Source organism: Lycium ferocissimum, unplaced genomic scaffold (assembly GCF_029784015.1).
Source record: "Lycium ferocissimum isolate CSIRO_LF1 unplaced genomic scaffold, AGI_CSIRO_Lferr_CH_V1 ctg3001, whole genome shotgun sequence".
In the NCBI taxonomy this organism is placed as follows: Eukaryota; Viridiplantae; Streptophyta; class Magnoliopsida; order Solanales; family Solanaceae; genus Lycium; species Lycium ferocissimum.
Window position 1 is genome coordinate 3,910 of NW_026725327.1, and position 65,709 is coordinate 69,618.

Genomic DNA, 65,709 nt, shown 5'->3' on the forward strand with positions numbered 1-65,709 from the left:
TTTATAATGAAGGAACGACCGCGTGCTCCGCGAAGTCGCCTTTGGAACAAAGTGTAAAATAAATGCCAAGAGTGGCGGAGTTATGATATGCATGCAATGACAGTTAATAGTTGCGGGAAAGTAAACACATAAGTAGTTTATAACAAATATACTCATATTATACTGGAATCCTTATGGTTAGAACCTTTAAGTCCCCAGCAGAGTCGCCATCCGTGATGGTTCGCTTTTTCGGGCAGCTTTAGGGTGCAAGAAGGCTACTACGAACTCACTAATGCTCATTCGGACTTTGTTTTAAAAGAGTCGCCACCTAATTTTTTAGGAAATTAGGAAAACCGGTTTTGAAGGGTTTATTCAAATACAGTGACAAAACCTTCGTAATCTAGAGTTCTAGGTAAGGGTTCTGGTGATCCCCTGGGGAAGGTGTTAGGCACCCCAGTATTAAGGATCCGTAATATACGGTTGACCTTTTTTTTTTTTTAATTAAATATGCCCGGATGGGCCTTTTATTTATTTAGAGAAAAGAAAATAAGTCCAACAAAGGAAATAAAAGCAAATGACCGGCCCAAATAAATTACATTTAAAACTTCAAATCCCGGTGTATGAGTATTATTTAAAACTGCTTATTTTGTGTTTATTTTCCCGCCAAAAAAAAAAAAAAAAAGAACTGTCATGCATATCACATATTTTGAAAGAATATATCCCCCTTTATTTATAGGGGTATCATAGTTTCAGATTTATATTATCAGTGCGTAAATAGTTTCCCTTTATGTAAAAATAAATAAACTATAAAGAAATCTTGTTTATTTTATACTCATACACCAAGGCTCGAGTTGACTCGTATTGGTACGTTTCAGTCTTATCCGAAACTTTATATTACGCGTAGGTTCTTTCAATCGTTTGTAAAGATATTTTATTTTTTAACGAGTATATCCCTCCAGAAAGTAGAGGTTGATTTGAGCCAACTTCGGGCCAAAACAACATTCATGCTAAAAAACTTTCGTTTGTTCCTATTTTTTAGAAATGAGTTTTATGGTTCTAGAAAACTCTAATTTTTGTTTTTTTTTTCCTGAAAATCAGCCCAATATATTGCCAAAAAATGGGTCGTGCATGGATTAAAGCCAATAGTCAAACCTGTCTAATTAAAACTGATTTTTTTTAATTTCAGTTTAGAGTAAGAATTTAATTAATAAAACGTGATTCGTTTGTTTAAGCTTGGAAAATCTGTGGCGATCTGTTTGGAAGCAGTTTAAAGCCTTACTTTAGTACTTAGTTATAAAAGGGAAGAAATTATTTTGAGTCCGTGGTTTTTTTTTTAAAATCGCGTACGGGGATCTAAAGTCGACTAAACGGCATAAGAACCGTTGTCCTAAGACGTCTAATGGGAACAAGTTTTTGAATAAATGTCAAGAGACTAAGTTAGACTAGGGGCATACTAAGCCCCTAGTTAGCCATTTTCACCCATGGCTGGGCCTTCTGCGCGCCTCGCTATCTTCTTTGTCTTTCCGGACTCTATTTATTGAAGTGGTATCCCTACTTGGGCCATAGGCCCAAGAGGATGATTCATGTATTTTTTTACCCGAACAGTCATGTGATAGGAGGAGAACGGGGAAAAGAAAGAAAATACCGGTTAGTTTATAATCGCTGAACTTATCACTACAATAATAATCAACTATATTTATGTATATTTGCATATCAAACAAAACATATAAAGTATATTTATGTATATTTGCCTATCAAACAAAACATATAAAGTTTTATGCTTACCCGGTACTAGTCACAAAATGGGGTTTTATTAGTTTGAGACTTGGCATAGTATGGGGACTGGGTCCTTGCCTCGTATACCCGATGTCGCACAAGTTCCAAGGGGTTTCTAGGGACCCCATGTTACACCACGGAAAATTTTTCGTGGATTAATGAGAAATAGGCTAATGAGAAATATGATTCTATTTGAAAGACATTCGATGTTAGACGAGTAAGAAAGTTGCCAAGAGAAGGCGATGTATACGAGAAGTATCGGAAAGGATTTATGAGTAGTAAGTTGATGACAACTTAATGATGTGTTGGGGAAGAGTTATGACACCCCTTAGATTGCTAATGAAGTGATAAACAAGTGCTAAGAAGGTTCCATAAGGATTGGAGATCAAACGAGACGACGGGATCAAACTTGGTGTGGCAGTGAGTTTCACGGCCAGTTCCACGGCCAGCATTGTGTTCCACGGACCGTGGATGGGTCCGTGGAACTGCCAGCAGAGAAGGCAGCTGGCTGGTCATGAACCACGACCAGCTTCACGGACGGCACTGGGTTCCACGGACCGTGGAACAGTCCGTGGAACACCCGACGGGCTGAAATGTTTCAAGTCTTTAAATGTGTTTCCAACTTCATTATTTCATTCCCAACATCTCTCCACTTCTCTCTAAAAGCTCTAGGGCCTCATATGTGTTTCATGAACAAGAATCCAAAGGAAATCAAAGGTCATTATCATCAATACAAGTGAATTAAAGTAAGAGAACCCACTAAAGTTCATCAAAAGCAAGAAATTCAAGTGAAGGAAAATCTAGGGTTTTGCTCAAGTGAGGTATATGCAACCAAGGTTCAATCCTACACCATCTAAGGTAAGTTTTATGATGTTTCCATGTTGTTTAAAGTATTTGGAAGTTGAAACACTTGGATTACAAAAGAATATAAGAAATGGGTCATGAATGTGTGAATAGTAGCACTTTTGAGTAAACGTTTGGAACGAGTTATGATTCTTGATGCTTTATGAATATAATCATGTTATAAATGCTATTGAGAGTGTGGAAAATGACATTGTATGTGAATGAACGTATTGTCGAGTTATGACTATGAATATGGAAAATTGAAGTGAATTGTGAAGTAAGAGTAATGTAGATGACTAAAGGCTATTGTGATGATATTGTGAACGTTATTATTGATGTTTGGGAGTTGATATGTAATACGAGGGAAGTAGTATAAATAAAGGAGATGCTGTCCGATTTTCTCTAGAATTAGTCATGAATGCTAACGCTATCCATCATCTAATATGAGTATGCACTTCAATGAAGGTAGAACGTGAGCTTTGAAGAAGAACGCTCAAGTGATAGAATAGTTGCACGAAAAGGTATGTAAGGCTAACCCTTCTTTCATAAGGCATGGTTCTTTGGCCAAATGTTCATCTTCTTATGAGTTCATGATACTCTCTAATGATCCTAGCTCGAGAAGCTATTAAGCTAATGATGCTCAAATGATATGATTGTACTAAGTTCCTTATACGACGAGTAATACTCTAAGGATAGAAGGTAATGAATGACGATAGTAAAAAGGCTAAGGATAGATATGAGCTATATGTATGTGTATGTGTGAACCCCGAGCTTATATGGCCGGGTAGAATAGATAAATATGTATATATATGTGAACCCCGAGCTTATATGGCCGGGTAGAATATATATAATATGTATATATATATATATATATATATGACGACGCGCGCGCGCGCCATATATATATTGGGTACGAACAACCCGAGCCTTGGTAGGGCCAGTGCCGAGCCTTTGGTAGGGCCGGGTGAGATATATATATATATATACCGAACCTATATGTATGACATCGGGTATGAGCTATATAATAAGCTATATGTATGACATCTATATGAGTACGAATAAGCTATATGTATGACATCTATATGAGTACGGATAAGCTAAGTATATGACCTCTATATGAATACGATTATGCTATGTATATGACATCAATTAGAGTACGAATATGTTAAGACTATGTAAGTGCCAAGTAAGGGCTATGAATATGCAATGTATATGATATGAGCATGAGTATGAAAGGAGATATGAATACGAATATGAAAATAGATACGAAAGGTAAATGAGCAAGAATACGAATGTATGTACGCGAGTACGAAATAGAAATGGAACGTCCCTATGGAAGGCAGGTAAGTGCTATGATGATGATGCCATTATCTCCCATCTTATGTTATTTCATATGTTATCCATTATGCTTCCATATTGATATTGATCATGCTTTACATACTCGGTACATTCTTCGTGCGACGTCCTTTTGTTTGTGGATTTGCGTCATGCCCGCAGGTGGCCAGGGAGACAGATTTGATCCATAGCTGTATTATCTCAGGGACTACATAGCGGAGCTCCATTTCATTCGGAGCCGTAGCTTTTGGTATAGATTCTTTTGTGTATATATTCATGGGCACGGCGGGGTCCTGTCCCGCCCATATGTTATGATATGATGTACCCTTCTTAGAGGCTCGTAGACATTGTGTATATGGTTAGATATGTTCGGCCTTGTCGGCCTATATTTTGGGATGTTGTTTTGATCGCCTTGTCGGCGCATGTACATTTATATGGGCATAGATGTTATTGATGATATAGATATGTTGTTGCCCGATGAGATTAGAATGATGATGAATGAAAAGTATGATATAATTATGTGGCTCACCTAGAATGTGATGTAAAGTGTGTTAAGGGGTGCCCGGGTGGGCTAGCACCGGGTGCTCGTCGCGGCCCTCAGGTTGGGTCGTGACAAAAGTGGTATCAGAGCAGTTCAGTCCTAGGGTGTGTCTACGAGCCGTGTCTAGTAGAGTCTTGGTTATGGGTGTGTTGCGCGCCACACTTATAAACAAGAAAGCATGCGGACATTTTAGGAATGAATGACCTTCTTTCTTCATAAGAAATCGTGCGATAGAGCTATGATGTAAGAACTTCTTGTTTCTTAACGATGTGTTGTGTATTTTAGAAATGCCTGTAAAGAGAAAGGCTACAGCAGCCCAAAAGGGCAAGACGGTGGCAGAAAAGCGGGCTAGAAGAGCACCGCCACCGGTAGTAGAAGAAAGTGAGTCCCAAAGTGCGGCTCAATCTCGGTCCTTCCCGATCGGTGCCTATATTAGAGGAGCGTGAGGGAGCCTCGGCCCCGACTCCGGCACCTCTCCGGCTCCTCCACCGGATGCTTCGAGGGCCAAGATGTAAAAGAGGCCATTAATTTGCTGACTCAATTGGTTGCGGCCCAGACTCAGAGGCCAAGTTCAGGGCAAGGTGATAGGGCTGTTAGTGCAAGAGCCCGTGATTTTATTAGTTTGAACCCTCCGAAATTCTTTGGATCAAAGCCGGATGAGGACCCTCAAAATTTCATTGATGGTATGTTGAGGACGCTTCGGTTGATACATGCTTCGACACCGAATCGGTGGAGCTAGCGTCCTATAGATTGAGGGATGTTGCGGTATGTTGGTACACGGTTTGGATGGCTTCACGGGGAGCCAATGCACCTCCCTCGGTATGGCAAGAGTTTGTAGATGCATTTCTTCGACATTATTTGCCCCCAGAAGTTCGGCGAGCTAGAGCCGATAAGTTCCTAAATTTGAGACAAGGGAGCATGAGTGCTCTAGAGTATAGTCTCCGCTTCAATTCCTTGGCTAGGTATGCTTCGGCCATGGTAGCGGATATGGGTGATCGAGTGCACCGGTTTGTGAAAGGCCTAGGGCCACATTTGATGGATAGATGTTTGACCGCGTCCCTTCAGGACAATATGGATATTGCACGCATCCAAGCCCATGCTCAAAATTTAGAAGAAAGCTTGCAACAACAAAGAAGTGAGCATGATAGAGGGCATAGCAAGAGGGCTAGATCTTCGGGTCCAATGAATGAGTATAGAGGTGGGCACAGACAGCCGTCTTCTAGACATTCGGGCTATTCTATGACTAGTGCGCCTCCATGATTTTCGAGCTAGAGATTTGATAGATCTACTCATCCCGGGCCGAGTCAGAGCTTTTCGGGATCTCAGTTTAGAGGTGATTCGGGTCAGGCGAGGCCACCCGTGCCACGATGCTCCCAGTGTGGGAAGTTACATTGGGGTCCGTGCAGATTGGGCTCCGAGGCTTGCTATTCATGCGGTCGACCAGGCCATGTTATGCGTGATTGCCCCTCAGTTAGTGGCAGAGGTAGGACCCAGCCTTCGGGGTCAGTAGCCGGATCTTTCGCATCTATACGCCCTATGGGGCCAGGTTCACACGCGCCAGTCGGCCGTGGTAGAGGCAGGGGAGAGCCCCCAGTTCTAGCGGTCCTCAGCACCGTATTTATGCTTTGGCTGGACGCCAAGATCTCGAGTCTTCTCCTGATGTGGTCACAGGTATATTATCGGTACTTTCTCATGATGTATATGCTTTGATAGATCCCGGCTCCACATTGTCATATGTTACTCCATATATTGCGGGTCGGTTTAGAATCAAACCGGAGTCGATTAAACCTTTTGAGGTTTCTACACCCGTTGGTGAATCGGTAATAGCTAGCCGAGTATATAGAAATTGTGTAATTGTGATTTGTGATCGCCGTACTATGATTGACTTGCATGAGTTAAAAATGGTGGATTTTGATGTTATTATGGGTATGGATTGGTTGGCTTCTTGCTACGCCAATGTTGATTGTAGAATGAAAATGGTTCGTTTCCAATTTCCGGGAGAACCGTTTTAGAATGGAAAGGAAATACGGCGTCACCAAAGGGTAGGTTTATTTCCTATCTAAAGGCAAGAAAAATGATTACAAAAGGTTGCATTTATCATCTAGTGCGAGTTCAAGATGTAGAAGCTGAACCGCCGACTTCAGTCGGTTCCCGTAGTGAATGAATTTTCGGATGTATTCCCGGAAGAGCTTCCAGGCCTTCCTCCCGAGCGGGAGATTGATTTTGCTATTGATGTGTTGCCAGACACTAAGCCTATATCTATTCCTCCCTATAGAATGGCTCCCGCAGAACTGAAAGAGTTGAAAGAGCAATTGAAAGATTTGCTTGAGAAAGGCTTTATTAGGCCTAGTTCATCCCCGTGGGGAGCACCCGTATTGTTTGTCCGAAAGAAAGATGGCTCTTTAAGAATGTGCATTGATTATCGGCAATTGAATAAGGTGACGATCAAGAATAAATATCCTCTTCCGAGGATTGATGACTTATTTGATCAATTACAAGGTGCCCAATGGTTTTCCAAGATAGATTTGAGATCCGGGTATCATCAAGTAAGAGTTAGGGAGAAAGATATCCCTAAGACGGCTTTCAGAACAAGATATGGCCATTTTGAGTTCCGGGTGATGTCATTTGGGCTAACTAATGCACCGGCGGTGTTTATGGATTTAATGAATGATGTGTTCAGGCCCTTTCTAGATTTGTTCGTGATTGTGTTCATCGATGACATTTTGGTGTATTCTAGATCCGAGGCAGAACATGCGGATCATTTGCGTCTCGTCCTCGAGTTCTTCGACTCGAGAGTTATTTGCAAAATTTTCTAAGTGTGAGTTTGGTTGAACTCGGTAACATTTCTTGGGCACATTGTTTCGATGGAATTCGGGTAGATAGCCAAAAGATTGAGGCCGTAAAGACTTGGCCAAGGCCTACAACTCCTACGGAGGTACGTAGCTTTACGGGCTTAGCGAGGTTATTACGAAGATTTGTTGAAGGTTTTTCTTCTATTTTCGCACCACTTACAAAGTTGACCCGAAATCGGCAAAGTTTCAATGGACGGATGCTTGTGAACGTAGTTTCCAAGAGCTAAAGGACAAAGGATTGACTTCGCCGCCCCGACACTTCCAGAGGGATTGGAAGGTTACGTTGTTTATTGCGATGCTTTAGGCGTTGGGCTAGGCTGTGTATTGATGCAACATGGCAAGGTGATTGCATATGCTTCAAGGCAATTAAGAAAACATGAAAAGAATTATCCAACCCATGATCTTGAATTGGTCGCGGTGATTCATGCATTAAAGATATGGAGACATTATTTATATGGTGTTCATGTAGATATTTATACGGATCATAAGAGCCTCGGTATATCTTCAAGCAAAAAGAGTTGAATTTGCGGCAACGACGATGGTTAGAATTGTTAAAAGATTATGATGTTGATATTCTATATCACCCGGAAAGGCAAATGTTGTGGTGACGCTCTTAGCCGCGGATCTATGGGAAGTTTATGTGATGTACAATCGAGAAACGAGAAATGACTCGTGAGCTCCGGCGAGTTAGCTAGCCTAGGAGTTCGAGTAGTGGACTCGAGTAGCGGGGAACCACCATTCGAATTCAGCGGTCTCGTCGCTAGTAGTGGAAGTGAAAGAGCGACAATACGAAGATCCCATGCTAGTGCAGTATAGAGATACACTCCCTCAGAAAGAGGAGTCATCATTTGAGATTACAGGAGACGGAGTTCTCCGATGTCGAGGCAGATTATGTGTTCCTAATGTGGCGAGTTTGTGCCACTAAATATTGAGAGAAGCTCATTGTTCTCGTTATTCTATCCACCCCGGAGCAACAAAAATGTATAATGATCTTAAATCCATGTATTGGTGGAATGGGATGAAGAAAGATATAGCAGAATTTGTAGCTCAATGTCCCAATTGTCAACAAGTGAAAATCGAGCACCAAAAGCCGGGCGGATTGTTGCAAGCTATAGAAATCCCAACTTGGAAATGGGAAGTGATTAACATGGACTTCATTACGGGTTTACCCCGTTCTCAGCGTAAGTATGATTCCATATGGGTGATTGTGGATAGACTCACCAAGTCAGCTCATTTCTTGCCAGTCAGAACGACGTATGTAGCAGAAGATTATGCAAAGCTCTATGTTAAAGAGATAGTGCGACTTCATGGTGTTCCGGTATCTATTATCTCCGATAGAGGTACTCAGTTTACGGCTAATTTTTGGAAGTCCTTCCAAGAGGGCTTAGGGACTCAAGTGAGCCTTAGCACGGCATTTCATCCACAGACTGATGGACAAGCTGAGCGTACCATTCAGACTCTTGAGGATATGTTACGAGCATGTATGATAGATTTTGGAGGAAATTGGGATGATCATTTGCCACTCATTGAATTTGCTTATAATAATAGCTATCATTCTAGCATTCAAATGGCACCGTATGAAGCCTTATATGGGCGAAAGTGTAGATCCCCAATTGGGTGGTTTGAAACAGGAGAGACTAAATTGATAGGGCCGGAGTTGGTCCAGCAAGCCATAGAGAAAGTTAAGCTTATACAAGATCGGCTGTTAGCAGCCCAAAGCCGTCAGAAGTCCTATGCGGATAATCATCGAAGGGACCTAGAGTTCCAAGTCAAAGATTGGGTATTCTTGAAAGTGTCGCCAATGAAAGGCGTTATGAGATTTGGCCAAAAGGGGAAGCTTAGTCCCCGGTATATTGGGCCTTATGAAATTGTGCGCAAAGTAGGCAAAGTAGCTTACGAATTAGATTTACCTCCTGATTTGGAGTCAGTCCATCCAGTGTTCCATGTCTCGATGCTACGTAAATGTGTTGGAGATCCTACTAGGATCGTCCCATTAAATGATGTTCAAGTAACGAGAAAAGTTAGCTTATGATGAAAAACCCATTGCCATATTAGATAGGCAAGTACGGAGGCTTAGAAACAAAGAAGTGGCCTCAGTTAAAGTTTTGTGGAGAAATAATAATCGAGAAGAAATGACATGGGAAGCGGAAGAAAGCATGAAATCCAAATATCCGCACCTATTTCAGCCCCTAGAAGAGGGCCAAGATGAGACGTCAAGATCATAAGGTATGTATGCTTTTCCTTTTATGTATTTGGGTCGTGTGTGGCCAAATTATATTGCTATTATGTTGTGGCCCTGTGAGGCATTGATATTATGGGTTGTTGTGATAGGATGGTAGTGCCATATTATAGGGGAAACTCTGGCGAAATTTTTGTAGAATCCCCGAGTGCTTAACATTCGAGGACGAATGTTCTTAAGGGGGAAGAATGTTACACCTCGAAAAATTTTCCGTTGATGCACAGTGAATAGGCTAATGAGAAATATGAAGTATACGATGTTTCAATAAGTAAGAAATAGCATTTGATGATTCTAAATAAGATTTGAAAGACATTCGATGTTAGATGAGAAAGTTGCCAAGAGAAGGCCATGTATACGATAAGTATCGGAAAGGATTTATGAGTAGTAAGTTGATGACAACTTAATGATGTGTTGGGGAAGAGTTATAACGCCCCTTAGATTGTTAATGAAGTGATAAACAAGTGCTAAGAAGGTTCCATAAGGATTGGAGATCAAACGAGACGACGGGATCAAACTTGGTGAAAAGTGAGTTCCACGGCTGGTTCCACGGCCAGCATTGTGTTCCACGGACCGTGGATGGGTCCGTGGAACTGCCAGCAGAGAAGGCAGCTGGCTGGTCATGAACCACGACCAGCTTCACGGACAACATTGGGTTCCACGGACCGTGGAACAGTCCGTGGAACACCCGACGGGCTGAAATGTTTCAAGTCTTTAAATGTGTTTCCAACTTCATTATTTCATTCCCAACATCTCTCCACTTCTCTCTAAGACTTCTAGGGAACCATATATATTTCATGAACAAGAATTCAAAGGAAATCAAAGGTTCTTATCATCAAGCCAAGTGAATCAAAGTAAGAGAACCCATTAAAGTTCATCAAAAGCAAGGAATTCAAGTGAAGGAAAATCTAGGGTTTTGCTCAAGTGAGGTATATGCAACCAAGGTTCAATCCTACACCATCTAAGGTAAGTTTTATGATGTTTCCATGTTGTTTAAAGTATTTGGAAGTTGAAACACTTGGATTACAAAAGAATATAAGAAATGGGTCATGAATGTGTGAATAGTAGCACTTTTGAGTAAACGTTTGGAACGAGTTGATGATTCTTGATGCTTTATGAATATAATCATGTTATAAATGCTATTGAGAGTGTGGAAAATGACATTGTATGTGAATGAACGTATTGTCGAGTTATGACTATGAATATGGATAAATTGAAGTGAATTGTGAAGTAAGAGTAATGTAGATGACTAAAGGCTATTGTGATGATATTGTGAACGTTATTATTGATGTTTGGGAGTTGATATGTAATACGAGGGAAGTAGTATAAATAAAGGAGATGTTGTCCGATTTTCTCTAGAATTAGTCATGAATGCTAAAGCTATCCATCATCTAATATGAGTATGCACTTCAATGAAGGTAGAACGTGAGCTTTGAAGAAGAACGCTCAAGTGATAGAATAGTTGCACGAAAAGGTATGTAAGGCTAACCCTTCTTTCATAAGGCATGGTTCTTTGGCCAAATGTTCATCTTCTTATGAGTTCATGATACTCTCTAATGATCCTAGCTCGAGAAGCTATTAAGCTAATGATGCTCAAATGATATGATTGTACTAAGTTCCTTATACGACGAGTAATACTCTAAGGATAGAAGGTAATGAATGACGATAGAAAAAGGGCTAAAGATAGATATGAGTTTTTATGTATGTGTGCCCATGAGAGGCTATTGTGAACCCCGAGCTTATATGGCCGGGTAGAATATGATAAATATATATATATATATATATATATATATATATATATATATATATATATATGTATATATAGCCTTATATACGACGCGCGCGCCGAGCCTTGGTACGAACAACCCCGAGCCTTGGTACGTGAAACACCGAACCTTCATGGTCGGGTAAATATATATATACCTTCTATATGTATGACATCTATATGAGTATATAATAAGCTATATGTATGACATCTATATGAGTACGAATAAGCTATATGTATGACATCTATATGAGTACGGATAAGCTAAGTATATGACCTCTATATGAATACGATTATGCTATGTATATAACATCCATTAGAGTACGAATATGTTAAGACTATGTAAGTGCCAAGTAAGGGCTATGAATATGCAATGTATATGATATGAGCATGAGTATGAAAGGAGACATGAATATGAATATGAAAAGTAGATACGAAAGGTAAATGAGCAAGAATACGAATGTATGTACGCGAGTACGAAATAGAAATGGAACGTCCTATGGAAAGCAGGTAAGTGCTATGATGATGATGCCATTATCTCCCATCTTATATTATTTCATATGTTATCCATTATGCTTCCATATTGATATTGATCATGCTTTACATACTCGGTACATTCTCTTCGTGCGACGTCCTTTTGTTTGTGGACGCTGCGTCATGCCCGCAGGTGGCCAGGGAGACAGATTTGATCCATAGTTGTATTATCTCAGGGACTACATAGCGGAGCTCCATTTCATTCGGAGCTGCAGCTTTTGGTATAGATTCTTTTGTGTATATATTCATGGGCACGGCGGGGTCTTTCCGCCCATATGTTATGATATGATGTACCCTTCTTAGAGGCTCGTAGACATTGTGTATATGGTTAGATATGTTCGGCCTTGTCGGCCTATATTTTGGGATGTTGTTTGATCGCCTTGTCGGCGCATGTACATTTATATGGGCATAGATGTTATTGATGATATAGATATGTTGTTGCCCGATGAGATTAGAATGATGATGAATGAAAAGTATGATATAATTACGTGGCTCACCTAGATTGTTAAAACAACACATCAACTAAGATGTTTGTGACCAATCATATGTGTGGGAACAGTAGCAGTTAATCACATTAGCAAGGCAATTTGGACAAGACATACATGGACAGGGATAGGGGGCATGATGGGTCTAAGTAAAGTGCCATATCAAGGACCAAAGATCCAAACAAAACCCTTTTTACCCAGCAGAGAAGACCTCGATTAACAAAACCAGGCAAACAAGAAGTCTTAATATAAGAGTTCAGCACCAACAAAGGAATGCAGCATGGTCATAAGCTCAGCACAAGTCATAAAAATGTCACTAGGGCCAATTTCTAAATCTATAATACATAGTTAGGTGCAGACCACAGTAATGTACAAGGAGTGGGCAAAGCTGGTACCTAGGACTACATGACTAGGTGAGGCCAAGCAAACAAATGGTGCAGCCAAGCAAAGGAAGCAGGGGTAGGGAACAGGCATGTTAAGAGAAATGGGAGGGACTATAGATGTCAACACCAAGCAAGGAAAGAAAAGAAAAAGAACAAGAAAAGAGAGAAAAAGAGAAACAAGCAGACCTGGCCAAACATGGACAAACATTAAACAAGGTGAGGTAGATAGGAATATGATAGGCAAGACTTTATGATGAAGTTGCCAGAGGGAAACCATACACTTAAACAATCTAGACAATTATTCAATGGTCTTGAGGCATTGATTTTTTTGTTCACAGGTGACAGAGGCAGAGAGACACACAGAACATGGATGATCATACTCTCAAGGAAATAACAAGTATGCCAGGTATGCCAAAAATACTTCAAGCAGTGGTAGTTCAGGGAGAAGACAAAGCTGGTTTCAGTCGAGAGGTATACATAGGATGCAGGCATAGTAAACATAGTGATCAACCTATATGGACACCTTATCTAAGCAAGAAGACATACTTATTAACTAATTTGAGCCTGGGCCAATACAAGAGGGAGTGATACAAGATATTAAGAACGAAAATAGAAATAAAATGCAAGAAAAGAAAAGGATAGATAATTTGACACAACTAAAGACCCAAATTAGCAACCAAAGTTCTTAGATTAACTTGACCTCTAATTTAGGAACTCAAGAGCACCAAACTCTTAGGATGACCAATAGGGATTTGACACCTAAGAACCAATCCTCTCAACAATTTCACAATCTCAAGCTTAGCAAGCCCTCAACACTCAAAAGAGTTTACAATTCTCAAAATATCAATATCCAAAATAGTCTAAGTCTTCCATGAAGAAGAAGAGAACTATTTATACTATGCTAGAAATAAAAGAAAGCAAAATGACATAAACACCCTTAATGAAACAAGGGCCTTGTTTGGCTATTCTTCTTTCTTCAAAATCTTGAAATCTCCTTTGCAAGAATAGCCAACTCTTCATCTTTTAGCCATTGTGGTGACTCCTATTTCATCTTCTTCTCCCCAAGCAATCTTCATCAACAGATGGACTTGGGATCCAAGGTGCTCATCAAAGGTATACTCAAGAGCCTCCCGCTTCATGAATAGGCTTTGCAAGTGTTGTAGTTCCGGGCTTGGCTCCTTGTAAATAGCCTTGAGGCAAGTGGGCTTGCATCATTCTCCCCATCTTGAAGAGAATTTGTCCTCAAATTTGATGGCTCATCACTTTCCATTTCCATGGGAGATAGGTCACAAATGTTGAAGGTGTTGTGAACTTGATATTCCGGAGGGAGATCAATTTTGTAGGCATTATCATTAAGCCTCTCAAGGACTTCAAAGGGACCATCCCCACGCGGCATCAACTTTGTCTTCCTCTTGTTTGGAAATCTTTCCTTTCGAAAGTGCACCCACACCCAATCTCCCGGTTCAAGGACCACCCTTTTTCTCCCTTGGTTTGCCCTTTTCGTCACCTTTTGATTCTTCTTTTCAAGTTGGAGCCTTGCCTTTTCATGGATCTTCTTCATAGCTTCGGCTCTCTTGTTACCATCTAAACTCAATACCACATCTTGAGACAAAGGCGTTAGATCCAAGGGGGTTAGGGGGTTAAAACCATACAACACCTCAAAGGGTGACATGCCAATAGTGCTATGAATAACTCTATTATATGCAAATTCTACTAAAGGCAATTGGTCTTCCCAAGAGGCTAGCTTCCCTTTTACCATGGCTCGAAGCATAGAACCTAAAGTCCTATTGACAACTTCGGTTTGGCCATCGGTTTGTGGGTGGCAAGAGGTGGAAAACAACAACTTCGTTCCAAGCCTACCCCACAATTCTTTCCAAAAAGTGGCTAAGGAAGTTGGGGTCCCTATCGCTCACAATTGTCTTGGGAATGCCATGCAATTTAACCACATTTTCAACAAACAAGGAAGCAATATGGCTCCATCATCAACCTTATGGCAAGCAATGAAATGAGCCATTTTCGAAAAACGATCAACAACAACAAAGATGCTATCTTTCCCCCTTTTTGTCCTAGGCAATCCCATCACAAAGTCCATGGAAATGTCAAACCAAGGTTGTTGAGGAATGGGGAGGGAGTGTACAAGCCATGGGGTTGAAGCCTAGATTTAGCTTTTCGGCATTCAAGGCATTGGCCACAAATTCGGGCCACATCCCGCCGCATGTGGGGCCAATAGAATTGCTCCTCAAGAATTCCCATTGTCTTGTCAATCCCAAAGTGTCCCATCAATCCCCCATTGTGTGCCTCCCTCACAAATAACTCCCTCCAAGAGCTCATGGGCACACATAGTCGCTTGTTCTTGAACAAGAAACCATCAAACTTAGAATAGGGAGTAGAACATCTATCCCTAAGCCACCTTTCCCTTTCCCATTCTTCGCATTCTAAAAGATTTGCGCAAAAACGGGGTCCTCGGGATACAATGTCTTCAAGCTCTCAAAACCCATCAATTTGGAAGACAAAGTATTGATCAAAACATGTTTCCTTGATAAGGCATCCGCCACTACGTTATCCTTGCCCTTTTTGTATTGGATTACATAAGGGAAGGATTCAAGGAATTCAACCCATTTGGCATGCCTTTTGTTCAACTTACCCGAGCCTTAAGATGCTTTAAGGACTCATGGTCGGTCCGAATCACAAACTCTTTAGGCCACAAGTAGTGTTGCCAATTTCCCAAAGCACGAATTAAGGCATACAACTCAAGATCATAGGTAGTATAATTCAAAGTCGCTCCCTTGAGTTTTTCACTAAAATAGGCTATGGGCTTTTGGTCTTGCATTAAAACGGCTCCAATACCCACTTTGCTTGCATCACATTCAATCTCAAATATTTTATCAAAGTCGGGTAATTGCAACAATGGTGCGGAGCTAAGCATTTGTTTTAAAGTTTCAAAGGCTTTAGCTTGCTCCGTACCCAAGAAAAAAGGTTTGTCCTTTCGGATTACCTCGGTCAAAGGAGCGGCTATGGTACTAAATCCTTTAACAAAACGCCTATAGAAACTAGCCAAGCCATGAAAGCTTCGTACATCTCCAATGGATTTAGGAGTGGGCCAATTTCTTATGGCTTCTATTTTGGATTCATCAACCTCAACCCCCCTTGAACTCACAACAAATCCCAAGAAAACAACTTCATCCACACAAAAGGAACATTTATCAACATTGGCATAAAGTTGTTCTTGTCTAAGCACTTCAAACACACATTTCAAATGAATAACATGCTCATCCATGGTTTTACTATACACCAAAATATCATCAAAGTAAACAACCACGAATTTGCCAATAAAAGGTTTCATCACATGATTCATCAAGCGCATGAAAGTACTAGGAGCATTAGTGAGACCAAAAGGCATCACCAACCATTCATATAGACCAAACTTGGTCTTGAATGCGGTTTTCCACTCATCTCGGGATTCATCCGGATTTGATGATACCCGCTCCTAAGGTCTATCTTAGAGAAGATGCATGAACCATTCAACTCATCAAGCATGTCATCAAGACGAGGTATGGGATGGCGATACTTTACCGTTATCTTGTTGATGGCACGACAATCAACACACATGCGCCATGATCCATCTTTCTTTGGCACCAAGATCACGGGCACGGCACAAGGACTCATACTTTCTCGCACAACTCCCTTTTCAAGGAGCTCATCCACTTGCCTTTGAAGCTCCTTAGTATCATCCGGGTTGGCTCTATAAGCCGGTTTGTTTGGCAATTGAGACCCGGTATAAAGTCAATTTGGTGTTCAATTCCCCTCAAGGGCGGTAACCCCTTTGGGAGTTCCGTTGGGAACACGTCATCAAATTCCGCAAAAGAGAAGAAATAGAACTAGGAAAAGAAGGGGTTAGTTCCTTAGTGTGCAATGCATAGTAGTCCCTATGCATGAGGAGAATCACCGGTTGACACTCCCTCAATTCCTCCCTAATTTCCCCACAATTTGCCAAAAGAGACACCTTGGTTTTTCCTCTAAGCTCTCCTTTCTTTCCACTCACCTCTTGAGAACTACTCTCCTCTACTCCCTCTTCCCCCACATTCTTCTTTTGCAATGCACTACGACCCTTCTCCTTCAACTCCCTCATTTTGTTATAGATCTCACCCACACAGGAGGGGTCATGGGATTCAAGACATGTTTGACACCATTGTGGGCAAGGGTGTATTGGTTAGTTCTCCCATTATGGTTGACGGACCTATCATATTGCCATGGTCGGCCAAGTAGAAGATGACACGCTTGCATGGGAACAACATCACATAACACCTCATCGTGATACTTCCCAATCGTGAATTTGATAATGGCTTGCCGAGTCACCTTCAATTCACCGCATTCATTGAGCCATTGAAGCTTGTAAGGGTTTTCATGGTGGGTGGTGGGAAGTTTCAAGAAATCAACAAGGGTGGTACTAGCAACATTAGCACAACTCCCACTATCAATGATCATGATGCTAGTGTTTTGGCTAATGATGCACTTGGAATGGAAGAGATTTTCCCGTTGACTTGGGTCATCCATTGCTTTGCTTATCATGGTCCTTCGCACCACATAGAGAGGTACAATAGGCTCATCATCACCCTCAACACCATCTCCTTCACTATCATGTTGTTCATTCTCATGATCGCCCTCATCATCTCCTTCCTCACATTCTTCCTCATCCTCACTATAAGTTTCTCTCAAAATAAACGCTCTACGATTAGGGCATTCACTTGCTCTATGACCGAAGCCATGACATTTAAAGCATTGAATAGGAGTTTTCATACCTCCTTCTTTTGGAGCAAACTTCGGAGGTTGTTTGTCGACGTGCTTCTCACCTTGAGTATTCTTCACAAAGGGTTTCTTCACTTCTTGTATGGGACCCTTATTCTTTTGCCAATTGGAAGATGAGGCTCCTCGTTCTTTGTTATTGTTCCATGAACTCACATAGCCTCTTGACTTATTGATTTTGTCTTCCTTAAGACCTTCCTCTATTTCAATAGCCGCTTGAAGGGTCTCTTCAATGCTCCCATAGTTGTGGAGTCTCATTTGTGAGACTATGTCACCATTTAACCCGGCTCGGAACCGAGTCATAGCATTTAACTCATCCTCGTCAAAGTCGATTCTCATCTTGACAATTTGGAACTCATCATAGTATTCTTCCACACTCTTTTTGTTTTGCCTTAAGGTGTATACCTTCTTGAGTTGTTCTTGTTTGTAGCGTTCGGTGACATACTTACGCCGCATGGCGTCCTTCAATTCATCCCAAGTAGGTGTGGGTGGAAGTCCAATAATTCTTCTTGCTTTCACTTGAGTTTCCCACCATGTGGAGGCGTACCCTTCGAATTGGGCAATGGCGTAAGATGCCTTTTTCACCTCGGACATGTCATTCGTCAAGAAGATCCTATCACAATGCATCACCCAATCAAGAAATGCATCGGGGTCACTTCCTCCTTTGAAGATAGGGAGAGTAACCTTGATAGAATTGAGACTCGTGTCTCGCCCTCCTCCATAACCATGGTTTCCATTCAAATCACCATCATCATCATAACCTCGATGGTCACGACCTTGGTACCCTTCACGATCTTGGTACCCTCTTTGCCTACCCATGCGAGGGTTAGGACCATGCCTTCCACCCCTCCCTCGATAACCTCCTTGCGCTTGTCCTCGTGGCCTCCACCCTTGGTCACCATATAGCTCGTGCTCAAGTATAGCTTCTTCTATCTCGTCGTCATTTGGTTGTTGGATGTTTGGACGGTTTTGGGGTGACATTGGTGCATTTAGGTGTGGATCATTGGGGGGTGGATCATTTGGAGTTTGATCTTGTGGAGGTGGGTTGTTCGTTGGCCTATGGGAATGTTGTTCGGAGGAGTGATGGTTGTGTTTTGAGGAATGTTTTGGGGAGTGTTTTGGGGAGTGGGGTTATATAGATGATGGAAGGTACCGGGTGAAATTGTAAGTGAAGTGCTTCGAGTAGCTCCACTTGTGCCTCCTTGGTATTGCACTCGGGGCGAATATGAAACCTCCTACTACCTCCTTCAATCGCTTCCACCCTACTTCCCAAATTTTCCATTCGACTACCCATGTTTTCCATCCGACCATCCATACTACCCACCTTATCGTTCAAGGCTTGCAAAGCCCTCATTACATCAACTAATGTGAGTTCCCCGGTGGGAACTTGTGTTTCATTCTCCGTAGCCATGGTACCTATTAAGACACTCAACAAAACAAGCAAACACGTTAGATTAGTAAAATCAACTCACAATCGCTCAAGTATGCGCACCTTTAATTTGCCTCACAAATTGCTTCCGCCAAAGATTGTGTGCTCGTTAATGCCGACTAGTCACAAGGGTTCAAATTCTACTCTTGGTCGGAATAGATTCTTGTTAGACTAAGAAAGACGGACGACTCAATGCAATCTAACGGACTTGAACCAAGAAATTAACAACGAAGCAAAAACGAAGAAAAGCACGAAAGAATTGGCACGAAAGAAATGCGGACACAAGAACTAGTAAACACAAGTAGGAACAACTACTAAATGGCTACTAGTTGAGAGACACAAGAAAATGGAATGCTAAAATTCCGAAAATAAATCGAATTTCGGGCCGGGTAGGCGATAACTTGAAATCGTGGTCGTGAAGTCCCAAATGATCCAAGGTATCAATTTGAAATAATGGAAATTTTAAAATTTCTATACTTTTTTTTTTTTTTTTTTTTTTTTTTTTTTTTTGTTCCTACCAAAGGATTAGGGACACAAGACCATCAACTAAGGATCAAGAATTTTTGAGAAATGAAAGTGGGTTGAAATGAAATTTGGACTTGAAAAGGTACCTTGAAGTATACGATTAGAGCTTGACAAAATACGGTCCGTATTGTGGTTTACGGACCGTCCTTCGTGACCGTATTTAGGGATGCCCAAAAACGAATGTACCTTGCGATTTACGACCCGAGATACGGGCCGTATTGTGGTTTACGGTCCGTATTTTGGATGTGCGGTCCGTATTTAGTGATGCACCGGATTCCGGTGAGCTACTATCTCAAGATCTAAGTTTACGACCCAGATTACGGTCCGTAAAGTGATTTACGATCCGTCTTTAACGATGTTGGCAAATTCCAGTGAGCTGCTGTTACAAGATCCAAGTTTACGACCCCAAATTACGGTCCGTAAAGTGATTTACGGTCCGTAATTTGCAATGTCAACTTCAGTGATTTTCGTGTTGAACTCGAATTTCTCGAATTTTGGACCAAATTTCTCGGATCCGATGACGTTCTTGGGCCCACTCAACCTAGTATTTACCCCTTTTTGGCCCAACAAACAACTTTCCACTTGTCCTTGGAAACACCTTTGGATCAAACCCTCTTCTTTGGTCTTCTTCTCCAATATGAAGATATGAATGTTCTTAAGAACACCAAGAACACCCAAATACAATCTAGGACCAAATCAACTCGTTTTTGCTCCAAATTTCAGATTTAGGCTCCTTATCACTTAGAGAACAAAGCCCAATATTCAATTTGCCTTAATTTCAACTCAATCACCACACCCACTTTTTGAATTTTCAAAGCTTCAAAGCTCAACAATGGTAGATTCTTCAATATTGACCCGAATGACACGAAATTTGGAGATTTGAAACCCTAACGTACTAAGGAACACGAATCTAATAACAAAACAACAAAATAAACACAAAATTTTTGGGGTTTTTTTTTTTTTTTTTTTTTTATTAGCAACAAACCCTAGGCTAGATTTGATAGAACAAATCTAATCCAAGCTCTGATACCAATTGATACAAGATTAAGAACGAAAATAGAAATAAAATGCAAGAAAAGAAAAGGATAGATAATTTGACACAACTAAAGACCCAAATTAGCAACCAAAGTTCTTAGATTAACTTGACCTCTAATTTAGGAACTCAAGAGCACCAAACTCTTAGGATGACCAATAGGGATTTGACACCCTAAGAACCAATCCTCTCAACAATTTCACAATCTCAAGCTTAGCAAGCCCTCAACACTCAAAAGAGTTTACAATTCTCAAAATATCAATATCCAAAATAGTCTAAGTCTTCCATGAAGAAGAAGAGAACTATTTATACTATGCTAGAAATAAAAGAAAGCAAAATGACATAAACACCCTTAATGAAACAAGGGCCTTGTTTGGCTATTCTTCTTTCTTCAAAATCTTGAAATCTCCTTTGCAAGAATAGCCAACTCTTCATCTTTTAGCCATTGTGGTAACTTCCCATTTCCTCTTCTTCTCCCCAAGCAATCTTCATCAACAAATGGACTTGGGATCAAGGTGCTCATCAAAAGTATACTCGCAGCCTCCCGCTTCATGAATAGGCTTTGCAAGTGTTGTAGTTCCCGGGCTTGGCTCCTTGTAAATGGCCTTGAGGCAAGTGGGCTTGCATCAGGGAGGCTTGGCAAGGTGCTATGCAGGTGGCTAAATGCATATACAGGTCCATTCTAGATGAGTCATTTATACAAATAGCATGAGCAGGCAAGTTGGAATGCAAAAGGAAGGGGTGTGGGGTTTTGAAATTTGGGGCAGGCCATGCACAGGTGTAGGTTCAAGGCCAATCAAAGAAAGTGCCAAGGTGTGTGTTCAACTCTAGTTCATACAAGTTTAGCTAGCAAGTCGAGGGAAAAAAATGAAGCAAAACACAGAAAAAGAGGAAGGAAAGCAGGCAGGTCATACTTATCATAAGGGGAGGCAAACTACACTTAGGCCAAACATACATATTCTAAAGAGATGAGAGGGTCTCTACCCAGCAAGCATGAACAAGTAAGAAGGGGGGAACATGGGATATCATTTTATGTGAAAAGCAGACTTAGAGTGACTCAGTTTTGACACTGAATCCCATAGAGGTTCACATATGAGGCATACAACAACTTAAAGAACACGCTGCAGATTAGAGGTTGAGCTAAACCACCTAAGGGTAATGTGTGACAGAAACAAATGACAAGTCTAGGTGATCATGGAACAGTACAGGGCCACACCCTTGCAAAATCACATGAAGACAGTCTTATTTTATTTCTTAGGTCTACACCCTCACAAGAGACCAAAACATGGTGTCAATAACATACATGATGAAGAGAGCTTGAGCAAACAGACAGGATTTTCCAGACAAGAGGCTAGCATTAGGTGCAAATGATCATATTTTGAACAAAAGGGGCTCACATAATTCACAAAGAAACAAACAGGGGAGACAGGGAAGCTATCACATTCATCTTTCAAATTCTCTTTTCTCACATGGCCCTTCCCTTTTCAGCAGCAAACTAGGACTCATACTATAAACATATGCCAACATTAGACCAAAACATATACCCTTACTGACTATTTTAATCTTAACAAGTTTCATCAGGATCAGGAAGTAGACCACATAGGACTGCACAATCATGGTATCACCAATAGGATGTCATGAACCTATCTAAGATCAGGCTGGGATCAAAATTATCAGCTACAAGCTTACTTCATTTTTTCCTTTCATTCAACCAAAATAACTAGCCACTCCCTTCCCCTTTTAACCTATTATGTTGCTCATCCATACCATTATCAAACAAAACCTCAGCCAACATCTCAACTAAACTAATTCATTTTTTGATCCTAAGTTTGAGAAAAATAGGCACCCCATCCATGACACAGAAATAAACCCAAGAAGCTAACATAATTGGACTTCATTATGGCAGAACAAATACCATAACATGATTCAATCAAAACAACAACACTGCCTACTGCCTACATTTATCCCACCAGTACCAAACTTTAATTCAAGAAAATTAACATGACAACTAAAGCTAACAAAACATTATCCAGTGCTAACAACAGACCATTCAAAACAAGCCAAATGAAAGCATATCAGATTAAGACATCGTTACAACATAACTGGATTCTATAAGACTGAAACAAATGCCACAACATGATCCTAATCAAACCAACAGCATTCATCTACTGTTGTCACGACCCAAACCGATGAGCCGTGACGAGTACCTGTCCACTACTGGTCGAGCACCCCTAAACTCGCCTCTGCTCAATACTAGATAAACTGGTGGCCCATCTTTAACTGATGTCTGAGCGATACCGTCCGCTATAGCGTTCGTATAATGAGCTCTACCACAAAGCTTATAAATCATGCCTGTAGATACGTATTCACAGGCATACATATAAAAGGCAACAACAGGGGCAGACTTGGCCACTATACGTACTGTACACAAATAATAGATAACAGGACTGCACGGTGTTCCAGCTGTACACAACTGTCTACGCGTACCTTTATGGAGTATAACTATAGAAAGGACAGGACAAGGCCCTATCATACCCATATATGTACATATCAGAATAGCATACCAAAGGGTTGTAGCTCCGGTCCGAATGGAGCTTGCAAGCGGGAACTGGAAAGAGGTCCTACGGGTCTGGCTCACTCGGCTATCTATCTGAACCTACGGGCATGAACGCAGCGTTCATAGGAAGGGACGTCAGTACGAACAAAGTACTGAGTATGTAAGGCATAAATAACAACATAACAAGAAATATGGAACATAATATGAGATAAAGATAACCTGTCATCTGGGAACGCACAACATTTAATGCTTGAATCTTAGAGACCATATGTAAGTAAGCACATACATATGTACGTATATATATAAGATAAGTGTTAGTGTTGCAGAACGTGCAACCCGATTGATAAATGTTAGTGCTGTGGAACGTACAGCCCGATCCATAAGTGTATTGCTGCGGAACGTGCAGCTCGATCCATATATGTTAGTGCCGAGGAACGTACGGCCCGATCCATAAGTATAATATGTTAGTGCCGAGGAACGTACGGCCCGATCCATAAGTCTAATATGTTAGTGCCGAGGAACGTACAGCCTAATTCATAAGTATAATATGTTAGTGCCGAGGAACATACGGCCCGATCCATAAATATCACATGTTAGTGCCGAGGAAAGTACGGCCCGATCCATAAATACAATGTTCATATACATAATGTAAATAGTATGCATGAAAGCTCATATGAAAGCTACAACTTTATTGGAGTGAAGTAAGGTCGGTAACCTCCGATTCATATTATGGAACAACTATTATCGCTATATCTCACCTCGAAGGAACAATTCATAAGGTGAGATCAACAACAATGAATAAGATCGAGAAAATCATGAAACAGCTCAACATTTTCATATCATCGTTAAAATCATAACTTGAGACTTTTAAGCATAAAATCATCATCATCGTAATCCTCATAAAAACATTCTCATCTTTAACATCATAAGAAGCTTTAAGAGTCATAAACTTATAGCTCTTGGAAACAAAGTGGTTATGAAAACATATATGGGATCATAACATAAGAATCATGCCTTTGAAAGAAAGGGACGAGCCTTAACATACCTGTTCAGCCTCCAATTATCTACACTTATTCGTCCGAGCTCGCAAGTCTACATTTAAGAGGATTCACACTATTGTTAGACTCATTGTGGTATACTTGTACTAAGTTTTCAAATCAAATTATTTTATATCCTGCCGAAAATCTAAAAAGCATCTCCCCTGTTTATATGCCTAGCCCGAAATCTCAATTCAGCAATCAACAACAACAAAAATAATACCAACATCAATAACATCAATTCCAACACCAATATGTACCATAAAACAGCCCACACATTGTTTTCCAACTTCCATAACTAACCAACTTACTACACAATTATTTAACGACTTTGTCTCCGAGAATAAACCGGTATTAACGTAAATAGAAAGAGATTCATACCTTATTCTTGTTAAAACAGCAATATCCTCGACATCCACTTGAATCCACACTAAAATCCACCACAAAACAATACTAGAATCACAGCCATGCGTTATTCGGGCCTTGATTAACGCTTCGCCACTTGAAAATCACTCAAACCCTCAACTTTTTTATGACAAAATTGCCCTTTGTGTTGCTGCTCTAAAATCTAATTTTTTTTGTGAAAAAAATGGGGTTTTGCCCCTTTTATAAGGTTCAAATTCTGGTCGGGTCACTATAGCAGTACTATAGCAGGTCGGTACTGTAGCAGTTACTGTAGCACATGTTTCTGCTTTGTCAGCCGAATGTGTAATGTCCATAATTCTCTACTCCGATGTCCTATTGATAAGAAATTTGTTGCGTTAGAAACTAGACTTGACGAACTTCATTTTAGGCTTTTGTTTCACTTCAAAACACTTCATATGCTAAGAGATATTCTTCCCTCAAGTTGGACCAAAATTTTCACACGAAACTTTACCCATCCTTTCTCCAAAGTCATACGACTCCATTTCTTCCACTCATTTCCTTATAAAACCTTTCGGTATACCTTATATACACCCTTCCCTCATTAAATATACTTAATAATGCTTGCTTCTTATATTCCAAAGTGGTTTTACTTAACCATAACTCAACGTACTTATATTTCAAATTTGATAAGTGCTTCTTTGAAGATACGGGGTGTAACAACTGTCTATATTTATCACACCAAACCTAAGTTGAGCTAAGAAATTGTCATAATAATCAATGCTGGAAACAACTACTTATCACTAACAACAAACCATTCAATAAATAAACAAATGAAAGCAAATTTGACAGGAATTTAGAGGGAAAGCAATAAACAAAAAGATTATTACCTTTTTTGGGCACGGCCAAGACCAAATGTGGATTTGAAAGAAACTCCCCTCTCCAAACACAAGCCCAGCAACAAAATAAAATAGAAACCAAGATTTTAGACTAGGTTTTCGAGCAAATCGAAATAACCTTAAGAAAAACTAAAAAAAAAAAAAAAAAACCAACTTTGAGAGTTTTTATATCTCCAATTTCTTAACCCTTTTCAAAGTCTGACCTCCTTTACTCGTCAAAGAGGGTTTCTATAAATAGAAACCCCAGGATGCACCCAAAATCTAAAACAATCGGTATGGGACTTCGTAGTTCAAGCCCAGACCACAAAAGGGGTGGTTCATATTCAAGATTCATGACAATCAACGGCCACAAATACTTCTTACAACTGTAAACGAAGCAAAAGGAGAGACTTATAGTGCGAATCATACCTTAAGGGGCTGTTTGGACAAAAAATGAGGAAAAAGGACAAAGCCTTATTGCTTCGTCCACTTTCAACCACCCAACGACGTCACTACACTGGTGGGAGCACAGTATCGGTGATTTGACTCGATCGTGAGGGGGGGGGGGGGAGGGAGTAGAGAGTATTATAAGTCGTTTAGGCCGGGTCAGCCCCTTTGTGGGTGGACACAGCCTATATATTTTTTTTCAAAATCCGGCTCCCTTTTGTATACTTCTCACGTATATGCGCACATATCGAATGTATATACGCTCGTAAGGAAAAAAAAAAATCCAATAAGGGGTTGTTACTCAAAGTACGTAATCATAAAAGGAAATACTTAAAACGAGGGCGATTGAAGACGTAACGAAATTTTAAAAAAAGTTTTGAAACCCACTTTTGCAGAAAAAGCCTCAAATTGACCTTTCAGTAAATAAAGATTGTAATTACGGTCAATCATTGTAATTAATTGCATAAATATCCTCGCAATTAATTATTTGCAAGCATAGCCTTACTCCGGTATTTAATTTAACCAATTAAGACTAATTTGCATCAACGTCCTTAATTAATCTGTCCATGACTTGGACATTTCAATTAAGGCCGTCCGAAATTCAGAAATTTGCAAAATTGACCCCAGTTGTATTGAACCATGAGTTGGTTAACCATGAGGTAGTCACTCATGCATAATAATAGTAATTAGGCTAGAAATCATAATTAAAAATAATTTTGTCATAGGTGGCACAAATATGCATGTACAACAATAATTCAAAGCTCGAGGGGTAAAAGTAGCAAATTCTTTTAATTACTCAAGTTCCCTAGATAAAAATAAATGAAGATGTTGTTTATCTAACTTTTCTGATTTTTGCTGACTTAAATGAACAATTATTTAAAATTGCATTGGCTGCCGGTGGAATTATAGAAAATACTGTAAAATGTTGTAAGATCTTTGATAAATTTCTGAATGATTAATAAAGCTCTGAAAGTGCCCCTATTAATTTACGGAAGTAAAATTTTAACCTGAATAATTGTTTAAAATTATTCAGAAATCTCTGCGGGTGTGCAAAATTATCTTATTTATTATCCAAGGACCCTGAGTAAGTAAAGTAAATTACGGGAGGTTAAAAATCAGGTGTCAACAAGGAACATACCTAGCAGATGGGATGATCTTATTCAGATGCTAAAGGGAGGAAGAGCACATATAAAGGTCACTAAAGTCTTATGGAAATTTCCTCCATCAGGTTGGCTAATTTGCAACACTGATAGGGCATCAAGAGGAAATTCAGGGAGAAGTACTCATGGCTTTTGCTTAAGGAATTCAGAAGGTGATTTAGTTCATGCACAAGTAGAGGACATAGGAATCACAACTAATACTGAAGTTGAGGTGATAGCATTTTTAGAGGCTATGAAGTTTTGCAGAGGAAAGGGTCTGAAAAATATCATTATTCAGACTGATTCAGAGATGGTACCAAAAATTCTATCTAGGGATTGGAAAACACCATGGAGTATTGCTATATGGGTAGATGAGATAATGGACATTAGCAAGAACATGAGTGTTACTTTCAGCCATATATTGAGAGAAGGGAATAAATTAGCGCATGCTTTGGGAAATCAAGCCCTTGATAAGGGCTCTTTTCAGTGTCAAAGCTTCCAAGATCTAGAGGTTGATAACAGGAATATACTTAATAGTGACAAAGCACAAATTCCTTATTTGAGGATCAGAACCACGAATTGATAATGAGGATGACTATATGCAAGAAAAGAAATCACCAACACAACACAGGTCTGAATGCTAGAAGTAGAAACACACAGCAGGTTACAACACATAGCTTTGGAAATCAACAACATGGAAATACAATGGATCATTGGAAGAATCAAACACAGGAGTTACAATATCGCAAGACCATAGGACAACAAGATCTACATCATCTGAGGACCATTTTGCCAAGATTCATCAACAAGAAAAGATACAAGAGCAGATCGAGGTTGAAGAATCTTTATTTACCAGATTTGGGTCGAGAAGCTCAGCAAAATTTCAATGGAGGAGCGATGGAGCATTTTTCAGCTGGATACATCAAGAGATTTGTCATGGGGAGCTTTACACAGGGGCAACAAGAACAAAATAAGCAAAGATTAAAAAACAAAAAAAAACAAAAGAACACAAAATCAACCAACAGATAGAGAAAGAAATGAACAAATCGAGGATGACAAGGAAACAACTGAAGAATCAAAAGAGGAGAATGAAGAAGACGAACCGTTCAGTGGTGGATGACGAACCGCTCAGTGGTGGATGAGTATCAAAATAATTTTTGGGAGGGTTGTGACAGTGGATTCGGTAACAAACTGCAAGGTAATGAGGTTTTACTTGACAAGCTAACATGTTTGTATATCTCTTCCTCTTCGGCCTCTTCTCGCTCAATAATTTTTTTTTGAATCTCATGAAGTCAAAAATACAAAATCTGTTTTTTCCACTTTAAGTGGTTCACGTGCAATGCACTAGGCAATTCAACCGTTCATATTCAGGGAAGAGATTTTGAACTCTTACACTTACATGTGTACAAAAAATTACGTACTGATAGGTGTATATATAGAAGCTGGAATATTTTATGCATGACATGTATATTTAAATGGAAAAGGTGAGGCTTTAATTTATTAAACCCGAAAAGAGCAATCAATGTTGAGAAGAAAATTATGTCAACGCCCAATTGTGTTGTTATGGCCAAAGGATATAGCGGAGATAAAGTTGGTCAAGGATCGTTATATCCAGCATCTTCTATTGTAACAATAAGATTTCATTTGCATAGTTAGTACGCCTTTTGACTTTATTCATAAAAGGTCTCAAGGTTAAGTAACAGTGCTAGCTCTGGTATATTTAAATTTCTAATTTTTAATCCAATCAAATAATTTTCAAATGTGTATGCATGTTAAAAAGTTATAAACACTTTTGGATAAATATTTAGTAAAAAAAAAAAAAAAGATGAAATAAGTAATACACGTGCAGAGAGACTAGTGTGTATATATATATATATATGTATGTGGGTCTTTCTAACAAACTACCCGGTAGTAGGTTAGCATCCTTCCCATGTTATTTGGAGATTATTTCAAGAAAAAAAAAAAGGGGGGGGGGGGGGGGGAAGCAGAAGCCTATAATTGGATTCTTACAATTAAAGAAGTGGAAATAATCTCCAAATAACAGTAAAATTAAACTGAGTATAATCTAAGACTCTTGGTTCATCCATGCGTCATCGGCTAGTCTTGAATTACGTGTAGTAGCTCAGCCACCCTCCCTTTATCCCGCTCCCCCCACCCCCACCCCACCAAAAAAATCCCTAGCTAGAAGACTAAAAGAAAAATAAGAAAGAGGAGTAACGGACAGAGAGAGAAGTACCCGTTGTATTCATTGCTTTCAACTCGAATATGGGAGTCTAAGGAGGTTTTGTGGGTTCAACTAAATTCATTGCTATTAACTCCAATTATGTATATATATAAATGCCAGAAAAAATGAAAAAAACAAAAATACAAACATATAATGAGAGATCAAACACCCATGCACTGACTCTAGATCGTTGATTCGTCTATGCAGGTTGGCGATGAAGATGGGAGAAGAGCTTGCATGACGTGTATTTGCAAATTGCATAATGTATATGGAAGTGTGAAGAAGAAGCAAACGATGAGAATGCAATTGGCAGGCAGCTGGGATAAGTCTCTTAAGCTTCAACACCTTGTCTTGGTAATATTGAAGATCAATGTCATTTATTCCTCTCATCCGTTTGTTATTTGTTTTCTTCTTTAACCTTCCTATACCTTGCCTTCTTCCTGAAGCCATGATTTTGATAGAAAACCAAAAGAAACAGTTACGGTATATATAGACGCAAGTACTTGCAACACTGGGCCATTATGTGCTAATTTATGGCGCATATCAACTCATGCATTGTAACGACCCGCTCGGTCGTTATGGAGACTTTGACGCTTTTACCCTCGCTAGTATTTTCCCGAGGCCAGGAACGAGCTAACAACGACTCAAAAAGTATAAATTAAAGGTTAAAAACTTGATTCGGTTAACTATGTGTTTTGTTTGAACTTGTTGTGTGTTCATTTGGGGGTTAACTTAATAATTCTGACCTCCGTTGGGAATCTCGAGGCTACGGCTGAGTCCGTAGCATGTTTTTACATTGGTTTACCTGATTAGCTTGTGTTATTTGGACCTCGGATTGATTGTGAGAAGTCGGGTGAAAGATTAGTAAAATTTCCGTGCTCACTGCCTAAGGGGCGTCGCTACAGCGCAAGGATTCCCGCTGCAATGAAGCCGCTGCAGTGAGAAGGTGTCTCGCTGCAGCGAAAGGTCGAACTTCCAAGGGTCCGCTGCAGCGTTCCTCATTAAATCAGAAACCCTGTTTATATACCTTATTTTGACCCCACTCCCCACATAACTCCAAAAACGGTTCCCAAGAACCCTTGAGGCAAATTTTCTAAGGATATGTCACTACTCGTTCATCAAGGTAACTTTCCACCATTAATTTTATTCGTTCTTCGATCATGATAACTTCTAGAATCATTAAAAGCTTGTTAATGGAGAATTGGAAGGTTAGATCACCTAAGTTTATAAAATCCTAGAATGATGAATGGGTTACTGATATTATTGATAATTTCTCATCTAGGAGTTTATATAATCACTTCCTAGGATGATAATTTGATATTAAATGGTGAAATTGTTGAATTGAAACCTAGGGTTCTCATAAAAATGGAATCTTTGGCCTAAAAACTATGACTGAGACTAGAATTAGGATGATTATGGTCCTAAGGATTAATTAACCAACTGAAAAGGGTAGAAGTAATTGGGTCTTCTTCCCCAAATTGTTGTTCTTGTTTGAATAGAAGGTATCGCTTACTTAATCATATTGCTAGACTTTGACCGTTCTGAGGTGCTTCGAAAATAGAAGGCTCGTGTGGAGAAGTTCGTGGCTCCTGTTCTGCATTCGAGGTAGGTTACGACTTACTTTAGTTAGACTTTGATTAGCGAAACGTATATGTTGTGTAGAATTGACGGGAGAAAGCATGATTAGGTCTTCGGACATGGTGTTTGGTTGGATATTAGCTAGGTTGGTATGACTTCTGATTATGTGGGCTTGTCTCCGTTATTTACTCATTGTGAAGGTGTAGTTGTATTCATACCGTGGCAATTCGGGATGGAATTCTATTAGTTTGTTTGTTGATGGTGGCTTGTTGCCATGTTATTGTGATTAGACTTACTACATGAATGGGTGTGTTGTGATACGTGTTGTACCCAATTCTCTTTTATTGTGACACATATAATCGGAGAAAGGAAGGATAATGAGTATAGACTTGAATTGTGATATAAACTTATCATAATTCGCAGATGAAAACTTAACGTATGGATTATGGTTGATGGTGATATTATACCTGGCATGCATTCTTCCATATGTATATTGATATTGAATTATGACTTGGTATTGATGATGATATATGAGAAAATGGAGCACCTTGGTGATACAAGACTTAGTTGTGAGGTGTACTCGTTATATTTGGAAGTAAAGAGGGACATAGACTCTTTATGTTGACTGAGATGGTTTGTATGATTCATTCCGTAATTGAGTAGATTTATCTAAGTCTTGATATGACTTATGGCATTATAATTTCTTGTACTTCATTGTTATTTTAGTGCATTGATTTACCATATCTACACCCATTTCTGCATTCATACATTCATAAATTATGGAAATGGTTTGGAATTGTTGAAACGAAGGTGTTCATATATACCCTTCACTGATTGATTAAGATAGCTGTATAATTAGGCTATGGTTGAGCAGAGTTATTGGTGAGTCTTGTTATGACTTGTGTTACTATGACTGTACTTCATTATTTCTGGCCTTGATATGTGTTCTTGAGTTATTCATTGTGATTCGATCATGAGGAATGGTTGATGAGATTTTGAAATGGAACATATACATCTATTAAGGCACATTTGATAGGGGGTGACGATGTGGCCTAGTTATGAGCTTGTGGTCCGAGGTTCGTTCCGGAACGAGTGGTACATGGACACCATAGGTCCCCTGCAGGTCATGACTATTTGGAAAAAACATGTTATACCTCGCATTTTGTACCTTTGGATATTCCGAGTTAATGGCGGAAAGTTAGGGACAAGGTTATAATTTTTTTTAGAATGCATAAGTTGCATATTCATCCTTTTATTGGTATGGAGTATTAAAGGGCAAAATTAGAATAAGGAAAATTAAGGGCTAAGAGTGGAAACAAAATATTTCATGAAATGGCCAAAAGGGCCAAAGTGGCCGTGTGTTAAGGTGGGACCCACATGTCGGGATTTTATAAAGGACATATGAAGAGATATATGGGTAGTACATGTGAAGTTGAGAAAGTCCTAAGAAGGACCCATAAGCTAAAAATGAGTGTAAGCCCTCCAAAAGGACGATTTAAGAAAACGTCTTCGGGTGATCTGACTTCGAGGGGCCAAAACGGCATTATGAGTTTGGAAATTGGGAAAACTCCCAGAATAAAAGTTGTAGATAATTGAAATATCTTTCCAACCATAGGTCGTGGGTTCACAGGCGACATCGGAATAAGGAGATATGGACGTTTTAAGGCAGAAAGGTCAGTGGGCCAGGCCCAACCCGAGCCCAACCGGGTCAGGCCCATTACCCACACCTTTTTAAATGAAATATCAGCCTTTTCTCCTCATATTTCATACCAAAACACCCAGAAAATTCTGGAGAAAAAGAGAGAGAGAGCCTAGAGAGAAAAACTAATTTTGACCAAAATCCGCGCCCCAAATTCCGAAGCCCATGAAGAGAAAAGTGTCGTACGTCTCGTTGCCTTCAATTTGAGCTAAAAATCAACCAAGAAGAAGAGGGTGGACGTGGTGGCTGCACACTTGAGGTAAGATTAAGGTTCTTTTTCATTGTTAACAAGTTTATTCAGAGTTTAACGGATTAGAACGGAGGGAATAGTGTGTAGAGATGGATGAAATTCATGAAACTTTGTATGTTGATGTTGAGCCGTGAGTATGGGCTGTTTTGTGACAAGGAATGAACTAAATTTTATTTAGTATTTTTGGTTGTTGTTGTATGGATTCTATGATGAGAATGAAGGTTTAATGATTTAAATGGAGTTGTAAATCGTGTGGGCTATTTTGGAAGCTAATGTGGTTGTAATGTGATTTCTTGTATTGATGGAAGTGATAATGCTAACGTATGGAATTGTCGATATTGTTTATGAATTTGGAAGAAGAAAATGTGTTATTGATGTTCCTAATGTAGTTGGAAGATTTCGGGTGGAATGACCTATTGTTTGGGTCGTTTTGGATATTGTATGGATTGCTTGGAATGTTCTTAAATCATGTTTGAATGGTTGCGGATTAGTAATCGAATATGTGAGCATTGGTATTGAATTGATCGTATGTAGTTTATTTGAATATAAATGAAATGTTGTCGAATTGTGTAGAAAGGAATTATTAATATTAGAATGCGTTTTGAATCACTTATGGATATTGTTAGTATGGTTGTTGGTTTGGTTGTTGTGATTTGGCCGAGTTGAATTCTCGGGGATATTGAAGTTATAGGGGAAATGCTACAGAAATTTTTGTAGACAAAGTGTTAATTTGGAATTGGATTCTCAAGTGTTATGGCTAATGGTTGATACCTAATGACATTATTGTAGATCGTGAGAAGTCGAGACGTAAGTTCGGATTAGCTTAGGAGGCGGCTAAGGTATGTAAAGCTCACCCCTTCTTTCTTTTGGCATGTCCTAGTTGTAATTAGGCTATGACATGAGTTTCGAGGTAACTCCGCTCTTAAATTCCGAGCATGTTCATGATTTATAATTGTTTATTGATGTTAGTATCCATAATATGGTCATGCTACGGTCTTTATGTCTCCGACATGATTGGATTAGAATGTCGTATAACCGGTTTTGTTCCTAAAGAATCCCATGTCTAGAAATGTCCGTAACTTTCGTAAAAAGAACCGGATTGCTTTGAAACGTTCGTAGAAAGTTTTGTAACGTATAATGACTTTGATTTTCATAGGCGGGCTCGGAATGATTTGATATACGACTATGGTCCCTACGATACTTTGATATACTTATGATATTTGATATGTTTCCGTGTACCGTCCGAAAGATTTTTGATATAACTATTGTCCGATTTTCAAATGACGATTCGTTTATGATTACTTCATTAAGTATCCGAAAATGATTTATGTGCATATGGTTTCTCACTACTCGCTCGTGCCGGCCTCAATATGTCCTTCATCGCGTCCGGGCCGGGGCATGTATTCGTGCAATTCCATTGCATTATTCACTGCGTCCCTCGCTGAGGGTCGGGGCACGTATATATATATATATATATATATGATGATGTGATGATGTGGAGGAGGTGGCCGGGGATGGCATACCGAGTCCCCACTAGCGGGCCGGGACACGCTATTCACCGAGTCCCTCACTAGAGGGCCGGGTACGGTATATATATCTATGTATATGCATGCATGATGATGATATGATTTTACTTACCGCGTCCCTCGTCAGAGGGCCGGGGCACGTTATATGTATATGTATATGATGATTTTACTACCGAGTCCCTCATTAGAGGGCCGGGACACGCTATATGTTTTTACGATGATTTTATAACATTGATATGCATGATACATGTTTTCAAAAGCAAGTCTTATGATTTTCGGTACTCTTTACTTCGGTATGATCCCGCTTATTATGTTTCATGCTTTACATACTCAGTACATAAATCGACCCCCTTTCTTCGGGGTTGCGTTTCGTGCCGCGCGGTACACGCCGGAGTGGGTGAAGATATTAGCAAAAAGATGTTCCGGCGGGATTGGCGAGTTCCATTTCCTCGGAGTCCGCCGAGTCGAGTATTATGTTATGATTTCATGTTCGGTGTTAGAGACTTTGCGGACGAGTGTCGGGGTGTAAGATGTGGGTTATGTAACCGGCTATGTAAGCCGATGTATTATTACGCCTTTGTATTATAAGTTTTATATGTTACAGATTTTATTTGATTCGAGAAAGGTAAAAAGCATATTGTTCTTCGAAAAACTTTCATTGTGTATTTGTGTCATGATTTGAGGGCCAGCATGGTTATGGGTAATACGAGAATCAGCGGGTTCGCTCGGCCCTAAATAAGGGTCGGGTTCCCATCACACCCTATCGGATTAAGGGTGTGACAAAACATTACCATTTAGCATGTGTGTATAGGTTTGGAGTATTTGGCCAGTGCATTGCATTGCACATCATTATATTTTGCATTGCACTTCATTACATTTTATTCTGCGTTATTATATGGCTCGTTTAGTTCTGATTTTAGTATGGTTTGTTGTGGTTTGTTGTGGTATAGATATGATCATTGGTAGGTGAAATTGTGGATTAGTGACTCTACCTAGGGTCGGAACTTGGACTTGTGGTTATTGAGTGAGATTATTAAGACTGGACATATTGGTGGTTTAGAAGCTTCATCTTAGGCTGTGATTTAGTTATGGGATATTCTGTGACTTGGATATGAGTACTATGTGCCTATCTATTTATCTTGTTGACTTTGTGCTTATACGCATGAACTGATATGATCCTACATGGCACACTTAATCTAAAGACTTACATCCAAAGCCAAGCTATGGAACTTCAAGCTCTCGGCATGGATGATAAGGATGGCATTGAAAGCCTTTGGAGGCTCCCACAAGCCACACAAGATGGCTTATGATATGTGGAAGGTGGCTTGGGAGTTGATTGAAGAAGAAGCTACTAGAAAGGGGACCAAATGCACAAGTGACTAGAAGTGCAAGAAGGCTATAAACGCAAAGTGGCCAAACGTGCAAACAGGGGTATTTCTGCAAATTGGCTACACCTGCAAACTTGGACAAGATCAGGAGTTGGTTATTTGTGCAAGGAAGAAAAATTTCGAATTCCAAGTCAACATCCCAACTAGCCAAACAAGGCCCTTGCCTCATTAAGGGCAAATATGTAATAGCTAGTTGTCTTTTAATTTTCTAGTAGTATAAGTAGGAGGATCTACCTCATTTACACTTAGCTTGAATTATGATGATATGAGATACTCTTTGAGTGATAGATTGTTTAGCTAGGATAAGCTTAATTGTAGTGTTAGAATGATGGTGGATTTCATTGTTGGTTGTAGAACCTTTTATTTCCAATGAATTCATGAAGATTGTTCATTTATGGATTTCAAGTGAACTTCTTGCTTTGATTCATATTGCTTTGGTTCTTTTGGGTGTTTGAATTCAAATTAGAAGGGTTTAGATTTAATATACCTAGATTTGTCTATAGGATTTCCCCCATTCGGGTCTAGCCCTCTATTTTTCATCCCTTTTATTCGTATCCTTTAATTTTCCGCGTTTGAATTGATTTGGCTTCATTCCCCAATCGATTCGTTATCATGAACAAATCTTAGTCGGCATATGATGCTTACCGGTACATAGTGTTTGTATTGATACTATCTTCTTTTGCACCCTTTTTGAGTGCAAATTGTGTTCCAGAGATTTCACCCAGACCACATCTCTAGCTTGAAGCTAGTTTGCTTGATCGGTCAGGGTGAGCTTATCCATGCCATCTTTGCGTGAAGATCTTTTTCCGGATGTCTACTTTCATTCCAGACATTATTTATTGTTATATTTGACAGATATTTCATTCTTTAGACATTGTTGGTTAGAGTCCTTGTACGATGACTTTCAGATTTTGGGAATTGTATAGTTAGACTTCCGCACTTATATTATTTATCATTTATGACTTGGTTAGACTATCATTTATTAACTTATTTATTGATTGTTAGAGTATAAATGATTAAAGAAGTTGAAATTGGCTAGTGATTAATGGGTTAACGGGTAAGGGTTCGCCTACTAGTGATAATAAGGTAGGTTCCCGCACGATCGATAATTAGGGTTGTGACATGCATGTGATAGCTTCGATTTGACACTTAGGTGGGCTAATATGCCTGGCCTACTCGAGCAACAACTTGTTTAATTAAAAATATTGTTCGGAGCGTTTTTATAGAAATTTAGCCTGAATTAAGAACGAAAATGATCAGGTTTAGGGCTAACTAGAGAATATTCCCGCGCTTCGCGCAGTTATGACTGTAATTTTGTTTCTATTTTTAAGAGGATAAAATTCAGTATTAATATTTAAGAAAGTTTATCTGTAAATATCAATTGGGTGATCTGATAACTTAAAAAAAAATTATATTCGATGTGTATAACTCAAAATGAAATCTTTCACCACGACTTAAAACAGAACTATCATATCTATTGCAGCCATATAAGATTAAGAACAATGAGATCTTTTTTAATTGACAAATTTTGTAAAAAGCCTACACAACAATGAGATTTTTTTCAATTAACAAATTTTTCTAAAAAGCCTACAACATTATTAATTAATCAGCATTCACATGGCCTGTTGACAGAAGTACACAATCTTTAGCCATGATTGTGAAAACTATTGGAATACTCCATATATAGAAGTATCACAAACTAATATTTCATCATAGCGATCAATTTATAGTTATATCAAATCGATCGATAAGATCAGTCGGACTAAAGTAAAAATTCCTTTCAAATATTTTGATACCTTTGCTCTTAAACAATTGCTGAGGAAGTGTTTATTCTTTTCTTCTTTTTCTTTTGTTGTTGAAGCGTCAAGATGATTATAATGGGGCAGATCTTTTCATTTTTTCCGATTGTATGTGTGTAAATCTAAGCAGAAAGCTGAAATAATTCTTTAGAGAGAATTAAGAGGTATTATAAATGTGACACACCTCTTCAGATTTTTCCCCTTTTACAGGACTTGAAATTTGTCATTTTTATATATGAAAAATGCTTATCCAGTCCACATATATAGATACTGAAATACTTGAATATTGTTCAATAAATAAAAATTATAGGGGAAGGAGAGAGGTTGAGTAACAATAACATAAAAATGACCAAAAAAAAAAAAGATGAAATAGATAAATAGATTGAGAAGATCATATTACCACAAATAAGTTGTTAATTCTTTGATGATCACCTTTAAATTTATTGTACCATCTTAGAAATTTTGTGCTCCCATGCTTGTTTCCTCTCCTTCCCCCATAAGTCATTATATAGACCACATCCATCTCACAAATCACAACTCTTCATTTCTATAACTCCTTCCAAATGATTAATGAGTTTTATTATTATTAAAAGCTTCCGTCAGTTTATTTCCTAGTGCCCCAAATAGAGCTAATCAATATAATTACTTTCTATAAAAACTTAAATAGAGGAAGATGAAAAGAACAAACTCAAACAGAAAATGTTAAATGAAAAAACGAAAGATAAAGAAGGCAGAAAGAGGGTTTCTTGAAAAAGACATAAATAGTAGTAATAATAATGAGGAAAAAGAAAAATTAAAGAGTACCTAATTTCTGAAGATTTCTTTAAACATAAAATAAGGATACAATTCAAAAAATTGGAAAAATAGATAAATATAAATAGTGATCAGAGAAAGGTATCACATCACCTTGTTTATGCCTAATTTTATTACATAATAAATAAATAGATAATATAATAATATAATATATAAATTGAATGAGTAGAATGAGGAAAGTTTCATTGCTTTTAATTAATAAATTTAATACAAAGTAATCACAATAATTATAAGGGAAGTGGTGGCAAATGTAATGCTATTAAATGGTGAGTGAATCTTTATTATGGGTGAATGGATGAAATCTTTAATATTTTAATTTATTTAGTAAAATAGAGAAATGAAGAGGAAAAGGTCAAAAACTCGAGAAAAAAGATAAATGCCAATGGAGCGTAGAGATGCCACATAGGATTGGTTATTCCTAGCTTTATTATATATATTGATGATTCGTATACTTATTCTAATTTACTCAAGAAGCGTAATTGTAGTATTTCGTAGCCCGTTACAATTTCAGTGTAAGATGCAAAGATTTTTGTATGTATGTTAAAATTTAAAAAAAAAAAAAAAAATTATAATGGCTTACAAAATTAATTGCCCCTCATTTTCACCTTACAACAATATTAACTTTAATTTTGCCCCTTATTTTCAGCTTACAGCAATATTAACTTTAATTTTTTCCCTCATTTTCAGCTTACAACAATATTAACTTTTAACTTTATGATACTCCAACCTATAACGACGAAATGAGTGAACATAACTCTATATAATTGAAATAGAAAAATGACCTTACAAAAGTTTCTTGTGTGTTACTTTGAGATCTTTTATGTGTAGGAATAAAAATCTCTTTATCAACTTATATAGAGCTAAAATTAATTATGCAAAGAATTATAGAATTAATTGACCTCTATAATATATATTTTTTCAAAAAGTTTTTTTTTTCATTCACCTTAACTAAACACTACAGATAAATCTTTTTTTATAAAAAATAACATCCATCATACCAATATAATCAATTATCAATCAGGCTTTAAATGCATACGTGTACACGTGCCATGTGCAAAAATGTGGAAATAAATCTTTGATGAATGTATTATGTGGTTTTTGGAGAACAGTATTGGCTGGCAGCCAAATGTCATGCCGTTGAGGGGGAAGAGAAGGAGACGAGGCACATGCCTTGACAGATCTTCAATGATCATGGTGACTACTAGATTTGGTTTATCCTCTTAACATTCCATAACTTGCAACTATCTCCTTAAAAATCTGCCTGTTGTAATCGTAATCCCCGAATTTGTTCAACGTTTCAACCTTCGATCCCATGTGTGGGCCTTTCTTCATAACCTTTTCTCTGGGAATTTGGAATTTGGAATTTGGAAATATGGAAATAAAGAACACTAACAAATATGGGACTTCTTACTCACGCATTAGTGTTAGTTCTGATTAATGTTGCATGTAGTTTACATTTCTTCAGCTGATTTGGGATCTATTCTTTTTCCATAATTGGAACCACTCTAATATTTGCAGCTTACTCTAGTTATAATTGAAGTGTGCTTCCAAGTTTTATAAGATCCAAATCAGTCAAGATCCATTTTCACTAGTCGCAGCCGGCATCTGACCAGCTATTACCTTCCCTTAGGCGAACCATATTCTATTATTATAAGCCAACACGGATATAATTTAAGCCTATCTCATAAACAGCAGATCATACAGAAATCTAAATCAAACCGTTGCCAAAACCTGTTATACACCGTGTAAGAGCATCTATAAGAATTTGAGTACAAGAGATGAGGAATGCATGTAAGGGCATCTCCAACCCATTGCATCATTTTTTGCGCCAAATTGGTGCAAACACCAAAATGGTGCAAATTAACTCCAACTCATTGCACCATTTTTTGCACCAAAAAAGAATATTCCTTTTATATTCTTCTCTCTCTTTTATATTATATTATTATTTTTTACTTAAAATTTTTTTCAATTTCATAAAAAAATCCTTTTTTTTTCTTTTTTACATATCCATCCCATGTAATTCATAATCCTTTGTTATATAATCATTTAATATAAAATTATTTTATACCATAAAATTTTCAATAATATAAATTGTAAGCAAATATTATACGTTATACATATTAATGGATAATTCAAATAAAAGTGAAATCATTGATAAAATATAATTAAATAAATACTATTACATTAAGGTAGAATTTATTTTAATTTCTACATAAATATTCAACTTCCGTGATTAGTACGTTGCTCCCATAAATGCTCTACTAATGCATTACGAAGTGCAAAATGAGCATTTTTGTTCTTAATTTTTTTGTGTTGAGATAAAAATTGTTCAAATCGATAATTTTCATCTACTACCATTTCTCTTTTGTTGGAGTTGGACCTTCCCAAGCATCTTGAATTGGTGCATTAAGATCATGCTCATCCTCGATTATCATGTTGTGCAGTATAATACATAATGTTAGTATATCATGTAGCACTTATTTTCTCCAAAAACGTGACGGCCCTGCAATAATTGCAAAATGAGATTGCAAAACTCCGAATGCACGTTCAACATCTTTTCGACATAATTCTTGTTTCGTCGCGAAATATTTCTTCTTTTGAGATTGTGGCTCATGAATGGTTTGCACAATTGTAGATCATTTTGAATATATCTTTGTCAGCTAAAAGAATTTAAAGAAGAAAATAAAATTTTATTATCGAATTTAGATTCTATTGGTGATCCAAATATTCGTGAATTTATTCGACAAGAACAAAAACGAATAATAGATAAAAGAAGTCAACAATTTCAACGACCACAACCACAACAATCCTACTGCTCTCCATACACTCAATATTTTAATGATATTGGTGGATCTGGAAACGACCTACTAGAGTACTAAATTATTGTTATAATTTTCTAAATTATTATATTGTTTAATGTATTTTCAATTTTAATGTATTGAACATTGTTATGTTATTGATCATTGTGTTGTTATTGAACATTGTGTTATATATTCGAAATTATTATGTTATTGAACATTGTGTTATTTATTAACAATATATTTTTTTTTTATTTGCACTTTTCATTTTTGTGATGGTTATATTTTTTAATACAATTATAACTTATAATAAAATTAACTTACAATTTTATATAAAATAATATATTTAAAAATTAATTTATAAAACTTACACTCCAAAATTAAGATGTAAAATTAATATTATAAGATATTACATAAAAAATAATTACGTATATTAGGAATCTAAAATTATAAATTAAAATTTATAATATGTTAAATTAAAGGTGTTATATAATTAAAAAATATATATATTAATGAATAGTAATGGTGTAGATGAATAGGTATATTAGGAATCTAAATGTAAAAATTAAAATTTATAATATGTTAAATTAAAAGTGTTATATAATAAAAAAAAAATTATTAATGAATAGTAATGATGCAATGAATAGTGTTGCACCAAATTTGGTGCAACATTGTTCATGCACCAAAATAGTGCAAGGTTGGAACTCCAAAACACCATTTTTTGCACCAAATAAATGGTGCAAGGTTAGAGATGGCCTAAGGCCCGTAAATTCGAACCTTTAAAACTTGACCAATTTCGACTAGAAAATCTTAAAGTCAAACTAAGTCAGGAGTGATGTACCGAGGTAACAGCCTCTTATGCCCCACACACCATTATGACAGGAGGCAGCATGCCCATCATCCTACTTTGCCCAGAGATGGCGGGAGCACAACGACTTTAGCCCAAATGCCAAAATCAAGAAAGCGAAATAAAGAAGCGGTAAGAGTCAAAACACATCGTGAAGAAGAGCTTATTTGTGAGCAAAAGTGGAGGACGAGTAATAAAGTGTGTTAGAAAGGTTAGGACGAGTGTCGATGTGTTTTGGATGAAATGCTAAAATAGCCAAGAGAAGAAAAGTGAAAATATGTTGTACGAGTTGCTTCCCGTGGAGCTTGCCTCGCAAGCAAGCACCTGAGGCCATTTTCCTTACCACGGCTGGTTTGTGTATCAAAATGAAACTGACTATCATACTAGTATTTATCGCTTGATTGGAAGCATACAGGCCGCAGTTTTACATTCAATTGCCACAAAAGCTACGTGCTTGTATACTATAGCCTGACATCAATACATCTGCTTCATCTACTTCCTGCGCGCTCAACTGAGAGCACTGCCCATATTCGGATAACAAGGTAGGTTTATTGATCCAAAGGAACTAGTGTTCTCCTTTTGACTGGCTCCATCTGAGAATGTGATCACATTCATATGTATAAGCCAAAACCCCTTGAATCCACTACCTGAGGCAACATGTGACACTGCTCTACAGCTATGACAAAGGAATCAAAAATTGAGAAAAAGGTACAACCCTTTACTAATTCTTGTAAGCATTAGATGCTAACACCTAAGGTTTATTTACCATCCATCAATAGTGAAATACTACAAAAATCGTCTGCTTGGCTACAGATCAATTATGAAACCAAGAATGCTAAGAAAAATAATAAAGATGGCGGGCAAATAGGAAAAAATGAATATTCTCATGCTGGCAACAAGAATATTGATTTACCCCTGCTAAAATGATTTATGCCCTAAGATCCTCGGACATGGCAGAAGGAATACAATGTGTAGTAAGGATGTCTGATGTTGCAGATTTTGCCGTCTTTGTCTGAAGGACTACCACCTGCACAAAACAAACTAGGATGAATAGAGCATCTTTCCACAGATCTCTCAAAAACCCAAAGCAACAGAAAGTTCATACCTGCTGATATTCCAAATCAAACTTCAAAAACTCATCATTGCACTTCTCTACCATGCTGGCCAAACTCTTCAAATTTTTCACAGGCTCACCATTAAAAGCAAGAACCTAGAACATGCACAGAAAGCCACACACCCAATAGGCACAGGATGATGGTATCAATGGAAGACTCATTTGACAGACCACTTAAGAAAAATGATATCAAGATTTAGAGATGCATCTGCCACCAACCTGAGTATTAACTATCTCCTCATATCCAATGTTAATGTCAGCAACTAGAACCTAAAAACAATTCATAAAGCAAAATGCAGACACAATATCAGATCCCACTTCAATACAACAATCCTGCAGCTTCTTAAGGATGATTCTTAAACGAGGCATACCTGGGAAACCACAACAATCTGTTCATCGGGTGATTGCCGAAACTCATGCAAGAGTTTGTCCAACAGCTTTACAGGAGCTTCATACTCATAATCCTTTCCATACTGGTAATGCACATAGGATGAGTTAGACAATAGAACTATTGCAATATATGATAAGACAATTTATGCACCCCATGAATCACTATTAAGCAAAACATTGAAAATAGTGATGCAAATGGCCATGTAGAGCATGTCATTTTCAATATAATGGCAGTGTAAAAGTTAGAATCTAAGCATTCGCTAAAACACTAACTCAAAAACTGAACATAGTATGATAAGAACCCTCTGTGCATAGGAATTAGGGGATTTCTGAAAAATGTTATTCAACTTATGAGCTATAAGAAAATTTTGTTATAATAACAGTGGTGTCCATATCAACTTGTCTGCAAATGACTAGAGTCCACCGCGTATCTGCATCCTCCCATCCTTCCATCAGCATGGAACCAAGTAATTACACCACCAACCAAGTTAAGCAGATAGGAAGAAATCACCCAACATTTTTTGCCACTGCTAAGATTTGGACCCTAGTCTCCCAGGATGAACTAGGAAATTTTTATGATAGTTAGAAGGTAATATCGTTTACTTCCTTGCACATAAACTTTGATAATACCACCAAGAATACTCATGATGCCATCAAGCCAATTCCAGAAGGTATGATAAACCTCACCATACACGCAGTATTCCCCTAGAAATGGCAATAAGCCACCTAAACTCCCAACATATACAAGCAAAGAAAATTGAAGGAAACACAGTTTTATCACAAACTTTGATCATGACAATTAAATAGAGAAGAATAAGTCACTCAAACAAGGCATCATAAGAAAAGGGCAGTGGTATAGAGTTAATAAACAGAGTAACATGGATCTTAGAATGAAATGTGTGCAGCATTACAGGAAGTGAGGAATATGACACATCAATATGCCAACGCAAATTGAGTACCTCTGAACGAAGATATGGAACAGATACAGTTGTAAAAACAAATCCAGCTATAATATAATATGACGGAGGTCGCCCCTTGTTGTGAGCCGGAATAAGCCTCATCTGAGTTGCAAGTTTGATGTTGAAATTTAATATCTCAGAATTACGACGAAGAACTTCAACTGCAGCGTTGTCACGGGAATATTTTTGGGATACAAGATAACTAAAACCTATACGCTCTCCATGCCGAAATGGAACTGAAAATAATCAAAGGAAATCATGTGAACTCTCAATAGAAGATAAAATCTAAAGATAACAGATCTAACTTGAATAGGAGTGACAACACATAAAGCTTACCAAAAAAGAGTATCAATAAATAAATGTAACTATCATGCAACTCCGACTGACATATGTTCTTCGAAATGGGTTGAACCATTAGAAACCATAACAAAGACGACAAAAATTCTACTTGCAAATGTCAGGTAAGACATTCACTGAGTCAACCGAAAAACAAATGTGTGCAATGGATACACACTCCAAGAAGTACGAATACAAACCAAGAAAGCAGACAAAGTTCTCCTGTAAATACCGCATCCAATATGAAGGTCTCCTTAATAGTGCATCAGGCTTAGTCAGGTCATGAAGATGAATGTTGTTACCACTTAGAAGAAATGATATCACAAGAATAACATCAGGAAAATAAATGTAAGAACTACTAGTAAGTTAACAGTACATCCAGCAACTGATAATCAAGCTTTTTTGCATTAGTTGCAGAACATAGTTTGGAAAATTACAAGCAGATCATTTTTACAGTCAATAAGGTAAAAATTACAACAGCATTTATGCATTTCAATTATTAAAGCTTAATGCCTAAGCTACTGCAAAGAAAGGGTGGTGAGATAAGTTAACTATAAAGCTATGTTGCTCGGACTCTCCAAAAATGCTGCCGCACCCGAGCCGGATCCTCCAAAAATGTACTACTTTTGGAGAATCCGACACACACCCATCAACATTTTTGAAGAGTCCGAGCAACATAGCTATAAAGAGCAAAAGGAAGCAAGCACAATTAGCATTTCAACCTGTTCCATCATTGGCAATATCAACCCCGTCAAAGCTTAGGATTACATCAGATGGCATCAACATCATAGACTCTGGGGCAGTAGGGTCGATTCTTCTTATACGGACACCTTTCTGGTCAGGTTTCATTCCCATTGACAACCGAAGATCTGGATTTTCCATCTTCTGCCACTCAACCCCAAGAATGGGAAACCCTGGGGCAAAATGAAAATAATGATAATATGCCAAAAAGACAGTAAGCCAAAATACAACAGTAAAACGGGCATTACTTGCATATAATAACTAGTCCATTTTTGCCAAAAGTAGGCACAACATCAAGCTACATCATGAGAAAATAAAAGGTCCTGACTCTTATGCATCAAGCACAAAGGTATTCTTTTTGTATCACATTAATATGGCGCCAGTAGCTAGTTACTTAGGACATGCATTCTATCCATCTTTCTTATTTTCAATTGTTTCTTTTTTTTTTTTTTTTTTTTTGAACAGTTAACATTTCTATTTTCTATTATGAACAGGGAAATACACCAATAGTGTACTTCAGTAGTACTTACAAGTAGTAGTCACAACCACCTATTCCTTCATAAGCTATCTAAAATCTTAGCTATGTCCTCTGCCTCCTGAGGAAGTTCATGAATACACCAAAAATAGAAAAACACTAGGCAGTTCATTTTTAACTTCTGGAAAGTGATACTTTTATTTTCAAAACATCTCTGATTCCTCTCCTTCCATATTGTCCACCAGATGCAGGCCGGGACAATCTTCCATCTCTCCCTGTGTCCTGACAGATTCCCATCTCTGTTCCAGCAAGCTAGAACTTCAAATGTACTCCTTGGCATTGTCCAATTTAGACCCTTCAAATTAAGAAAAATCTGCCAAAGTTGTTCTGCCACTTTACAGTGTAAGAAAAGATGATTAATCATCTCTGCTTCAGTTTCACAAAATAAAAAAACATCTGGAACATAGTTGACGACCCCTCTTCATCACATTATCTTGAGTTAAAACAGCCCGTCTAGCCACTAACCAAGTGAAACATGCCACCTTGTAAGGAATCTTAACTTTCCAAATCAACTTCCAAGGCCAGAATCCCAGTTGAGTATTTCTGTTATGAATGCATTTGTAGGCTGATTTGACAGAGAATATCCCCTTCTTTTCCTTCAACCAAACTAGACTGTCCACATTAGTGGAAAAATCTTTGAACTGCTCAATAGTGTTGTAAAATTCTGTCAACCTTTCCACCTCCCAGTCATTGAGCAATCTCCTATAACTGAGATTCCAACCAAAATTATCCCTAACTTCCAAAATAATTGCCATCTTCTGTTGGTTCAAATTGTAAATCTCAGGGAACAAATGCTTCAACAAGTATTGACCAAAATGCATGACTTAGCCATGTATCATTGTATCAACTTTGACTGACACCAAAAAGATCACTCAGCCATTCATTTTGAAAGAATCAAAGCTTGTTTTTTCTTTTTTTATTTTAATAAGGAAGCCTAGCCTTGTTAAATATGCAGATCAGCACATAATCCTCATTATATGCAGAGACTCTGGAAATATCAGTTCAACTTCAGAGCACCTCCTGACCCCGCCTAAATATAACTTCTTCAATTTTATCTCCAGTATAAGACTTGTAAGAAATCTCCCATACAAGAAGATCAACAATTCAAGGATTATTTTGAAGTCTACGGTAGAATTGCGATCATAAATAAAGCTGTAACCTTTGGGTTATACAAAGAACACCTAGTGAATTATAAGTCTAAATTGTGTAGCTCAAACAGACACATATGCACCTTATTGAGTATTTGAAATTACTTGAAAATGCAAGGAATGGCAAACTAGTAGACAACAAACTTGTAGCTTCTACTATTTCTTCCACGTCACCTTTAGATTTTTTCTTTTTTAATCCAAAACAAATTTGATTGGAAACTTCTGTTACCCGTTAGCAAAAGTTTACATTTGCATGTTCAAAAAATCTACACTGATGTCTGAGGAACTTCAGTATGCATAAGATAGTAAAAAGAAAATTCTAAAAAAAAAAGGTTATGAACTAAGCGCATCACAAATGTGTCCATGAACATCTACAAATGCCAGTACTCAATAAAATTGTCAGCTATTTATCAGTGTCTTAGAAAGATAAAAATGGCAAAAGACCTATCAGAAGATCAATTGAACACCCTAATGTGTTACATTGACAGTAATCCGCCCAAAGAAGAGGATATTTACCAATACAATGTTGTCAGTCATTTTACACACACCATTTTAACAGCTATAGTGGGACAAACTTCATAGCACTAACATCAAAGTATACTTTATTTGAGCTACATTAGTTGCACAATATAGGAGTAGATGTTATTACAAGATATACTCCAAGAAAAAAGAGAAGTTTCATCTACTGATCTTCAATTGATAACCCCATTAAATGTCAGAAGATTAATACCCTGTTGGCCAAGCTTCTCCAAGGCCAAAAGTGCTTGTTTTCAAAGTTAAGGTATTTGGTCAACCTTTTAGGAGAAGAAAAAGTGCTTTTGAGAGGCTGTTTTGAGAACCTTAAAAAAGTAGCTTCTCCCCAAAAGTACTTTTTTGAATAGCACTTTTTGAGAAAATACACTTAGAAGCAGTGGCTGATCCACGTTATGGAATTTGGTGCACGTAGTGTTGCCAAAGGCGCGCTTAAAGCGCACTTAAGCCCTGAAACGAGGCTCAAAACATGTTGAGCGCTTCGCCTCGCTTTATTTGCGCTTCAGTGTCATCAACAAGGCTCTAAGACACAGTTTTCCTTGACAATGAGCCCCTCTGGAAGAGGTGACACTAGATAATTGATATTTCACTTTATCGCAATGTTTTTACTATTTCTTTGTCCATATATTTGTTGTTCATGCTTATTATTATTAGTCTTGGACTAAACATAAATATATCTGTTTTTTCACCATTGCGCCTTTTTTCATTAAAGCCCACGTTTTATTTGCGCTTAAAGCCACAGCTGACCTGAGAGCTTTTTTGCGCTTTTCGCTTTTAATAACACTGGGTGCACGTGAACCCATCCTACTTGAACATACAAGTAACTTTCCTGTATTTTAACTTCATGTTTTACTATATAGTGCTGAGGCACCCAGGGTCAAAGTTAGGCATTTGTGCTCTCGGTTCAAAACCCTATGGTCACATATGATATTTTGTTTTTAGCTCGACTTTTCTTCTGTTTATTTTCGAACAATTTTTCTCTTTTCCCTAAATAGGATTAAGGATAAATACTATTCAATAATTTCATATATATCGTAATTGATAATATTAATGAAAAATACAAATTTAGGTTAATAGTTATCTCTTTGGATAATATTGTGCAAAATTCATAAATCATAAAACACTAAAAAAATTCACTTCATTTAACGTTATGACAATTTTATACTAACACCCGTGGTGCACCCGTGGTCTTAAAATTCTGGATTCGCCTCTGTTTAGAAGCATTTTTTTCAAGCTTGGTCAAATGCTAATTGTTGCTTAAAAGTGCTTTTCAAATTGATTAGCCACACACAAACCAAAAGTACTTTTTTTAAAAAGCACTTTTCAGAATAAGTTGTTTTTAGAAGCTTGGCCAAACAAGGTATAAAACAAAACTAAAAGAAACTTAGAGAATTCTGACCTCTTAGCAAACCAAGAAAGTCAATAGAAAAGATTCAATTAGATCACAGTATAGTCGGTGTACATAAGACAAATCTGTAAGTAACAGTGTTGATGGTATTTGAGATTCGGGATAAACCAGATTGGGAGATACAAGGGTTCAAATACCTCATGGAACTCCTTTACAAGTAAGACATCACACCGTTGGACCCAGATGCTTGGAAAAGGAACGGGAGGTGAATGTGGATTATTGTCAGTGAAATCCTTCACCAAATATTTGGAAAAGGTACATTTGTTCATTTAACTGAAGGCAATTGTGCCATTGTTACAGCTGATATTTTGAGAAGAAGCATGTGCAAACGCTTGAATGTAACCATGGACCACTTGTTTCTACACTGCCAAGTTGCTAGTCAGTTTTTTTTTTTTTATGAAATAAGATGTTGTCATTGATATAGGGCAACTGGAAGGTGCCATAATACAGAAGCAAAAGCCAGAGGGCTTTTGAAGCAAAAAACATGTTAGTCTCCATTACATTAAGGGGTCGTTTGGTGTGAAGGATAAGCAAAAATAGTCCCGGGATAAAATTTTAGTGCCTCCTTATCCCATGTTTGGTTGGAATAAAAATCCAGGATAACTAATCCCGGGATTAGTTATCCCGCGATTGTAGCCTTATTTTATACCACCTTGAGGGTGGAATAACTAATCCCGGGATAACTTATCCCGGGATTAGTTATCCAGGATAGGTTGTTTCCCAACAACGAGCCCTAAAGCTATACTAGTACCATGGAGCTAACAAAGTCCAAAAAACTGTTCATGCTATTAACAGGAGTAAGAAAATTCTAGCTAAACAAAAAAACTAAGCATTTAGCCTTCAGCAAATGTGTTGGAGTTGATAACCCATCAAAACACCCGGTTTCTTTCATTCCATACGACCCAAAAGATGACTGCTGGAATCATTTCCCAGACCTTCTTGATGGTTTTGTCAACTCTCCAAAAAATCCAGCTAGTGTGTCAGTTGTGGTGAATGGTATTTAACCTATTTGGAATTATGTGGTCAATGCCTGATTGCCTGCTAAAATCAAGAATGTGAAAAAGTTGTATAGCATGGGATATAGCCCCCTCATCTATCATGTGGTTCTTGGGAGGGAAAGGAACATGTGAGTTTTTGTGGATGTTCAAATGGTTTTGTATGGATGAGGACCTGTCTTTTCTTTCTAGATAATTTTTGGTGGACCCACGAGGTTCCTATTAGTATAGATCATTTTTTATTAACCATATCTTTCAGTAGGTTGTCTACCCTTTTTTCTTCAAGTAATGGATTCATTGATATATTTCAGAAAACTCCGGTATGCAAGTTTTATACCAAAGCTGGTAGACATACATCAAAACATGTCAGTTCTCTACTTCTGTTGCTATTTATATACTGAAGGTTTTTTTTCTATTTGTAAGAAAAAAACTAATAAAATTATAACTTTATCAGAGAAAATTGGTCACAAGTCCTTCTCCAACAACCCCATATTCTAATTAACAATCGACTACACCTCAACAAAAGTAGCTGAAGTTGGTTACAAGAATCATTTATATCCATTCCGCGGGTCCATTTCATTACAATTATATTTTTGTAATCTTGTAAAGGCAAATCAAGGAGTTCCCCAAGACTAGATATTTCTAAATCTCACAGTTCCCTCTCCAAGATCAAAAAGTATCTAATAAGAACAAAAGACTCCTGACAAACACCAAGTGTAATATAAATGTAAAAGCAACAAAAAAAGTCTTAATCCCAACTAGCTACCATCATCCATACAAGTCATTTACTTGCAATGCTTCTATTCTTAGCTAAGTCTATATCTTCCGCCTTGATTTCTACTTTCTAGGCTTTTTGAGACAATTTCCCGATTATGATATTACGTCTACCTCATCCTATTTTACCACCTTCAATTGTCATATTGATGCACTTACAGATTGGTCCATATTGAGTTCTACATAGGACATGGCAAAACCATCTGAAGTGACCTTTTAATTTATGCTCTATTTATGCTATTGCACACACTATCGGTATCGGAAATGATACACTTTTAATCTTGTATGACCGCACATTCATGTTAACATTTGCATTGCAACAACATTCACCGTATAGCTGTGACCAATATGAATAACTACAATGAAATAAAACAGATGTGACCAACATGGACAACTACAGTTTTCTTTTTGTTGATAAGTACATGAATAACTACAAGTTCCAGTAAACTTACCGGTATATGCTCCATTCTTCTCATAGTCTTTAATGAAGTGCACGATTACAGGTGTTGGGATGACATAACCAATATTCTCCACAGCTTCATGTTTAAGGGACTGAAATGCGATACCTACACAATTTCCTTTATCATTAAAAGCAGGCCCACCAGAATTTCCAGAATTTATAGCTGCATCAATCTGCAAACTAACAACATTTGTCAGATACCAGAGCAAATACGGAAAGAACGTTACAATAATTCATGAGTGAAAATTGATATACCTGGAGCCCCAAAAGTTCCGTAGAGCCATGAACATAAGATAATATCTCTATGCGTGAAACAACACCACTTGTGACAGATATTGTATCACCCCCAATTGGATAACCTACTACTGTGACACCATCTTGAAGGGCTGGCAAATCCCCAAATTCGACAGGTGAGACCCCCTCCCAGAACTCATCGTCATCCACAGTCAGCAAAGCTGTAGCACCACAAAATCCAAATTAACAGTGTATCAAAGGCTATTTACAAGAATGATGTACTACCAGAAGCTGCTACATAAAGCCTAGCACAGTATAAATTATTAATTCACGTTGGTGGCAGTATTATCATTCGAGTGCAATCATTAGGCCCCACCTAATACAAAATACTCCCTCAGTCTGAATTTGTATGACATTTCCGATTCTGGACACCCCAAAATGTTCTAACATCATAACATTTTTATACTTTGACAATTCAGTCAAAATAACTTTTCAGCCATTACTGTAATATTACACCTCTAACATCCATATAGAACCAAACAGTATGATGGCAAAAGGTACAAAGGGAGAAGAATATATACTTTAAGAAAGGCTCACCAATATCACATTCAGTTCCAATAGCGAGGACAGTGGCAACATACTTAGTATCAGAGCCTCTCTTCTTCAACTTAACCTGAGTGTAATGCTCAACAGAGTGTGCATTAGTGAGAACCCTTCTTCCTTTAATAACAAACCCACTACTACTCGAACTATACTGTCGCTTCCGCTGCCAAGGAAGGGAATAATTGGGTTCAGTGTGAACACAAAACACCTTCACTACAGCATCCATCGCTGGGGAGGTAACAGCAGCAGCACCATTTGCCTCAGGGGCAATAAGAGACGCTACCCCATTGGGTTTATTATCTCGTGTTGGGGAGGTGACCTTTAGGGTTTTTCCATTTTCAGGGTTGATGTTTTGGGGTAGATTAGGGGTTTTGCGAGGGCGACCACGGCGGGGGCGTTGGGAAGTGGAAGTAGGAGGAGGGGGTGGGTGGATGAGCTCAACATTACTGACTGAGAAAACGACGTCGTCTATGTCAATGTCTATGTGGGGTGAAGGAATGTCTTCTGCTGTTGAAGGAGGGGGATCTGATTTGGGCTTTCTTCCTCGTTTTCGTTTGTTCACACCTGCCATTGTGAGATGGAGAGGGATGAAGAAGACAAGGGAGCTAATTTTGTTTTTGTATTGCTGGGCGGGGAAATTGTTTGATGAATGAAGGACGACACCTCGTCTTCTATGTCCGAAAAAATGAAAGAAAAAAGAAACTGCCTTCGATCCATTTTACTTACTCGTTGTGTTCATTAAAAGTAGACGGTCTAAATAATTGTCATTAAATTAAGATATAATTAGCTGTTATTTCCCATCTTTAATCTTAGTCAATAAATGGGGAGAAAAAATAATGTGATAAAAAAGAGAGCAACGTTAAAGTAAAATTAAATGATAAATAAAAATAATTTAGTCAAATTATCTTTTTAGTTAATATGTCTTTAAGAACGTACAAAAAACATATCAAGTAAAATGGATCAGAGGGAGTAATTAGATCAAAGTATAAATAGCATATCAAGTAAAATGGATCAGAGGGAGTAATTAGATCAAAGTATAAATAGCATATCAAGTAAAATGGATCAAAGGGAGTAATTAGATCAAAGTACAAATGGGGGGATTAGATCAAATTTAACCATTTTTTAGTTTCTTAACCGTACGTAATGAGTAAGAACTTTTTGAAATTTATTCTTCTTTCCCCGCTGATCTATTCCAAATCTCTTTCCCTTCCTCTCTCTTCTTCGATAGTAAGAAACAAACCATAACACACACAAAAAAAATTATTCATTTTCCTAAATTTTTCTTCTACAATAAAAGGAAGACATACATAGACCCACACACCCACACACGTCATTTTTATCATCATAGGATCTATGAAACTGTAAGTCAAATTGATTGCTAGTTAGCACACCCAATTTACTGATATATTTGAAGTTGATTTTTGTGAGAAGTTTAGAGGGTTTGTTGTTTAGACTTATTTGAAATAGTCTACGTAAGTTGTCTATAAAATTTAAGTCATTTGATGGAGATTTAGACTGATTTTGAGTAAGAATTGCAACTGAAAAGAAGTAGTTTGTCCCTATAGTTAGCAACGTTTATATGCTATTATGCATTTTTATACAAGATAGATACATTGTTTATATATGTGTATATATGTTACACCTCGGAAAAACTTCATGTCGTTGCACAGTGAATAGACTAACCCAGGGAAAGAAGTATAGGATGTTTCTATAAGTAAGAAGTAGTACTTAACGGTTCCCATTAAGATTCCAAAGACGTTTGAGGCAAGAGAAGAAATTTCGTTAGGAAAGACGAAGTATACGTTGTGTTTTGGAAACGATTTACAAAGTACCGAGTTAATGTTGACTTAATGATGTCTTAAAGAAGAGTTATGATGCCCCTTAGATTGTTAATGAAGTGTTAAACAAGTGTTAAGAAGGCTCCATAAGGATTGGAGGCAAAACGAGTCGACGAGGACAAGCTTCGGAAAACTGTGGATTGTACGGTTCACTATACGGACCGTATAAAAGATACCCCCCGTATATATGATCGTATAACCTCGGTAATCGGGGTCTCCACTGGAACCAATGTACACACATACGTACCCCTATAAATTATACGGACCGTATGTGTGTCCGTATAACTGGATCGGGACAGATTTTTAAGTTTTATAAAATAAGACCCCAAGTTCATATTTCATTTCTCATTTTCTCTCCACACCTCAAGAAGTCTCGAGAACTCTCTCCACACTTCATCTACAAGAATCCAAGAGAAATTAAGAATCAACTTCATCAAACCAAGGAAATCAAGTGCAAGAAGCTCATTAGGGTTTATACAAGACAAGAAATCTCTTTGGATTGAAGCTAGGGTTTTTCTCAAATGAAGTATTTTCATCCAAAGGCCATTCTCATACTATCAAAGGTAATTTTTATGATCAATTCATGTTATTTAGAGTATTGAGAGGTTGAAAGACTTGGATTATGAAAGGAGGTAGAAAATGGGTTACAAATATGAGAATAGTGGCATTTATGAGTAATAGATTAATATGAATCATGATTCTTGATGTGTTGTGATTATAATTATGTTATAAATGATATTAAGAGTATGGAAGAAACATTATATGAGGATGAATGTAATGTTGTATTATGACCATGGTTATGGATACCCTTGAAATGGAAGTAGAAGAATTGAATAATGTATGGTTGATAAAGATTGTTGAGTATGACATTATGAATATTAGTATTGACGTTTGGGAGTTGTTATGTTATATGGAGAAAGTTGTAGAAACAAAGGAGACGCTGCCCAATTTTCTCTAGCCTTAGTTCAAGCATGCTTACGTTATCAATTATCTAATATTAGTATGAACTCTCTTGAAAGTAGAAACGTGAACATTGGAGGGGAACGTTCAAGTGATAAAGTAGCTAAATGAAAAGGTATGTAAGGCCAGTCCCTTCTTTTCTAAGGCATGATTTCATGACATGACTTTTATCTTCCATGACCTTCTTACATTTCGAAAAATATGAGTCAATGGTTATGAAGAGCTTTTTATGAGATGAAGCTTATGCTATGTTATGAATCCAATAATGATGATGATGAGTCTAAGCCCAAAGATCTTAAAGCTCATGCCATGATGTTCCTATGAAGCTAATGATTCTTATACGCCCCTTTGATGTTGTTCATTGTTTCTAGACCCACCTTATAATGTTAGTTCCTTCGAGGTGAGGTATGACGATTATGATTGCTCCATAATGGAATCGGGGGTTCTCGACCTTACGTCACCCCGATATGGTTATAGATTATCTTTAGATTCTAATGCATGCTTTATGATGAGTATATGATGATACGATTCCACCGCGCCTAGATGGCCGGGCATGACACCGCAAAGGCGGGCTGCTTATTTTTACACCGTGCCTAGAGGGCCGGACATGACACCACTAGTAGGCGGCGTGTGATAGTTACCCGGACGCGGGTTAACGATGATGGTAAATATGATATGCATACATGTGTTTCCTTTAAAGGTTAAGCAGGTTATATCTTCAGCTCATGTTCCATTATTTCTTTATTATGCTATTATTATTCATGTCTTACATACTCAGTACAATATTCGTACTGACGTCCTTCCTTTTTGGACGCTGTGTTCATGCCCACAGGTAGACAGGGAGACGGTGCAGATCTATAGGAGCTTATCAGAGGACTTACAGGAGCACTCCATTATTCCAGAGGTGCTACTTATGATCACGTTCTTTTGTGTATATATTTTGGGCACGACGGGGTCCTGTCCCGTTGTTACACCTCGAAAAAATTTTTGTTGATGCACAGTGAATAGACTAACGAAGGGCACAAAGTATACGATGTTTCGATAAGTAAGAAATAGCATTTGATGATCCTAATTGAGATTTCAAAGACATTCGAGGTAAGAGAAGAAAGTTTGCCAAGAAAGGCAAGGTATATGTTATATATCGGAAAGGATTTACGAGTAACAAGTTAATGATGACTTAATGATGTCTTGGAGAAGAGTTATAGCATCCCTTAGATTGTTGATGAGGTGTTAAACAAGTGTTAAAAAGGTTCCATAAGGATTGGAGATCAAACGAGTCGACGAGAACGAGTTTCGGAAAAGCTGGGCATTATACGGTCCAACATACTGGCCGTATAAAATATACAGGCCGTATGTTAGGCCGTATATTCTGCCCAGAATGGCAGCCCTCACTGGACCTAATCTACGGCCACACATACGGTCCATATAAATTATACGGACCGTATGTTGGTCCGTAGAACTGAGTCGGGACAGGTTCTAAATTAATATAAGGGACCCAAGTTCATTTCATTTCATTTAATTTTCACTCCCCTTCTCTCAAGAACTCTCTAGAATACTTCTCCACACTTCTTCCACAAGAACTCAAGAGAAATTTATGATCAACTTCATCAAACCAAGAGAATCAAGTGTAAGAAACTCATTAGGGCTCATCCAAGACAAGAAATCCCTTTAGAGGTGAACTAGGGTTTTTGCTCAAGTGAAGTGTTTCCACCCAAAGTCCATTCCTACACCATCTAAGGTAAGTTTATGGTCATTCCATGTTGTTTAAAGTATTGAGAGGTCGAAAGACTTGGATTGTAGAAGGAGATAGAAAATGGGTCATGAATGTAAGAATAGTATCATTTTTTGGTAGTAGCTTGGAATGAGTCATGATTCTTGATATGTTGTGATTATAATTATGTTATAAATGACATGAAGAACATGGGATAGATATTGTATATGAGTGAATGTAATAGTGCGCTATGACCATGGATATGGATGATTTGAAGTGAATTGGGAAATATGGATAATGTAGGTGAATAAAGGTTATTGCTTATGATGTTGTGAGTGTTATTATAGACGTTTGGGAGTTGATATATGATATGGAGAAAGTTGTATAAACAAAGGAGATGCTGCCCAATTTTCTCTAGCTTTAGTCAAGTATGCTAAGTTATCGATTATCTAATGTTAGTATAACTCTAATGAAGGTAGAAACGTGAGCATTGAAGGAGAACGTTCAAGTGATAGAATAGCTAAACGAAAACGTATGTAAGGCTAACCCTTATTTCAATAAGGCATGGCTCCTTGGCTATATATCTATCCTTTCATGAGTCTCTAATGTCCTCCAAATTATTCTATCTTTAAAGCTACTAAAGCTCATGATTCTCGTTATGTTTACGATTCTACTAAATTCCTTATATGATGGGTGATCCTCTAAGGATAGATGTAATGAAACGACGATAGTAATGGTGTCGAAGATGCTTATGAGCTCTTATGTATATGTGTCCATGTATGACTATTATGTAACACAGAGCTTATATGGCCGGGTATGATACGTATCGCGCGCGCACCTAGCTTGGGTACGGATAACACCGAGCCTTGATAGGGCAGCATGTATAATCGAGCCTTGCTACGGCCAGGGTATGTGAAACACCGAACCTTCATGATTGGGTATGCTATGAATATGAATATGGATATAAATACGGATACGAATACGAATATGGATGTATGTATATGTACATGTGTATGTACACAAACACGCATTAGAAATGGAAGGTCCCTATGAAAGACAAGTAAGTGTTTATGACGATGGCTCTACTACCTCCCATCTTATGCTATTTCTTATGTTGTCTCTTATGCTTCTATAATGATGTTGATCATGCTTTACATACTCAGTACATTCTTCGTACTGATGTCCTTTTGTTTGTGGACGCTGCGTCATGCCCGCAAATGGCCAAGGAGATAGGCTTGATCCATAGCTTTATTACTCAGGGACTACGTAGAGGAGCTCCATATCATCCGGAGCTACAGCTTTTGGTATTATTCTTTTGTGTACATCCATGGGCACGACGGGGTCCTGTCCTGCCTATATGATGTGACATACTCTTCTTAGAGGCTCGTAGACATGTGTATATGGTTAGATGTCTTTAGCCTTGTCGGCTTATATTTTGTATATCATTTTGATAGCCTCGTCAGCTTATGTACATTGATATGGGCATAGTTGTTGATGGTGCTATAAGTGTCTTGTTGCCCAATGAAATTAGCATGAATGATGGATAGAAAGTATGATTAAGCTATGTGGCTCACCTAGATAAAAATGTGAATGTACGATAAGAGGTGCCCGGGTGGGTTAGCACCGGGTACCCATCATGGCCCTCCGGTTGCGTCGTGACACTCGTCCTTATGTCTTGTACTCAAGTAGAGGCTCGTAGATATGTATGTGTGGGTTGTTGGTGTCCCACGGTGATCACATTGTACTTTTGTATATCATTTTTGTAGCCATGAGGGCTTATGCATATAGATATGGGTTACTTGGAGATTATATAAGTTCAAGTTGAGTATGATGATTAGCTTAATGAGAGGTGCTCGGTAGCCAGCTCCGGGTACCCGTCATGGCCCTAGTCGGGTCGTGACAAAAGTGGTATCAGAGCAGTTCCATCCTAGGGTGTGTCTACGAGTCATGTCCAGCAGAGTCTCGTTTATGGGTGTGAAGCGCGCCACACTTATAAACAAGAGGTTGCGGGGCATTTAGGAAAAATGACCATTCTTCTTCTTATGAGATCGTACGATAGAGCCATGTTATAAGATTTTCTCCTCTCTAATTGTGCGTTATGATTTCAGTCATGCCGCCAAAGAGAAAAGCTACAGCCGCCCAGAGGGGCAAGACTATGACAAAAAGGTGGATAGAAAGGGAGCCGCAACGAATATAGAAGAAGGTGAATCTCAAAATGAGGCTCCATCAAATACCTCTCACACTCCGTCTATTCTAGAAGAACAAGAGGGGGCTTCAGCTCTAGCTCCTATGCCTCCAGTTCCTCCACCGGCTGCTTCGGGTCAACAAATGATCGAATCTATTCAACTATTGACACAGTTAGTTGTCACTCAGGCATAGCGGCAGAGTACGGGTCTAAGTGACAGGGCAACTAGTACTCGAGCCCGGGATTTTATGAGTTAAAACCCTCCAGAATTTTTTGGGTAAAAGCTGGATGAAGACCCACAAGGTTTTATTGATGAGATGTTGAGAACATTGAAAATTATCCATGCCTCCGAAACTGAATCGATGAAGTTGGCATCTTATAGACTCCGGGATGTGACGATTCTTTGGTACAATAACTGGATATCTTCAAGGAAGGAAAATGCACCTCCCCCAGTTTGATAAGAATTTGTGGATGCTTTCCTTCGTCATTATTTGCCACCCGAGGTCCGTCGAGCTAGAGCGGATAGATTCTTAAATTTGAAGCAGGGGAATATGAGTGCCCGGGAGTATAGCCTTCACTTTAATTCATTGGCTAGATATGCTCCGACCATGGTGGCCGACATGGGAGATAGAGTGCATAGGTTTGTGAGTGGCTTGGGGCCACATTTGTTTAAAGACTGCTTGACAGCTTCGTTGCAGAAGGGGATGGACATTTCCCATATTCAGGCCCACGCCCAGAATTTAGAAGAGCAGCAACATCCGAAAAGAGGTGAGCGCGATATTGATAGAGCGAGTAAGAGGGCCGCATCTGCGGGGCGCCGTAGCGACTATAGAGGGGGATCGAGGCAGTTACATTCTAGATACTGTCACACCCCCGACCTTGGTAAGGCGTGACTGGCACTCGGCACCCTACGGGAACCGAGCGAACTAAACTGTAACTCACGTTTTCTATATCTCGAAAGGCAACATAAAACCAATGTACTATAAGCCATAGGGGCACAAGCCCAAAAGATAACATACTTACGTCTTCAAACTAATCTCGAGTGCGTGTGCCGGTAAGGTTATCCTTAATAATGATACAACATAGTATAAGTCAAGATGATTATATGATATCTAACTGTGCATATCTGTCTACGAGCCTCTACAAGAGTACATGCCATAAAGTGGACGGAACAGAGTGTTAGAACCCGTATTTGGTGCATTGGGACAATCTGAATTAATTATGATAAGTTAGGGTCCAAACCATTCCGGGATGCAAAGTCGAGACTTTTGACCTTGATTTTATTTTGAGTCATAACTTGTGCATGAAATTGTTGGTATGGAACAATTAGGAAAATTTGGGACCAAAAATGGAATTAATGGAACTTGAAAATCATGCAATTTTGTTGCACTTGGCCGTGTGGTCATTTGAAATTGGCCCACACAATTTGTGTTTAATTTCTATTGCTCCAACACATGGTGTGGGCCAAGGGACACTTATATAAGTCTTGCCTTAGTTCAAAAGATGACTACTTCATTCTCATCTCATTTCAACACTTAGCAAAAAAATCAAGAAAGTTGAAGAACAACAAGCTTGCTCTCGGCTCAGAGAGAAAAAAGTGAGGTCCAATTTTAGCCATCCAAAAATTATTTCTTTGATGCAAACCCACTAAGTTGAGGGTCCCCTAAGTGGCGTGGAAGTGTTGTTGGAGCGATCAACCCGCTAGTTTTCATTATCGCAAACCCTAGCCTATTGTGGAGTTGAAGGAAGAAAAGTAAGATTTGATCATGTTTTATGTGTTATAAAGGTTGTATGCATGTTGTAGTATGTTAAAATGGATGAAAATCATGAAATATAGTAAGTTGGAATTGAGGCCATGTGTATGAGGCTTAGCCGTGTGAAGTGTGTGTGTGTGTTGTGTTGTGTTGAAGCAATGAATTGAGGTCTAGTTAGTATGTTATGATCATTGTAAGGTGAAGAATGAATGAGAATCATCAATATGTATATATGTTGTGTTGGCCGAAAATGGGTCATGGAATATGACATAGAACGCATTAATGTCGCTTAGTGTTTTAGTGGTTGTCGTAATGAATTCTATGTTGGAAATGAATGTTTAATGACTCAAATTGATGTTGTAATTGTTGCGGACTGATTTGGAGGTTATTGTACATTTAATGCAATTTGTATATTGATGAGAATAGCATTGTTAGAATGTGAATTGTGGATGCAAATCATGATTTGAAAATGAGGAATGTGTTAAGTGAGGTTCTCGGGTTTGGAAATTTGTTTTCCGGTAGATTGGAGCAATTTTTAGATTGTTGGAAATGTTGTATGAATTGATTGGAATGTCTTTAAATATTGTTGGTATGGGTTCGGGTTAGTATTTGAATGTATAAGCGTCGATGTTGGCTTGAAGGTAAGCCGTTGAATTGAATTTATGAATGTTGTTGAGTGATGGAAAAGAGAGTTATTAATGTTGTATTACCTTTCGGATTGATTATTGATGTTGCTAGGTTGGTTGTTGTTGTTGTTGATTGTTGATCTGGCTGAGTTAAATTCTCGGGGTGGCCTATTTAGGGGAAATCTTTTTAATTTCGTAGAATTAAGGGCAAATTTGGAATTAAATGCCCAAAATGTCTATAACTAATGTTTGGCATATTATGACTTGTTTGTAGACCTTGGGCAGCCCGAGACGTAGGGTGGAGTTAGCTTGAGTTTGGCTAGCGTTGAGTGCGTACGAGGTATGTAAAGCTCCATTCTTTCTTCTTTGGCATGCCTTAGTTACAAATAGGCTATGACACGAGCCTCGAGGAAATTCTATTCTCGCAATCCGAGCATGTTTATGACTCCTATTCGTTTCTTGGAAATTCGTATGTTAGTATGATGAAATATTGACCTTTATGCCTTTGAAATATTTGATTTTCAAGTTTTGTACAAAAAGTTTGGCTTTTAAAAGTCCGTAACTACGAACGCTCGTATCTTTCACGTAAAAGGCTCGGATTGCCTCGATATGCTCGTAGGTGATTGTATGATGTATGATAGTATGTTTTTCATAGGCGGGCCCGACTCGGATCAACACCCTCCGTGGGCCCCGCGACTCTCCTTTTTGTAATTCTGATGACTTTTGACAAAATATGATATGACTAATATCCCGATTTTAAGTATGATCATTTTACTTATCATTTGAGTCTATGATAATGATTTTATGCATATGGTTACTCATGACTCCGTTCGTGCATTCTGTTATATCTTTCGCCGAGTCCCGGGCCGGTTCTGTTGTCGTGCGCACTTTGCTATACTCCGGTGTTATGCTGTGATTATGGTTCACCGAGCCCTCGCTCGAGGGCCGGGTTCCGCTTATATTTGGTGTTATGCTGTGTATGGCGTTATGCTGTGTATGATATGTGACGGGGATACGGAGATTTGAAACCTTCTCGGTGTTATCTTTTTTCGTGTTATGGCGCCATCGACGGGCGGGCAACCATATTTCCTGTGCCCTATGCATGATTTATATTTGGAAAGTAACATTTTGATATTTTGGAAATGCATTTAGTTTCTGTACCTTTATTTCGTTTACGACTCAGATTTGTATACTACATCTTCTGCTTTGCATACTCAGTACATATTTCGCATCGACCCCTTTCTTCGGATCGCGCGTTTCATGCCCTTGTGTACCGACGCACAGAGTTTGGTGATCCACTGTTTAGGACACCCTCTTCTGGCCGATTGGAGTGCTCCTTATTCCGGAGCCATATTTTGGTATATATATTCGTTCGTTGCATTTGTATATATATTTGTTCGTGGAGTGGCGGGGCCCCGTCCCGTCTTATGATTCCGTTTGTCTCGTTTAGAGGTATGTGGACATGTATGTGGGTTATGCCTATTACGTACGGTTGTGTTTGTATGACATATGTTACGGGGCGATCCCATTCGCGTGGCGACCTCGTCGGCTTGCATTTGTACATGTTTTGGGCCGTTCGCGCCATTTGATAGCCCTTGCCGCTTTTTGATATATATATATATATATGGCTGTGTTTGAGATGTGTTTGCGTCGGCCTTGATATAATCCGAGACGGCGTTTGATATTTGTGTCTCCGATAAGCTATCCGGGGTTGCGACCCGGATTTATGAATGTGTTTGGGTGCCCGGCGCTCGAGGGCACTAGTCACGGCCTACGGGGTTGGGTCGTGACACAGAGCCTCGCCATACCCATGCAAATGTATATGCAGCCATGCTGACTCACAGGGAAACTCCGAAGCAAGTGGAGTGCCACAACTTTGCCTGCTGAAGGGGGTATCCTTACTGAAAGATCCGTTAAGTTGTATCTCAAGACTTGCGGGCATGCAACGCAGCACCCCCAGCAAAGGGACGTCAGTACGAGCAATGTACTGAGTATGCAAGGCGGAAAGTGCAACAAAATAGCCATATATTAAAGATGAGAAGAATAAGAATCAACCTGGCATTTTTGAACTACCGAGGAAATCTAGCACATGTATACATACCTCTTCATCTTCTTGTAATCTTTACTAGGTCTGTATACCCTACCATGGCCCTGGTTAACTTATCATCAAACATTATCCGAACATATATTGCGGCGTGCAACCCGATCCATATATATATACATGTCTCTCTATACTCTCGCATGCTTAACCATATCTATGTACAGTATTGTACCTTTATCTTACTAATCATCCTATACTAATCGCCCAACCGATCTGGTAATCGCCCGACCGGCCTGCGGTCCGGTGGTAAATCGCCCGTCCGATTATCGCCCGACGGTAGAGCGCAACCGCCCGACCGATCGTCGTGAATCGCTCGACCGCCGTAGCATCGTGGTAATCGCCCGATCGTCGGCATTCAGCCAAAGGTAAATATATACGTCCGCCCAATCGGTCATAGACCAGTGGTAAATACATATATACATACATACATACATACATCCGCCCAACCTCGTAACACTGTGGTAATCGCCCAACTCGTCGAGACCGGCTGGTAACTATGATTGACATCATAATAAAAACTTCTACAAGTAATCTATATGCACTTCTCATGGTCTTCGCTTAACCCGTAGTGTCTACATAATCATATAAGCCTTATAAGCACATCTCTGGCCATTAGTACTTCTTCCCACTTGACTAGACTATAACCAAATCCTAAGATACAACATGAACCTCTCTTCGAACATTAAATACCTCCTTAGGGATCCTCTACTAGCACTCTACTCATGTCCTATAAGATATTCCTTAAGAACCTGTTCCTAAACTCATTGGATTATTATTATTATGGAACCGTCATCATAAACACGTCTCACCTTGGAGGAAAAAAGTCATAAGATGAGATCAACATCAATGCATAACATCAATAGCCATGAAACAAGCTCAAGGATATCGCAAGAACATCGGGAACTATAAGCTTTGGTACTTTTAGAACGAGGCTAGTGAAGATGTCATATATAGGTTCACAACAAAGGAATCATGCCTTAAGAAAGAAAGGTTTAGCCTTAACATACTCCGGAATCTTGCTCCTTGACCTTCCCACTTATCTCCTGACTTGTAATCTACATATAAAATCGTTCATACTATTATTAGGCTCACCATCATACACTTGTCTTAAGCCTTTAATTAAAATCCCTTTAGAATCTGCCGAAATTCGGGCAGCATCTCCCCTGTTTATATGCCTAACTCGAAATCTCAATTCAGCAACCAACAACAACAACAATATTATCAACACCAAAATATTCCATAAACATCTCACACGATGTTTTATCCAATTTCTCGACACATAAATTCATTATACGCTCATTTAGTAACTTTTTCTTCGTAGATAAGCTTAAATCAATACTAATAAGGAAAGATTCGTACCTTTCACCCACTAGAATTGAAATATCTTCGATTATCACCTTGAATCCAAGCCAAGTTTCACCGCAATTTGATATTATAATCGCAGCCATGTGTTGTCCAAACTTAAATTCGGGGATTTCACTTAGTTTGCGTTAAAATCTAGTGGACGGGAGTTGGGAGAGTTTTCTAGAGAATTTGGGAAATATTTGGAATGTTCTTGGCTGAAAAATGAGGCTTAGGATTTGATTTGGTCCTTAAATAATGGGTAAAAATTCCGGGTTAAGCTATCAGAAAGGCCATCGTAGCGCAATGTAGCAGCCGTTCATCGTAGTAGCATTTCGCTTCGTCGACCTTAAATTGCAACGTCCATAATTCTCTACTCTGATGTCGTATCGATGAGCGGTTTGTTGCGTTGGAAACTAGACTCGACGAACTTCATTTTAGGCTTTTGCTTTGCTTCAAAACTTCTCATATACTAAAAGATATTCTTTCTCAAAGTTGGCCCAAAATTTGCCCTTCATATTTTCCACAAAATTCAAGGTCTCGGTAAGCACTCTTGCTTCTTCACTCCCATTCGGTCGTGACCTGTCACGACCCGGCCCGTAGGCGATGACTAGTGCCCGAGTTGGGCACCCAAACACATTCCTATAGATCCGAGTCGCAAACAGATGGCTTATACGGACATAAATATCAAACGCCGTCTCGCATTATATCAAACTCGTCTCAAACAAATCTCAAACATAACCGAATATATATCAAAAGCCGGCAAGGCTATCAAATGGCGCATCGGCCCAAAACATATACAAATGCAAGCCGACGAGGTCGCCACGGCGAACGGGATCGCCCTTAACATATATCATACAAACACGAGCATGCAGATAATGGGCATAACCCACAAACATGTCCACGTACACTCCTAAACGGACAAACGGAATCATAAGACGGGGCAGTGGCCCCGCCGTCCTCGAACAAATATATCAAATGCAACGAACGAATATATACCAAAATAGGCTCCCAATAAGGGAGCACTCCAACAAAGGGCAGGTGTCCAAAGTGGATAAACCGGCGTTTTTACCGCGGGGATGAAACGCCAAGAAAGGGGAGGC

At 38.5% G+C, this 65,709-nt stretch overlaps 2 protein-coding genes across 2 annotated transcripts; one reads left to right on the top strand and one right to left on the bottom strand.

Annotated features, from left to right (window-relative positions):
* Positions 1-26,965: 26,965 nt before the first annotated feature.
* On the top strand, positions 26,966-27,523 carry LOC132043913 (uncharacterized). Its single transcript, XM_059434376.1, has one exon. It carries the CDS (start codon positions 26,966-26,968, stop codon positions 27,521-27,523), a length of 558 nt encoding a protein of 185 aa, XP_059290359.1.
* A 15,036-nt stretch (positions 27,524-42,559) lies between these two features.
* On the bottom strand, positions 42,560-52,794 carry LOC132043912 (protease Do-like 9). Its single transcript, XM_059434375.1, has 9 exons — positions 52,085-52,794; positions 51,509-51,708; positions 51,246-51,426; positions 45,384-45,575; positions 44,326-44,561; positions 43,348-43,449; positions 43,196-43,246; positions 42,968-43,072; positions 42,560-42,889 (listed from the first exon to the last, which is right to left on the bottom strand). The coding sequence occupies exons 1-9, from the start codon at positions 52,659-52,661 to the stop codon at positions 42,791-42,793; spliced, it is 1,743 nt and encodes a 580-aa protein (XP_059290358.1). The 5' UTR covers positions 52,662-52,794; the 3' UTR covers positions 42,560-42,790.
* Positions 52,795-65,709: the final 12,915 nt, after the last annotated feature.

Excerpts from the sequence above, each read along its gene's own strand:
- LOC132043913 (XM_059434376.1), top strand. The coding sequence starts at position 26,966 with ATGCTAAAGGGAGGAAGAGCACATATAAAGGTCACTAAAGTCTTATGG.
- LOC132043912 (XM_059434375.1), bottom strand. The coding sequence starts at position 52,661 with ATGGCAGGTGTGAACAAACGAAAACGAGGAAGAAAGCCCAAATCAGAT. Across the intron at positions 44,562-45,383 it reads TATTGCCAATGATGGAACAG|TTCCATTTCGGCATGGAGAG; the intron begins GTTGAAATGCTA and ends GATTATTTTCAG. Across the intron at positions 42,890-42,967 it reads TTGATTTGGAATATCAGCAG|GTGGTAGTCCTTCAGACAAA; the intron begins GTATGAACTTTC and ends TGTTTTGTGCAG.